Source organism: Ictidomys tridecemlineatus, unplaced genomic scaffold (assembly GCF_052094955.1).
Source record: "Ictidomys tridecemlineatus isolate mIctTri1 unplaced genomic scaffold, mIctTri1.hap1 Scaffold_626, whole genome shotgun sequence".
Classification (NCBI taxonomy): Eukaryota; Metazoa; Chordata; class Mammalia; order Rodentia; family Sciuridae; genus Ictidomys; species Ictidomys tridecemlineatus.
In genome coordinates, this window is record NW_027524315.1 from 8,656 (window position 1) to 69,603 (window position 60,948).

The 60,948-nt window shown below is 49.5% G+C and overlaps 1 protein-coding gene and 1 pseudogene across 3 annotated transcripts in view; both read left to right on the forward strand.

Moving 5' to 3' along the window:
• Positions 1-11,123, forward strand: part of LOC144374230 (small ribosomal subunit protein uS5m-like) — a 16,996-nt pseudogene extending 5,873 nt beyond the window's left edge. The window contains exons 4-11 of the transcript XR_013433677.1: positions 1,202-1,435; positions 3,023-3,057; positions 4,850-4,940; positions 7,212-7,258; positions 7,505-7,562; positions 7,841-7,905; positions 9,607-9,743; positions 10,747-11,123. The product of XR_013433677.1 is annotated as a small ribosomal subunit protein uS5m-like (transcript). The remainder of the gene's footprint in view (positions 1-1,201; positions 1,436-3,022; positions 3,058-4,849; positions 4,941-7,211; positions 7,259-7,504; positions 7,563-7,840; positions 7,906-9,606; positions 9,744-10,746) is intronic.
• Positions 11,124-29,096: 17,973 nt separating this feature from the next.
• LOC144374234 (uncharacterized) lies at positions 29,097-58,902 on the forward strand. Of its 2 annotated transcripts, XR_013433680.1 has the most exons (13): positions 29,097-29,648; positions 30,615-30,820; positions 31,057-31,262; positions 32,336-32,450; positions 33,832-33,947; positions 34,114-34,344; positions 35,427-35,541; positions 37,828-37,928; positions 38,095-38,211; positions 39,185-39,299; positions 52,076-57,314; positions 58,281-58,486; positions 58,723-58,902. XR_013433680.1 is itself a non-coding variant. In XM_078037159.1 (11 exons), the coding sequence occupies exons 1-11, from the start codon at positions 29,587-29,589 to the stop codon at positions 41,398-41,400; spliced, it is 1,590 nt and encodes a 529-aa protein (XP_077893285.1). In that variant the 5' UTR covers positions 29,097-29,586; the 3' UTR covers positions 41,401-41,566. The 2 variants fall into 2 exon arrangements, 1 of the variants encoding a protein (XP_077893285.1); XM_078037159.1 differs by lacking the exons at positions 52,076-57,314; positions 58,281-58,486; positions 58,723-58,902 and adding an exon at positions 41,195-41,566.
• Positions 58,903-60,948: the final 2,046 nt, after the last annotated feature.

Below are 60,948 nucleotides of genomic sequence, written 5' to 3' on the forward strand. Positions count from 1 at the left end.
CAGGTCTTGCCATCTGGTCTTGCCAGGCTGGTCTTGAACTTGCAGGTTAAAACCTCTCTCCTGTCTCAGCCTCCCACCTAGCTGGGACTGCTCACATGCACCACTGTGTCTGGCTATAATTTATGTTTTCAAATTATAAAAATCGTATGCATACCTTCTCAGTAAAAACGCGGAGTGTAGAGAAAACTAAAAGCCCCTGATGTCCTTCCTGCCGTCCACATTCCCATTGTCTCCCCTGAGGGGCCACTGGTCTCCTATTGGTATTTCCTTCAGTTGTTTTTGTGTGTGCTGGTGCGCGCTTTTGTATCAATTCCTTAAAGAAATAGATATCGTCTTTAAAAAGAAAAGAAAAGAAAAAGATAATTATACTATATGGTACATGCAATTGTATAATCTGTTTTTTTTTTTTTTTTTTTTTAACCCAATAAGAGGTCTCAGGGCTGGACATGGTGGCAAACCCCTTAACCCCAGCGACTGGAGAAGCTGAGGCAGGAGGATGACAAGTTTCAAGGCCCGCCTCAAGAATTTAGTGAGACCCTGTCTCAAAATAAATAAAAAGGGTTGGGGATGTGGCTCAGTGGTAGAACGCCACTGGGTTCAATTTCCAGAACCAAAAGTAATAATAATAACATGTCTTAGAAATCATTCCACATCAGAACCTGGAGAGCAACGTTTTTTTTTTTTTTTTTTTTAAGAGAGAGAGAGAGAGAGAGAAATTAATATTTTATTTTTTAGTTTTTGGTGGACACAACATCTTTATTTGTATGTGGTGCTGAAGATTAAACCCCGCGCCGCGCGCATGCCAGGCAAGCGCACTACTGCTTGAGAGCCACATCCCCAGCCCGAGAGCAACGGCTTTTGATTTTGTGCAGGATATGGCGCCTGCTGGCTGTGCGTTCAGCCGTTCCTCTGTTGCCGACTCTGTTGCCGACCTGCATTACAGGTCGTGTTTCAGCAGACATCTTAGCGCTCACAGGCCTCACGAGTGTTTCTCTTGGTAAAAGTGAAAATGCGGTCACATGCCTGTAGGGTAGATGTGCATAAAACTGTGACAGTGCCAGGTCACCTGCCAAGTGATCGCATCAGCTCCAACTCCACAATACTGTGCTGGTGTCTGTGCACGCGTTCCCTGGCATCTTAGCAACATGAAGAGTGAGCACCTTTTAGAAGTTGTCACTTACCTATAATCTTTACCCTTCAGGACGCTCCGGCTTCTTGTGGCCGGGTCTGAATGCCCCTCTCATGAGAAATGGAGCCGTGCAGACCATTGCCCAGAGGAGCAAGGAGGAGCAGGAGCAGGTGGCGGCTGACATGCTCCAGCAAAGGGAAGAGTGGGACTGGAAGCGGAGGATGAAAGTGAAGCGGGAGCGAGGCTGGAGCGGGAACACATGGGGTGGCCTCAGTGTCGGTCCCCCGGACCCTGGTCCCAATGGAGGTAGTGGAGGCCTGGTTTGCTTGCCTTTGGTAGAGGACGTATCGTCCTACAGTGTTTCTGAAAATAATTTTATTGTTTACTTGTCTGTTTAGATTACCCTTTCTGAAAAAAGAATTTGACCTCTTTGACTAACTTTCCACATTGTTATCCCGGTTGCATTTGTGGGACACTAGAGGCCTGTAACCAGGAAGTGTTCCTCCAACAGGATGGAAAGCCCTGGGTCCCAGTGCCTTAGCAGGTGCCTTAGACATGGTGGTGTGCATTATAGATCTGTAGGGCACAGCGTTTCCCAAACACGTGGCCTCAGGCTTGGAGTGCTGTTTAACAGCAGAGTTGAGGGACCCCAGAGAGCTGTCACTAAGCCTTCGTAAAAGCAAACATGAAACAAAAACTGACGACACTTAGGCTGAATTAGAAAACAAAGCCTCCCCCTCCCCACAGAGGCAGATTCACCTGAAAATCTTGCTCTTGCCAGTGAGTGGGAGAAGAGGAAGCAAACAGGAGTTTGGCTCAAAGTAGAGGAACGGTTGGGCTGGAGAGGATGGGGCGAGCGTGCAGGAGGGTGGAGGTCTGGGAGGGAGAGGACCTGCCCACGAGCCAAGTCCCCAGTAACCAGATCCAGAGTTTAGACAGACAGGCTGCTGTTACCAGCAGGGGCAGGGTGCAGGTTTGGGTGAGCCTGTGCAATGGGGGTGGAAAGGCGGGGAGGTCACCTGGTATCTGGTAGCTTTGGTCAGGAGTCATCAAGCCAGATAGTGGCATTGGTGAACATGGCCACCAGAATATTTCTTGATGAGAAGGTGGCACTTGGCACTGGCTTCACTATCACCCAGTGGGTGGGACCCTGGCAGTGTCCAGGAAAGAAGATTGACTCTTGAGCTGACCGCTTTCAAAGCCGACTGCTGGGTACAGAAGCTTTTATTCTGCTCTCCTATTTTATTTTGTAATTGAGATTTTCTGTAATAAGTAAAAGCAAGAGAATTTGGGAGTGTTGGAAACAGCTGTGGTGGTGAGCGGAGGCTGAATTAAGAGAACTGAAAGCTGAGGAGCCGGGAGTTCCCGAGCGGGTCAGACCCGCAGTTGAGAGTGGTGAGCGTAGGCCAGGCTCTGATCTCTCCCGGCAGCAGCAGCAGGCCACTTGTGACCAGACAGCTGCGTGGGTTCTGGCCTGGAGAGGGCGGTAGAGACAAAAGTGTAGGGATTGAGGACGTTGGCGAGATCTATGAGGAGTGAGGGACTTTGGTGTCTTTGAGGGACTTTGGTGAGAGAGGCTGTGAAGAGCCCAGGAGACCAGATGGGAAAGCAGCGAGGAAGGCTCTGGAGGTGTCGGCGCTCCAGGAACCTGTGCCTCGGGAGCCGGCAGCAGGGAGCTGGAGAGAGGGAGGCTGCGGTCAGAGAGCCGTGGCTGAGCTCGTGAAGTCAGGCCAGGCAGTCCCTGTGGATGATGGGAACTGGGGCGCAGCCTGGAGAGCGGCACCAGAGAGCTCAGGTTCTTCCCATTAGAAGTCTGAGGGCACCTGGGAAAGGCTGTCCCACGTGAGCAGCGTGGATGCTCTTATCTGTGTGCTTTTTCTTCTCTCCTTGTAGAGACCTATGAGGACTTTGATACCAGGATACTCGAGGTAGGCCTGCCGAGCTCAACTCCCAGGGTCCTCTGGAGAGGTTGCCGGGGTCGGGTGGGCAGGAGGAGCTGAGCAGAGCTGTGGTGACAGTGATCTCTCGGACACAGACTCAAGTTCAGGGAGGAATTAACACAATTTGAAGTTCAGTTCCTTCATGTTGGTGGTCCCCACTGCTGCCTTGGTTTGTGGGGACTATGAAATTGAGGTTTGTGAGGGGCAAATTCAGGAGCACAATTTGGAGATTATGTTAAGTTCCTTCTTCCTGGAGCTAGAGTGTGCTCTGTGGTGGCCTCTTGTGGAGCTGTACACCAGTTGTATCTAGGACACAATCAGAGAACAGGTTGGGAGGAGCAGGGGCAGGGGCAGAAAGCCTCAGGTTATGGCCAGTGTGCAGTTTGACTAGGGCAGTGGTCTCTGGGCTGCTCACAGATCCTGTATCAGGTGTGCTTGAACCACCCTTCCAGGGTGGTTCTCTGATGGCCAGTGTTCCTTGGAGCTGGCACTGTGCATTTAATCAGTGTTTCATAATGTGGAACAGAGCCGGGCTCGGTGGTGCACAGCTGAAATCCCAGTAGTTTGGGAGGCTAAGGAGGGAGGATGGTGAGTTCCACAGCCTCAGCAAAAGCAAGGCCCTAAGCAACTCAGTGAGACCCTGTCTCTGAATAAAATACGAAAAAGGGATGGGGATGTGGCTCAGTGGTCAAGTGCCCTGAGTTCAATTCCCAGTACCTCCCCAAATTGTGGAATAATTTATATATCAAATTTGTGACAAAGCCTCTCTGAATATGTATATTATTTCTTCAATATCAGTTATATTATGGAATTTTTAAAATATGTTTACAAGTGTTTTATGTTGGTATCCCATTGTGTGTTATTCCCCCCACCCCAATTCTAGAGATTGAACCCAGGGCTTTGTGCATTGCTAGGCACGCACTCTGCCACCAAACCACATCCCCAGCCCTTTTAACTTTTTATTTTGAGAAGGGTCTCGCTAAGTTGCCCAGGCTGGCCTTGACTTTGCCTTCTTCCTGCTTCAGTCTCCTGAGTCACATGGATTACAGGCGTGTGCCCCTACACACACCCCAGTTCATAGCTTTTGAAAGTTAATCCCACTGAAAGAGTCTTTCATATGTAGGTTGTTTCCTATAAGATCATTCAAAAGTGTGGCCTCAGCCTCCCTTTTCCTTAAACTTCTTCCTAGGAAGGAAAGGGGACAACTGTCATTTAAGCAGTTTAGTTAATAGTTTCATAATTCCTGGCCTTTAAAATAGGCTGAAAAAATGGGAGATTTTCCTGAAGTTTATAATGAATAGGTGTTTCCAAATTCTGTATTCTTGTTTAAGCCTGATCCTTAACATAGCAGTCCAGTCCTGCGAAGTTTTTTCCTTACGTTGCATTTCATCATTTCTAAGATATTTTAGTACCTTTGATACTGGAATTTGTCTTATAATCAGTGTTAAACTATTTCAAAGTTTAATCCATAGTGTTTTCTTTCCTGTGTACATTTATTAAGATGGGGTACATTGAGTTGTGTAGTTGTAAATTCCTTTAAAGATTATCTTAGTTAACTCTCCTAATAACCCAATGAAATAGGAAGAGAAAGTCTTATTTCCATTGTGTTCCCGAAATGCTTCAGAGGGAGGGTTTGTTTGGGAAGTTTGCTTTTGTGCCTACAGACTGGAGGAGGTGCTGGGTCCTGCACCAAGCCTTGTGTGGCTGAGCCAGCAGGTCCTCGTCCTCTACCTCAGAGTTTTCTTCAGCTGTCCTATTGATGAAGCATTTTGTCTTTTAGGTCAGAAATGTTTTCAATATGACAGCCAAAGAGGGAAGGAAGAGATCAGTCCGTGTCCTGGTGGCTGTGGGGAATGGGCAGGGAGCTGCAGGTGAGTGGGGTGACGCTGAACACAAAGAGGCCTGGCTGCCCGGCTGGAAGCCAGGGCCCTGCTGCCAGTCTCACTTTTTCTACTAATAGAGCCGCCTAGAGGTCTGGGCTCACAAACCTGGTGGTAAACCACGAAGCTTCTCAGAGAAAGAAAGAAAAGCTCTTAAGGCCTACATCTGAGGACTGGGTATTTTAAAGGGCTTAAGACACTATTGTATGGTGCATAATAGTGAAAACTTAGAACAAGTTCAATCGGGCCTGGTTACAGGATAGCTGTCCAATATAATATTCTTTTTTTTAATATTTATTTTTAGTTATAGGTGGACACAAGATCTTTATTTTTTATGTGGTGCTAGGGATCAAACCCAGTGCCTCACGCATGCCAGGCGAGTGCTCTCCCTCTGAGCCACAACCACAGGCCTCCAAAGTAATATTCTATAGCCATTAAAGAATTGTGAAAAATTACTTACACAATAAGTAATTTTGGTTAAAAATTTGTCATGTAATCATGATTTTTTTTTAAAGTCATTTATATGCAAGGAAAAAAACTAGAAGACTGTACACTGACTGATAAGTGTTCACTTGGGTTAGCAGGTTTGTCAGTCATTTAAATTTTCTTCTTTAGACTTTTAAAGTTTCCCTACTGAACATCTTGTTTTTGAAATGTGTTCACATAGAACTGAAAAACTGTTTGTTGCTTCCTTTTGAAAATTTCAAAGCAAAAGCAAAAGACATGATAGTGCTTTGCTGTAAGAGACCATGGTTAGCAGTTAGTGTTGTCTCTTTTCAAAAATATCTTTTCTGAAATTTTGTGTCCATGTTACCTCCCTTTACCTTTTTATCAAAAGCTTAGCAGAGATCTTATTATAGCCATGAATTTGCACCTTGCTCTTCTTGCTTGGTTTTGCCCTGAGAGGTCTTCTGTTAGCATAAGCAGATTTCTGGTATTGGTTTCATAGTGTTCCAGTGTGTGCATAGACATGATTTTTGACCCAATCCCTATTGTTTCCAAATTTGTATCATTTATTACAAACAACAACAATAACATTGACCTTTTTGTACATGGAGCTTGTTGAACTTTTGGAAATATAGAAATAGGAGAAATGTCTTGAAATTGCTGCCGCACTGGGTGTAAATGTCAAGTATTGCCAGATCTCCTCCTCAAAGGTTGCATCAGTTTATGTCCCTCTGTACCACCCATCCTTGCCCTGAGTAGTATCAGACTTTACTGATTGTCAGTATGATCCCTGAAACGTCTCTCCCAGTTTACACCTGTACTTTCTAAGTTAGGAGAGTGCCGACGCCATTTTGCGTGTTCATTGGCCGTTGCGCTTTCCCTTTGGACATCTGTCAGTCCAGGTGCTTTGCCTATTGTTTTAATTGGGTGGTTTTCTTGTCTTTATTGATTGGGATTAGCTTCTTGTAAGTTAAGGACATGAGCCTTTTTTGTCTTATCATCTTTTGACTTAGTTTTGAATTTTTTTCCACATCGAAGCTTTAAAATCCACAGAAGTTTTAAACCTTAACATAGCAAATTTATCAGTCCTAGGTCACTTCTGGTTTGTGTTTTGCTTAGAAAGTCTCCTTTTGAAGATTATAAGTAAGTGCACTCATATTTCCCTCTAGGACTTCCATGGTTTACTTTGTTCTGTTTAAACTAGGAACTGGAATTGAAGCCCTTTTCATCCCAGGCCTCAGATGTCTTGCCTATTTTATTTTCCTGTGTGTAATTTTAAAACAAAGTACTTTTTTCAAATTAAATAATAAATGGTGGCAGCAAATAATGGAAGCATTTCTGCAACTTGTGATAGACCTCATTTCCTAGGGTAAAGCATTTACAAATTGGAAACTATTAGGTTTATTTTTCTGGTTAATTAAAATTGAAATTCTACTGAAATCATAGTTTTACTCTATAACAATGTATTTTTCCCCTATCCCTTCTTGTCATTTTAATCTCTTTGCACAAGTGCCCCAAAACATTTGCCTTTTATAAATATAGAGCATACTTAATTTTAAAAATTGAGTATATTTCATTTTATTAGAGATTTATAAAAGGTCATGTTATGTATCTCAATGTCAAGTCTGTCGAATGCCTCAGAACAGATGAGCACATCTCTGGCTTTCTTCATGGCTGGTTGTGCAGAGCAGGTGTTCTGTGGGCAGTTGAAAGAAGGGCGTGAAATGCTGTAGAGCCCAAACTGGGAGCTGGGGAGAGGCACAGGCTGGGTCAGAGTAGCTTTCCTTTTCATAAGTTTTGCTTTTTCTTTTGAAGGTTTTGCCATTGGGAAGGCCACTGAGCGGGTGGATGCTTTCAGGAAAGTACGTGCATGTTTTTCTTTGTTAACATTTAGTAGAAGATGAAAAGCTCTGTGTTCACATGGGGGCACTGCAGGCACACAGTCACGTATCACGAAGGAATCGTCAGTGTATGTGTGATAATGATATTGTAGCTAAGTCCTTATGTTTTAAGGTGCATAGGTGGAATTTTTTATAATAAAATACTTTATAAAATAGTTTTGAAACCCAGCGAGAGATTTAGGAGAATTTGTTCCTTCCTTTCTTCAGGCAAAGAACAAAGCCATCCACTATTTGCATTACATAGAGCGGTATGAAGACCATACAAGTGAGTGTGGGTCTTTTCTTGTAAGATTTGCAGAATGCCACTGTGTCCTGGTGTGTCTGTGACATGCCCAATGGGTGTCTTTGTGTTGCTCTGACTGCATTCTTACAAATGTGCAAAATGAGGAAACAGCCTGGCCTCGGGGGGTGGCAGGAGAATGAGTGGGGTCAGCGTCTGTGTGTCCTGTGGGCTGGCTTCTTAGGGCAGCACCCAGTGCTCTGTGGCTTTTGCAGACATTAAAGCCACATGCCTGACCCTCCTGTGTCTGCTTTACCCCCCAGTATTCCATGACATCTCCTTGAGATATAAGAGGACACACACATCAAGATGAAGAAATAGCCCAGAGGTAACTGGAAAGCTCTGACTCTCTGTTGAACATAAAGCAGAGAAAGCACCACAGTCCCACCCTCCCCCCTGGGGTTGTTCGCCTCTCCTTGAACTCATCCTGAGAGTGACAGATGGAAGTCCTGAATTAGGCTGAGGAAGGCCAGGCTCCTGGGGAAGAAGCCAAGGTCGGGCTGCACAGGCCCAGGCCTGTTCCTGGAGTGGCTGAGGCATGCAGAGCAGGTGGTGGTGGTCCAGTTGGATGAGTGGGCACGTGGTTCCTCCTGGAGCCTTCACCCAGCTGGACGGTGTGTTTTCCTGCCAGTCACGTGCTGTTCCTCTACAAGTGTCGTGGTGTTAGGCTTGTTATTTGGTGCTGGGGATTAAAGCAGAGCCCCACACCTGTGAAGCACGCGCTGTCACGGAGCTCCCCCAGCCCCTCACCATTGAGTACTGTTGAACTTCTATGATCTCTATTCATTGAGGCACTGGGTGAGCAGAAATGGCCTTTCTTGTCTTGTGGACAGGCCACAGGCAGTGTTGGTTATGGGGACAGTCACACCCAGTGCACTCTTGGTGCAGAATTCTTAAACATTTGGATTTGCATTTTGCTTGCAGTTCTGTAGTAAGAACCTGTTTCATTTGACTGTAGTTTTTTAAATCTCAGGAGTTCAGGTCAGGAGCTGGGCGCAGTGGTGCACACCTGTAATCCCAGTGACACTCAGAAGGCTGAGATAGGAGGATTGCAAGTTCCAGGCCAGCCTCAGCAACTTAGTGAGGCCCTAAGCAACTGAGCTACTGCCTTGTGCCTTCCTCAGTGCTGTCAAGAGGAGGAGGAGGGCCACCTTCATCAGGGTGGCCAGAGGTGGCCTCTGAGCAGGGGCAGTGTGAGTGAGATCCTGAAGGAAGAGGAGCAGAGGGGCAGGTCTGGGAGAACGTTCCAGGCTGGTGCGTGCCCCAGGTAGTGTGCCCTCCTGCACAGGCCATGTGAGGACAGTGCAGTAAGTGGGGTCGGGCACGGGGTGTGTGTGTGTGTGTGTGTGTGTGTGTGATAATGATATTGTGGGGGGAAGATCCTGCAGATGTCTTTGTTTAATTCAGAGAGCAATGGCCAGTGAGAGGTTGTGCCCCGGAGCCTTGATTTGCTGAGGATCAAACCCAGTGCCTCACACATGCCGGGCAAGCGCTCTGCTCTATAGCCCCAGCCCTGGCTTGTGTTTTTGATGCTCTTCTGGAGGAGGGATTGCCGGTGGCCAAGAGCAGGGCACGTGGCTAGAGGGGAGGAGACCACCCCAGCACTGAAGGCCATCAGGGAGGTGAGAAAGCACTCCAGGAGCCACCAATTCAGGAGACGCTGCCACTTAGGCCAGAAGGTGTTCCCAGGAGAGGGAAGTGGTGTCGCTGCCAGGGCAGCTGAGTGGTCTAGGAGGGTGAGGACAGGCGTCTCCCTTGATGGTAACCAGGCATGGACACGGGAGCTGGCCTGGGCAGAGGGCCAAGAGTTTTCAGGCACTAAAGTTTTAATGTAAGTAACATCGTGGTTTCCCCCCCCACTACGTTTAAGGTAGATATTCTGTTTAATTTTTGTACATACCATTGAATAAATGTCGTCCTAGAAGTCACACTAGCTGGGGGTGGTGAAGCCAAAATGTCATTCCCTAAACCCAGAGCCACACGAAAGACAGCATGCTGGCAGGTGCTCAGTCCATTTCCTGTCTCCTAGGATACGGCCTGCGCTGCCACAGGGCCATCATTACCATCTGCCGGCTCATTGGCATCAAGGACATGTATGCCGAGGTCTCTGGGTCCGTCAACATGCTCAACCTCACCCGGGGCCTCTTCCATGGGCTCTCCTGCCAGGTAACCTTCCCTGGGGTTTGAGCAGGTCTGGCTATGCTGCAGACCAAGGTGCTGAGGGTCTCCTAGGGGCTCCCACGGCCACCTGCTGCAGTGACCCCAGGGCTCTGCTGCCCAACCAGAGCTAATCTTGTTTCTCAACATCACCTCACCCAGTCGTTTTGAACCAAATCTCAGGTCCCATTTTATTTCATTCGTAAATATTTCAGTGTATTTCTAAAGGATCAGAATCAGAAACCTGAGAAGTGGTTTCTGATTCTGATCCTTTAGAGGATCTAAAGGATCCGTTTACTTCTATGGTAGAGCGCTTGCTAGGAACACTTAAGGCCCAGGTTTGATCCCCAGCACTGGGGAAAAAAAAATGTCATGGTACCCTTACCATTCCTAAATATCATGACTCAGTATTATCAAGTATCGAATCTGTTCATTCAAATCTATCCATTCGTCTGATTTAAAAACTTTTTTTTTTACACAGTTTTTGATTCAATCCCATTGATTTGATTCAATCCAGTTGAGAAGATGTCAGCACTTCTAAAGTTTCTCCTGTGTCTTTTAAGTCTCTCTTGGTCTGTCCCTCTCTCTTCCCCCCTTGCTGCTGTTATGTTGAAGAAGTCAGGTGTTTTGTCCCATAGTGTTTCCAGGGTTGAGCACCCGTGGAGTCCTTGATGTCCTTTCCCCCCTGGACCTCCTGTGATTTGGTTGTTAGATCTCAGGGCTCCACCAGGTTCAGGCTTGGTGCTTGGCCCGGCAAGCACGTGCTTAGGGAGTTTGGAAGGCGAGGCCTGGCGTACCCCAGTTTGGGGTGGGAAGGTGGGCTGAGGCATCCCCCTGTGACAGCCACTGTGGTTTAACCACCCAGAATCAGCTGGCACTGCTCTTTCCCCCAAGCTCTCTGGTGGGTTCTGCACTCCCACCCCCACCCCACCCCTGTGGTGGTGCCTCTCACTCCTATAGCCACAGGGACCCTCGGAGACCTAACTGCTGTTCTCACTTTGGTCTTGCCCAGGAAACCCACCAACAGCTGGCCGACAAGAAAGGTCTCCATGTGGTGGAATTCCGGGAGGAATGTGGCCCCCTGCCCATCCTGGTCGCCTCCCCCCGGGGGGCCTTGAGGAAGGATCCTGAGCCAGAAGAGGAGGTTCCCGACATCAGGCTGGACTGGGAAGAGGTGAAGGCTGCACAGGGAATGAAGCGCTCTATTTGGTCAGGTCTCAAGAGGGCCTCCACCTGACCTTCCTGCCACCTGGCTCCCCTACTGCAACACCGTGCCTGCTGCCCTAGGCGCCTGGGACTCCCCCGTCACATCTTGCTGTGTCACCTCTTTTTTCTTTTTTGAGGTAATTTCAACCTTCTTTATTTACAAATAAATAATTCTAGTTTTGATTTATTGATCACGTGATCTGTGCCAGGCAGTGTGACAGGGACATTATGTACTGACCTCAGTTCAAGACTACTTTAAATACTCCATGAAACCAGCAAAAGCAAATGGAGCAGGGAGACAGGAAAAGACCCACCCAGGGGTAATGTGCACAGGGACATGAAGGGCTGTGGTGGCTGTGCCCGACGCCCGCTCGGGCTGACCCATCCCTGGGAGGTGACCTCCTGCCCTGTCCCTCACAGCTGCACCCACCTCCAGCAGGGCCCAGGCTGCCCTGGTGGCAGGAAGTGCCTCATTGTTCCAACTTGAACATCAAGTGCCAGCAGCAGGAACCTCTTGTCACACGCTTGACACCTCTTGTGTGGTGTCTGGAGAAATGTCTCTTCACCTCTTTTTGCCCATTTGAAAAATTGAGTTATTTGTGTTTTTATCATTGAGTTGTAAAGATGCTTTAGTATTGTGGACACAGGCCCCTGTAAGGGGTGTGACCCACCATGTTCCTCCTCCGTGGGCAGATCATCATTTCCTGTTTCTTTGAATACTTTCTCTGCCCCCATCCTCCCCCAATCCTCTGCCTACCCAGGTAGGCCCTTGTCACAGTCCCCCAGTTTATTGCCTTTAAGACAATAGAGTAGTTAAAGCACAATTAATGCCAACATTTTTTTTACACATGTAGATGTGCAATGTATGATAACAACACAGAGACCAGGCAGGAGTCCTGGAAATATGCTGTCACCTGGTTCTCTCAAGGGGTCATTTGAAGGTGGACTGGTTAAGGTAAAGATGTGCACTTAAACCCTATTGTAAAGGAGTCACTAGCGTGACACAGAGCTGTAGCTATTAAGCCAGCAAAGAGAATGAGGTGCAATCTTAAAAATAACTCATTGTGCTGTTGCAGTGGCACACACCTGTAATCCTAGCTGCTCAGGAGGCTGTGCAGGAGTTTCCCAAGTTCAAGTGCAGCCTCAGCAACTTAGCAGGACCCTGTCTCAGAAAGGGCTGGGCAAACATACAATGCTCTTGATTTGTTGATTATACATATCCTTTGATTAAAGTCCAAACATAACGAGTCTTTAGAGACATTTTGTATCAGAAAAAAATAAACTTTTCTTTTGCAAGTTGCTAGATAATGTAGAAATTTGGTACAAAAAAAACAAAATGCAAAAAAATGTGTATGTATTTATAGTGAATAGGATTGCCTGAGGCGCGTAATACTTGTTTATTTAATGTGTGCCCTTGCAGACAATTTTACATGTTTGTATGACAGGACATACATGTATGTGTGAGTGTGTGTGTGTGTGTGTGTGAGAGAGAGAGAGAGAGAGAGAGTGTGTGAGAGTGTGTGTGTGTGTGTGAGTGAGAGAGAGAGAGAGAGAGGGGGAGAGAGAGAGAGAGAGAGAGAGAGAGAGAGAGAGAGAGAGAGAGAGAGAGAGAGAGTATGTGTGTGTCTTTTATATACAAAAGAGGCTGAAATATCTATCCAGGCAGAATATGTGATCAGACCCAAGCCTGTGCAGGGAGTTGGGTGACCATTAACTTATGCTGATCTGATGGGTCACAAGTCCCAATGTGTATCACCCACACTTCAGTCAGCAACAGCAGCCAATCTCCCAACTGTAGCAGCATTAGTTAGTTTCCCTGCACACTCTGTGTTCCTGACATCACAGTGCTGTAAGTTGGTGGCCCTCGTTAAGCAAAGTCATATTTGCAAAATAGCATTATTTGTTTTTAAAGCTTTTAAAGACATGGTTTTCTTGGGGGGAAAAAAAAAGGCTTGGGACCCAGCTCAGTGGTGGATTGCTTGCATCGATGTGGGAAGCTATGGGTTCCATCCCCCGCACCACAGAACAAACTCAAAAAACCCTCAATCCAAGAGAAGGCAGAAAAAGAGGAGAAGGGGAACAAGGAACAGGCGGCCCCAAAGAGAAGCCTGGGAAGTTCAAAGCAGCCGTTCCTAGACCGCACTAAGTGCAAGCCCTCTGAACACCTGTGCACATCCTGTCAGCGCACTGTGCTGTGTTCTGTTGAGCTTAACTTTGTCCTCCTGGTGTTCCCCTTCAGGGTCTGTCCACTTCTGGCAGCAGGCTGGTCCCGTCTCCACCTCTCCCCGCAGTTCTCAAGTATTTTAATGTTCTGCCGTACAGTGCGTGCTCCCTGAGTATGGTACATCTTGGAGAACTGTCCCATCATCATTCAGGTGGTGTCCCTCTATATGATTGGCAGTTTTCCTTGCACGTAGTTAATATAGTCTGAGCTTCATACAGTGACTACTGCTTTCCTTCACTAGAGTTGGTCCCGTGTTTCCCTCTTCAACACTTCACTCTTAATCTACGGTGGTCCCCTCGTACCCACGGTTCAGCTCGCCAAGGTTTCAGGTACTTGTGGTCAACTGCAGTCCCAAACTGTTAAGTGGAAAATTCCAGAAATAAAAAAAATTCCTAAGTTTTAAATTATATTTCATTGTGTGTAATGCTATGAAGTCTCGCACTGTCCCCCTGAGGTATGAATCGTCCCTTTGTCCAGTGTGTCAACACTGTATACGCTCCCTGCCTGTTACTCACTCTTGGTAGCCATCTTGGTTATCAGATGGACTGTTGCAGTATTACTGCTGACACTCACATACCCCTGATTTTACTTAAAGCTTAAGGGGAGCGATGGTGGGAAGTTTATTGAATTATGTTAAAATTATTCTATTTTACTATTAGTTACCATTGTCAATCTCCTCCTGTGCCTAATTTATAACAGTCATAAGAATGTAGATATAGGGGGAAACAGTGTATATAGGGCTCAGTGCCATCTGCAGCTCAGGCATCCACTGGGAGTCTCGGGATGTATCCCTGGGTGGGGGTACTACTGTATATTTTAAGTGGACTTCTAGACACCAAAGGGTTGGAACCTGTTTTTTGAACCCCTCTGATAATCTCTGATAATTGGTACGTTTAGGCCCCTGACATATAATGTGATTATTGATCCAGTTGAAATAGCATCTGCTGTGCTTGGTACCGTTCTGTGTAATTGCCCTGGTTCTTTGTGCCTGTTTTTGTCTGTCTCTTCTTTTCCTGCCTTTTGATTCCATCTACTCACATTTCTCAGCACACCTGTTATACTTCTTTTTAAAAACCTTTTTTAGTGGTTGTAGTGTATACTGATAACTAACCCAGGTCCACTTTCGGATGACACTGCCGGGTCAAGACTGGTGTCAGTACCTCACAGCAACAAAGCATTCCTGGTGCTTCTGCCACCCCGCGTCACACTGTCATCTCACATGTACATATACAGTTCTCATCGAGGACATTTGTTAATTTTGTTCTGAACAAACTTATCCAAGAAAACTTAAGTTGTTATTCTTTTCTATGTAAGTCTCTTTCTGGCCGGGATCATGGTCCTTTTCTTTTAAAGGACTTCTTTTATCATTTCTTGCCAGGCAGCTTCCTGGTGACACAGTCCCTCCGTGGTGTGTCTGAGAGTCTCTATTTCTCTTCACTCTGAGGCTGAGTTTTCAGGACATGGCTGTAGGTTGGGGGGCTTTCACCTCAACACTTCTAAGTGTTTTGCTCCACGCTCTTCCTTGAATACTTTCTGAGCAGTTGGATATATTGTGTCTCTGTTCCCAGAGGCAGGGCTTCTTCCACTGGCCCCTTTAGGGTGTGTGTGTTTGATGGTGGTTCTGTTTTGGTGTTGGCTTGGCTTTCTCTTGGTGCTGCAGTTTGGATTCCTGGAGGCTGAGGCTGGGTGGAGTTGTTTTGTTGTTCCTTCTGCTTGAAGTTCTCTGAGCCACTTTGATTTGGTACTAATTTGGGAAGTTCTCCTCTTCCGTGGATTCCCATCTTGTCTACATGACACCTCTTATCTTCCCACAGTTCTTAGATGTTGGTTCTTTCTCTCCCTGTCTCCCTCCCCCTCAGCCTCTCGCCCTCTCCCTCTCCCTCTCCTCCTTTCCCTCTCCATCTCCCCCTCTCCCCCTCTACCTCTCCCTTCTCCTCCCCCACTCCTCTGCTTGTCTCCCTTTCTCTCTCCCTGTCTCCCTCTCCCTTGTTGCCCCCTCCTTCTCTCTCTCTCTTTCCCTCTCCCTCTCCATCTCCCTCTCCCTGTCTCCCTCATCTCCCTCTCCCTCTCCCTCTCCCTCTTCTCCCTCTCCCTCTCCCTATCTTGCTTTGCTTTCGTGTTTTGGAAGCTGAGACATTCTTTGCTCAGTGGAGTCCAGTATGTTAATGAGCTCATCAAAGCTCTTCCTCATTTGTGTCCCACCATTTTGTGTCTCCATCTCTTTCTGCCTTGTCCCCTCTGCTGGTGCCTGTTCTCTGTCTTTCCATGAGAGCCCTTGGCAGGTTAGTCGTGGTTGTTTGAGGGGTTCCTGGTCTGAGTGTCCCAGCATCCCTCCTGGTGGGAGTCTAGTGTCCGTGCTTGCTCCTCTCTCAGGCCTTTGCCTTTTAGTCTGCCTTGTAACTCTAGCACTGGGGAAGGGAGCTCGTGGAAATAGGCCTTGAGGAGTGTCCAGGAGTGGGAGGCAAGCTTTCTGTGGCCCCTCCAGCGGGTCCCTGTCTCCTGAGCCTGCATCCTGGGCTGGGAATGTCCCTAGTGCTTCTCCCTGTTGCCCTCTTAGGTGGAACAGCAGGACTCAGGGTGCTGGAGCTGGTTGCCTGCCTTCCCCCAGGTGACACAGGCTCTGGTGATTCCCAGTTGTTCAGACTCTGATAAAGCAGTTTCTCTAGAGGGCAGCCTTGTTAGGAACAGAATGCTCTGGCATATGTCAGAAAGGTCCAGAAACATGAGGAACCTGGAGACAGTCTCAGTGGGAACACTGAACTCCTGCAGCTGAAACCCACAAAGGTGGAGGGCCCCTGTGATCTGGCGGTGGTTCTGAGTTTTTCTTTTTCTTTTTTCTGTTTCTTTCTTTTTTCTTTTCTTTTTTTTTTTTTTTTTTTTTTGGTACTGGGGGTTAAACTCAGGACATCACTCTGCAGAACAAGCTCTGCCCACTGGGTTCCCTCCCTGGAGTTTTCAATATTCAACTTGCCTACTGAGCCTCCAGAAATCCATCAATTACAACCTGCCTTTGCCAAGACTAGTATACACATTTTCATAGCAGCTTTGTTTATAGACAAGAACTGGAAACAGTGTAGATGTCTATCAGCAGGTGAGTGGATGCAGACTCCCCAGGCCCACCTTATGAGACAGTTGATCACTCAAAAATAGGAAAGGGTGAGCTATTGGCACTTAACCTTGATGATGCTCAAAATAATTATGTTGAAAGAAGCCAGATTTAAAAAAAAAAATAAAACATGCTGTATGATTCCGTTTATTGAAACTTCTAGAAAGTATATAGTAACAAAAAGCAGATCAGGGGTCACCTGGAGATGTGAGGGGGGATGGTGGAGGTGTGAAGGGATTGCAGAGAGGCAGGAGGAAACTTTTAGGGTGATAGACATGTTGTTTACATTGATTGTGGTGCCCTCACAGCTGATGCATAGTATTGGAACTCAGCAGAGTGTGCTTGAAATGTGCAGGTTGCTGCCCTTCATTGAAACTGTTTTTTGAAATTAGCTACAACCAACAGGGGACAGAGAAGCCCCCAAGTGGTCTCTTCCTTTACTGAAGACTATGATGTAGAAATTGATTGCAGAAGAAATCTCTTTCCTGTCCATGCAATGTTTTGAGCTTATCAGTGCTTAACTCCTGCGTGGCTAAATCGATCCTGCTTCAAATGCTGGGCGAGATCTTCAGGGGTGTAAGTACCACGTAGGCAACATGATGCCAAAGCGAGGTCTGTGCCCCCAGATGCAGGTCCCTTCCCTCATGCATCAATCCTTTGGGGATTCCAAGGCCTTTGGAAAGAAAGTTGAGGGGTCCTGGGAGCAAAGAGGGTTGGGGATGTGCCAAGGGATGAGTAGGAGGTGCGCACTGGGAGGAGGACACTCCACACGGGCCTCCACTGTGCACCCAGTGTTCCACGAGGCTGGTTCAGAGCCAGGGCTGCAGGCCAGGCACATCTGGGAACATTGCAGGTTCAGGGGACTCTGCCGAGCCTAGAGAAGGGGATACTGGTGCTGAGCAGCATATATCAGGGAAATCGGTCGCTCCCACCTGACTGATCCCTTTCCAGGGCAGTCTTGGGGCCCTGCTGCAGGGACACCCAGTGAGGATGCTCGAGGAAACCTTTCTGTCCAGGAACGCGGTGGGGCTGGTGAGGGCTGGGGTCCTAGGGCGAGCTGGCTGCAGCTTTTTACCTGAAGTCCCCCTGTCCCGCCCCTTGATGATCCTCCTGGAGTCGGGCCCCAAGTGACTTCTCCCTTGGAAGCCTTTGGGAGGCACCGAGGAACTGTCTGGGGCCCTGTCCCTGAGGGCCACAGGGCTTTCAGTGTTTGCTGACTTGAGTCTTGGGGAGTTTGTAAGGAGGACTCCAGCCCTCCACCTCTACCCGCAGACATCCAATGGATGGCTAAAGGCAGAATTAGAAGGGCAGCATCTCTGCCTCAATATATGGCCCATCCATCCCCTTTGCCTGAGTCACCTTGGATTTGTTACTGGACCCTGCTGGCTTCATCAGTGCCCACCAGCACAAGGAACAGGAAAAAAAAAAAAAAAAGAAAGAAAAAGGAAAAAATCAAGAACTTTGATCAAACTGGGGAGAAGCAGCCAGAAGGCTTGGAAGAAGCCCCTGACCCACAGAAGTGGTTACAGTTTATAGAAACAAAACCGAAGTGATCTACATACGTGAATTTCCTTGGCCTGAAGAAAAGCAAAAATGGGAAAAACACAGAAAATGCCTAGGCAGATGGCCTGTGCCCAGGCCTGAGGAAGGGCAGGACCCATCTTAGCTTTCCTGGCTCCTGAGGTGGGAGTAGGGTTGCAGCCCGTCGCTATTTTCAGCAGAAGAAAGTTGCTCTTAATTCAGAATCCAGACCCCCACCCCCATGCAGTCTGTTTCATGTCCCAGGAACAAGGTCTGATTGATGTGCATCTGAGAGCCAAAGCTGGTGACACAGCTCTCCTGACAAGGCACCACCTGGCCAATCCTGGGAAGATGGACAGACCTCAACTGGTCAGGACCACCTGCTTTGGCAGCTGTGCAAAGCCCAAGCCCTTGCCCTCATTCCCCTCTCTATAAAAGCTCCAAGTCATTGTCACCCCCTGAAAACAGGCTAAGATGTGGGTCCCCTGCCTTCCCCGTGTGGCTGCACTCATAAAAGTTCCTTTCCTGCTGGGCATGGTGGTGCATGCCTGCAATCCCAGAGATTCTCGGGAGGCTGAGGCAGGAGGATCACTTGAGGTCAACCTTGGTGATTTTGTGAGACCCTCAGCAATGTAGCAAGACCCCTTCTCAAAACAAGAATAAAAAGGATTGGGGTGTGCTCAGTGGTAAGGCACCCGGGTTCAATTCCTAGTCCTTTACCTGGAGCTGAAGCTCCCTTCTTCCTTTTCTTTTGCGGGTTAAAGCTTCCCCTGTGCATTCAGTGTCATTGGACTTGGAGTTATCATTGACCCAACTCAGAAGTTCCCATCTCTGGTATCTCCACCTCCTCTTGGTACTGGGGATTGGACCAGGGGCTCTGCCACTGAGCTACATCCTCAGCCCTTTTAATTCTTTATCTTAAGACAGTGCCTCAATAAGTTGCTAAACCTGGCCTCAAACCCACAATCCTCCTGCCTCAGCCTCCTGAGTCACTCTATCACAGGTGGGTGGCACTGTGCTCGGCCTGTGGTTGCATTTGGATGCAGTCCAAGCTGCTGCAGGTTTGAGGAATGTTCTGTGGGCATCTATATAACAGTACCTGGACAGGGGTGCTTTCTGCAGGGGGCGCCAGACCCTCTCGCTGTTTTTTTCTGTGGATGTCTGCCTGGCCTGTAGTGGGTTGGTCACAGGACATTCAGGAGAGATCTAGGGCACTGGGCAGTGCCCTCCATCCAGCAGGTGACCTGGCAGGAAGAGCCCTTGCAGCAGGGAAGTGGGGTGGCACTCTGTAGGTGAAAGCACAGAGCTCTCTGATGACTAGTGACTAACACAATGTGAAGCAGAAACATCCCATGAATTTCATGTTCAAGTACAAAGCTGGCTAGGATGACTGGGTGGCATTGCAATCTCCTGAAGGTCCTTCTTGGATTCATACAAAAAGAGAGAGCGAGGGACTAAGGGGCAGGAAGGAAACACAACTTTTTCAAACACTGAGATCTGGAGTCCAGCTCCTGCCATGTAGTCAGTGAATGAATGGATAATAATTGTTTTTACGGGACCATGTGACCTGGGGCTGCTCGGCTTCCTGTGGGCCCTCAGCATCCCTATGTATAAAGCAGGGGCACAGACCAAGGGTGCTGTCAGCTTTCTGTTGCTGTGACAAAGCATCTGAGAGAATCCCCTTAAAAGGAAACAGGGTTTCTTTTGGCTCACGGCTGCATAGGTCTCAGTCCATGGCACCTTAGCCCTGTTGCTTTGGGCCTGTGACAGCACAGTAGGACATCCTGGCAGCTGGAGCACATGACAGAGGAGGCTGCTCATTTCTGATACTGGGGATATTGGGACCCAGCCCAGTCCTACCCACCCTGGGAAGAGGGTGGGTAGGACTGGGCTGGGTCCCAATATCCCCCTCAAGGTCACACCCCTAATGATCTCATTCCTTCCAGGAGGCCCCACCTACTAAAGTTTCCATTATGTCCCAAGGGCCACAGGCTGGTGACCAAGCCTTTAGCACATGGGCAATGGGGACATTTGACATCCAAACCACAATACCAAGTGATCATTAGCTGGGGGCTAACCCCTGGTCTCCGGGCCAACCCCTCCCCACAGCCCAGGCCTGGGGAGATTGACTGCATTCTGCAGGACATTCACTGCAGGCAGCTGCCTCAGCCAACAGGGAAGTCCTTAGCAGAGGCTCTTTTATTTCACGGGGGGTGGTACCAGTGATTGATCTCAGGGATGCTTGACCACTGAACCCCATCCCCAGCCCAATTTTGAATTTGATTTAGGCTCAGGGTCTCACTGATTTGCTTAGTGCCTTGCCATTGCTAAGGCTGATTTTGAAATTTTTGATCCTCCTGCCTCAGCCTCCCGAGGTGCAGGGATTCCAGGAGTGCACCACTGCGTTGGCCAAGGGGCTCCTTTTGGGCAGTGGGGTTTCCTTGGAGAGAAAGCTGACCCTGTCCTGGGGTCATCCCTGATTTGCCCACACAGCAAAGCTTTGTTACTTTTTCTTTTCTCTGGAGGGCAACTCAATTCATACCTAGTAAACATAGCCCCACAGGTTCTCTGATTAAGAATAGTGCAGAGCTGGGGGGCAGTGGTACATGCTTGTAATCCCAGACACTCTGGAGGCTGAGGCTGGAGGATGGCATGTTTGAAGCCAACCTTAGCCATTTAGTGAGGCTCTGAGCAACTCAGTGAGACTCTGTCTGTAATGAAGTATTTTAAAAAGGGCTGGGGATGTGGCTCAGTGGTAAAGCACCCCTTGGTTCAACCCCTGGTACCAAAAGAGAGAGAGAGAGAGAAGTGAAGAAATAAGGGAAATCAAAACTCAAGCTAAGATCTTAACCCTGCAAACGCAGCTGGTAGAGAAACGTGCTGACTTCAGGGCTATGAGGATTCACCTCACCAAGACTCAGGTAGCAAATGCTCTCCAAACCTGTCACCCTCAGGGCTGGGTGAGCTCTGCGGTAGAGCACTTGCCTAGCATGTGCAAGGCCCTGGGTTCAATGCCCGGTGCGGCAACAAAAAGAATTTCAAAACCCCATGTGATCTTCAGGTCCAGGGAGAGCAGTCAGAGCAGCTGTCTGCCCCTGAGACTGGGCCTGGGAGCATGCCAGGGGGCTCATCAAAGGTCCGGGGAATTGCCACCAGTGCGGCCAAGGTCACTCCTAGATGGCAAAATGAAACCTGTGAGCCACGTTTTCTGTGACTCTCAGGAATCCCTTCCACACCTCTGTCCTTAAAACAGGGAAGAGTAATAATGTCACTCAGTCCCTTTGTAGTGCTGGGACCACAGTGGTCTTTAGAGGAGATCTCATGGCTGCCCTGGGTCACCCCCTGCTTCACATCCCCTTGGTGACCAGTGGTCTCTTCCCACCTGAATGCTGTCCAGACCCGACTCCTGGGGTGCAAGCCTTCCCCTCCACCCTTTACCAGTGCTCACCAGCTGCCCTGGGGCATGGGAGGCTGTGACCCAGGCTTGGGTAGGGCTTCCCCCTTAGCCAGAGCCGTCCTGAGAGCCCCAGGCTGCAGCCCCAGCCTGGAAGTGGCTGCCTGGAACAGAGCAGGAGGTTGCTCCCTGTGGCCCCTCTGGCCCCTCTCTTCCTCCTGTGGAAGGAGCATGTGAGGAATGGCTTGTCCTTAACCCTGTGCAGAAGCTTCCAAAGAAACCGCTTCAAAGCCCTGGAGCAGGGGAGGGTTTTGAAAGGTTTGTGGAGCCATCTGAGAAGAAATGGCAGAACTTCAGAGATGAACAAGAGAGCAGGAGTTCCAAGCCTCTTTCGATGGAGTTTCTAGCAAAACAGGATGTTGGTTGCAGGAGCCAGATGCAAGCCAGGCTCAGATGACCCCATGGAGTACCATCAGGCGACCAATGGCCACTTGAAAACTGTATCGTAAAAGAGCTTCCAGTCCTGAAGCGCAAACTATGCCAGGGGCCTCCAGGCTAAATGACAGAAGCAGGCACACAATGACACATGGCCTGTGACCTCACTCATGGAGAGTATAATACAGATGTACCATAGAAGTAGAAAACATTATTGTGACCAATATTTTCATAATGATGATTGTTAGGATGGCCTTTCATGTTGGTTGTGATAATTGACAGCTGTCATTTTACAAATAATGTTGATCAAACGCTCCCTCTGGGCCATGCTCTAGGCCAGCCACTCTACCTGCCTTGCCTACCTGATCCTCACAGTGTCCCCAAGAAGCCAACACAACAAACCAGAAAGCACAATGTCCCTGCTAGCAAGTGCAGGACCTAAGTCTTGAACCCAGACACAGAGACCAACCAAATTCAATGAAATATTTACTGGAATACTGGTAGAAATCTAGGAGAAGAGGCTGTGGCCTAGAAATGGGGAGGGTTGGCTTCAATCCTCAAAACCCAAAGCTGTCAAGATGGTTCAATTGACCATCCACGTTAGAAACTACTCTCCAACGAAATATGCCCCAAACATTGTCAAAACTGAGGGACCGATTGGGAGGAAATGGCAACCCAGTAGAACAGGAGGCACGAGGAGAAACACAGATGAGCACTATGCACGGGAGGAGGTCACTGGAACACAGCTGGCAAGAAGATGAACACAGGCTCAAATGATGTGTTTTATTTATTTATTTTTTACCCAAATTAAGGATGTTGATAATATGTGCTGGGAGGGGATAGGAAGATAAGCTTTTTTCATACACTTTGGAGGCACATTTAACATTATCCATGAAACTTAAAAAATGCACGAATGCTATGCTCCCTACAACACAGAAATTCAGGTCTTGGGACGTGCCCTGGGAAGCTCCCAGAAGGAAGTTCATTTCAATGCCGTGTTAAATTATAAGACGTGTACAATGCAATGGCCATTGGCAGGAAGTCTGTGGCCACAGTGAATAAGGAGGCACGTGCTGACTGCAAGTTCTTAGGACCTGTGGGTGGAAAGAAGACCCTGGACCACATGTTTCAGCTGTGGGACACAGACACAGCCCTGAACATAGGCTGGTCCAGCGGCACTGTGCATCTCTCCAGATCCACACAGTGTGGAAACCGCAGCCATCACTTGGTTTTAGGGACAGAAGCTGAGGTGATTTTCTTTTCTGAGAGATAGGGGACCACGGGTGACTCCCTAATAGACAGATGACCAGAGCCACCTCTGGGGAGAGTCTGGGCCAGGAGGTGATGGGAGAAGAGGAATTCGATCATCTGTTTCCATTTTTCTGTGATTTGGTTCAAGTGGTAAAGCGGTGCTATTTATTAATTAATGGATCAAATAGGTTCATCATTGTTTTAGAGTACAATTAGGTGCCTTCAAACTTTAGGCTACATGGGCACATTTGAGAACGGTGCCAGCCATTCTCTCATCCTTTGGGTCATTCCCCTCCTATGTCCTGTGAGACATTTTCTATGTGAGGCTTGAAGAAGAAGAAGAAGAGAATATTCTGTAAAGAAAACCTTATGATCTGTGCATTATAAAATTGAATGGGTTCATTCAGAAATCAGAAGTTCTATTGAAAGCTCTTTGCATGAGGCAAATAAAACTTATTTTTAGGCATCCTGGTGAAGACAAGGTTTTATCTTTCTGTCTCATGTCTGTGTTTTTCTTTTTATTTGTTAGAATGAAATCCATAGGTTGGCAGACCATTCTATCAGATGTGTACCTAGATGACATTTCAATTACCCACTTTTACATGGTAGACATTTTGTACATGAACACTGCCTGTCTGCAACTTTTTTTAAAACAGGACTGGGCTCAGGAGCCCAAATACCAATGTTAGCTGGAACATGTTCTCCAGTTTGGCCTATCTGTCAGTATTCCCTGAGGTCATCTGTTCCATGAGCTTCGTTACTCCTGCTCCCTCACCAGCTTTCATAGAAACCACATGCTGTCTATGAGTCAGAGACACCAATCTCACAACATAGCATTCTTTGAGTATCCAAAGTCCCACTTTTCACTTCGCCATGCCTGACATTGTCGGTAATATTTATCGGCAAATGTGAGATTTTCAAAGATCCAATTCTATGTGCTCCTTTCTCAAAGAGCCTTAGGCAGGGCTATAGCATACATAAATATGAAGGAAAGGCCTAGTTTTTAAAATGTCATCCATCGAATAGTTGACACATGTCTGAGATATTTTTTATTTTGGAGGAGGTATTATTTAATAGGGAATTCCAACAGCTACATGATAGTGAAATGAGAAGTCTTGCATCCATTTTATTCTTTGTGATGATTTTGATGAGTAAGGATAAGATACTTCCTTGTTCCAATGAAGATGTTGCCCACTTCTGTGAATGGATGCACCGTGTCACCCACTACTTGCATATCTGCATGTTGTGCTTGACATTACCATCGTACTCGGCAGGTGGCAGAAAGTCAATACTGAAGTTCAGCTCTGGTGTTCTAGCAGCTGTGCTGCAGATCCTTGGTGTGCCACCTTGTGCAATCCATGCTGCTCTGTTCATGTTCCTATTGACGTCCTGGTGATGAGCATCATGGTCTCCTGGTCTTGAGAATGGCCAAGCATTTCTCTGTGAATGTGGAAGGTGGGCATGTGGAAGGCTTCAGGGAGGAGGGATCATTGATCATGTACTCTAATCCATGTGCCTGTTTAATGACCTGTTTTTCTTCTTGGGTTTTAAGGGAGACACTGCCCTCAAACACTTCTGTGCAGCTGGGAATGCAGGCTTCTGCTTCACCTTGAAGGAAGCATTCATGAATCCTTTCCAGAAGACATGAGAAGAGAGAGTGAGCCTCTGGTAACATGCAGGTTCCTTGCATTGCCCATGGGCTAGAGGAGAGAAGAGTTGCTTCATGAGATTTGATCCCCTTTTTCCTGAAAAGTTCCACACGGAGGTGAGTCCCCAGCATGTTTAGACATCATTTCAGACATCTTTGTTGATGGAAATGAATCACACCCCCTGATGATGTGGAAGAGCTGAAGATGGGTTTGCTATGAATTTTCTATTTCATTTCTCAGGGCCTGAGTCAAGCCAGCCATTGTGCTGTCAGCGCATGAGCTGCTGGTCAAATGTGAGGAAGTGGTCTTGCTTTATGAAAACACCATCCTGAGTCAGTGAGCCAGAGGCAGCCTGCAGTCCCTGTTTTCCTGTAAAGGCAGATTGCTGTGGATGGCCTCTGGCCTCATCATGCAGCCCTACTCAGAGTAGGGGATTGAGGGTCCAGGCAGATCCCAGTTCCTTTTGACCTTTATTGCCATTGGGCCACCCCAGGGTCCTTGGACTCTACCTGGTCTTCTGGCCTGGGTCAGGGGATGTGAGGTTTGGAATCCCCCTCTGTGGCAGGATCCCAGGCCCCCCAGCCACTTGAGGGCAGCACATCCTTCCCTAATTGTGTTAGAGGGGGAGGATTCTCCCGCCCATCCTCATCCATGCTCATCCCTCATTTTGTAGCTTCGCACCTTAGGACCTTTATTCATTGACTTACGCTAAGATGAGTCAATCAGCAGTCTCCCAAGGGTTTACATTGTGGTAATTGACACCGAACATCTGTTTTGTAATTAAACCATTTTGGAGGACACAGTTGAGTGGCATTAAGCATGTTCATGTTGGTGTATAGGCGTCACCACCATGCATCTCCAGAACTCACGTGGACGTACTCTTGCCATCAATGCGGAATTCTAGTGCCCTTGAGGCCCAGGAAAAGATCATTGTACTTTATCTTTTTATGAACCTGATAATTGAGAATCTGAGATAAGTGAAATCCTACAAAATTTGCCTTTCTCTGGACACAATCATTTTCAAGGGATGCAGTTCACCCCCACTCGTGGGCATATCAGGTCCACTGCTAACTCTGCGGGTGTTTCAATTGCACTCTCGGTGACGGTGGTGACTGTGTGCACATGAGCTGTGTGTCCAGCTCAGATCCCAGGATCTAGGGTCTTTGGTTCCACGCAGCCTATAGGTTGCCTGTTCCTCCAGGTGTCTGCAGGCCAGTGGCACGAAGGCCCTGGGCCTGGTGGTTTCTTTAGGTGAGTGCAATACGTGTCCACAGTGTGGTGGGACATGATGGACTATAAATAGAAGCAATGCCTGGATACTCCTGGGATCTCAGTAGGCTCAGCCTGTGTGCTGAGAATTGTTGTGACCTCCTAATTAATGGGGCCCCAGAATCCCAGAGAAAAGGGCAAGTCCAGAGCAGTGGAACCTCACTGTCTCTGAGAGAACTTTTGGGGTGGGGGGCCGGGATACATTGATGTGAGGACTCTGATGCAGAGTCACGTGCTTCGAATCCAGGTAGAGGTGCTCAGGAACAGCCTGGGCTGGCACGTGGGTTCCCCACCTGCACACCTGTGGAACATCTCGGGGCTCTGATTAGCACAGCAGCCTGACCACGTGAGGGCATCTGCTGTCTCTGCGTACAGTGAGCTGGGTTTTCTTCACGTCCCTCAACAATTCCACATAACACCAGCTCTGAACCCAGAGTCCTGGGCACTTAGTTGAGGCTCCATCAGCTCCCACCTCTCTCTACCTGACAGAGCCCTCCTGGCTCCCTCTGCACTCATTACATTGAAGATGAAACCCTGGAGGGTGGGACTTCCCGTCATCCAGAAGTTCCCAAACACATTCCACTGTTCCTGGAACTCAAATGGTTGGGGGGTCCACAAGCACCCTGGCATCCATGTGTGGGAACCATGGTAGTATAATCAAGAAACAGGAAGGAGAGGGGTTGGACTGATCAGTACAGATGGCAGGGCCTAGTACAGAGTGGAACGGAGAGTTCTCACCCGGGGTGATTGTTGTGATGTGCACAAATGCTCTGCTGGTGCTGGGGTGCCCGCATGGTTTCTGGGGTCTTGAAAGGCTACAGATGCCCACAGAGTGTTCTCAGATGCACAGTGGGAGGCCCGTTGCAATATGTACATGTGGAAGAAGTAGGAGACCCCCTTAGTGTGGAGGTGCCATCTAGAAGGCAGCCTCACTTCTCTGAAAAAGTTGATTGGAAAAAAAGGGTCCGTACCTGTGCCCAAAGGGCCATATATGCTCCTGGAAGTTGGTGGTGGAAATAGTTCTCCATCCATTAATCACTCCCTCACTCACTAATGTCCTTGTGTCCTTGAGAAAGGCTCTCCCTTTCCTGGTTTTCCTGAATAGAAATCCTCTTGCCTCTTGGGTGAATAGGGTTATGGCTTGTGCAGAGGGTGGTGGTTTACTGAGCATCTTAGAGACTGTCCTTTATGGAGCCTAATGATCCCAACTGGGGAATGAGGCCAGGGTCCTAACTGTGGTTAGTGTGAGGACACCATGGGTTCAGAGAGGGAAAGAAGGACAAGGGAAACTCAGATGTCCCTTCATGGCCCCTGGAGTTAGAGGACTTACCCCTTTGCACCTGGGATCAGGAGACCTCATTTCCTCGAGGACACGCACACTCAGACGTTAATCTTGAGTGTGGGTTCCTTTCTGGGGTCCAGGGCTGTTGTTAGCCACCAGGAATGACAGTGCTCTCCATGCTGAGTGGAGCCAGTTTTTGCCAGGAAAGAGCCCGTGGTCACGCCTTGTGCAAAGCACCCCACGCCAGGGGCTCCCATCCCTACATTCCTGTCCTGAAAGGAAACCACTCAGAGGCAAGGTGGGTCCAACCACCTCCCATGTGTTCACTCATCACTGTGTTCCAGCATCACCCCAGTTCACAGTCCTGATGGGATTGGATGTGGCTCAGAATGTCACCTTCATGAGCTCTACCCTGCCACGGCTGCAGTTCTGCAGTGGGAGAAACTCAAAACCTCAAAACACATGCACATGAAAGAAAAGAGCAAGAGCCAGAGCCCAAACAGGGCCACATGTGGCAAGGACAGCTGGAGTGCCTAGGTTGGGACTCAGAATGATGTCAGTGGGGTGGCATTGCTGCTGACACCAGCATGATAACAGAGAGCCAGCCCTGCTCATTTTGCGGAGCAGTGTGTTGGGGAAGGCAGAAGAAATTGAGAGGCAGGATTGAGTTTGGCCCTAGGAGGAGGTTGGGTAAAAGGCCAGTGTGAGTTGGAGGGCCTGGGCAGATAGAGAGAGGCCAGGGCACACCCCAAAGCCTGGAGACTGCACTTGATGTCCAGGGTTGTGAAACACCACCTCCCCTCTTACTCACAACTGAGAGAAACGGGCATTGATGAGTTCCGTTTGTGTGCGGCTGCATCCAAGGTGGCTCGGCTAGGCACCTCTGTTTCCTTGACTCAGGAGGCTGGGAGTCCAGGCTCCACTGAGGCTGGGCTGGGAGGATCGGACTCTGAGTTTATGCCTGTGTTCCTGGTAGGATCCATGTTGGCTGAGCCTCAGTGTTTTTGCAATGAGAGGATGGGTGACTGTCATGTCTTTATCACAGGACACACTTGCTAAATGGATTTGTTTGCTCTGGGGAGGAAAGAGAGAGAGGGGAGTGGTGCTGGAGACAGGGATGCAGACAGGGGTCATGGACTTGGCATAACTCAGTCTTGAAGGTGATATCCCATCACCTGTACCCACTTCAATTCCCATGAATGCAGAGGCTGAGCCCCCTTGAGGTGAGGGGTGAACCGGTTCTGGGCAGCAGGATGCTGTGGTACCTCGGAGTCTCTGTGAGACCCCAACACTAGACACACTTGGCCCTTTTGAAATCTTAGGAGAAGCCTTGGGAAGTTGTATGGCAGAGGGGAGCAGCCTCTGCATCTCAGTCCCCTCCAACTTGCCATGGTGTAGAGAGGGAACTGCAGCCACGATGGGACGGACATTGGCCACGTCCCTGTGTGGGACACAGGCCTGATTGAGTTGGGGTGCATTCTTTGTCTCTGCCCTTCTTGTGATTGTCCCATCTCTACATTTGTGCTTTAGCCACCTGTGAGTCCCATCTCTGGTTTCAGAGAGAATAGAGGGTGTTATGGGCCAATAGACACAATAAACCCTAGAGATTAGATGCTACCCTACTTTCCAGAAAAGACTGGGCACACCATGAGTTGCACAATGATGGGACCAGGGTCCAAAAGCTGCTGAGAGGGAAGGACTGGTTGTGAATGCATTTTTGAAGGCTCCAAGCTGGAACTCTAGTGGCACCAAGCAGGGCAGATGCTGGTGGGGATGTTTGGGTAGTTGTTGGTGAACACCTGCGCACCTGAGATGTTTAGGCATGGAGGAGAAATCAGCAGCTCATAGGGCTTTTGAAAGTGGTCTTATGTGAAAAGAGGCTCAGGTATGGGCACAGGAAATGACATCATTGCCTTGACAATGGATCAAACAGAACATGGAACCCTGGTATCCAGGCACCCACTTAACTGACCAAGCCATCCGAGCTCATTTGGTTGGAGAAACTGGAGGGAGAAGGATGTTCTCCTGTGGTTGCAAACAATGCCGAGCCTCAGGCTCCCAGGAATCTCAGGGGGGCCAACTAGCCCTTTTGTGGATGCACTGGGTGAGGCTTCATCTTAGACGCCAGAGCCTCTGGCGATTGTCGCAGAGGAGCTCAAGAGTAACAGTGAGTAGCACAGGGCAGGTGAGCCCAGCAGGCCCTCTAGTCTGATCCCTGATGAATGGCCCAGGACTCCTATTCTGACTGTGTGTGTGTGGGTGTGTGTGGGTGTGTGTTTGTACTGATGGGAACTGTCCCATTGTGCTTTGACTCTAGTGTATTGGCACAAGTCATTTTTCTGTTTGTCACCATTTCCATTTTAAACCAACATTCTTGGTCCCAACCCAGGGTGAAAATGATGAGAACACGGAGGAGCCCTTCAGGGTACAGAGCCTTGAACCTTACAGGCAGGACCAGCTTAGGAATGAGCTCCTGCCTGTCATTTGTGGGAGGAACCTACATTGCAGCGGCAACATGGGGTTAATCTCCTGGGATTCCATCCCCACCCATCAGGTGCTGGATCTCTTGTTCCCAAGGTAAGCACCAGACCACCAAGCCCAAGTGTGTAGCCCCCTCATGCCTGGGTCTTGGGGCTGCCATGTACCTCTCAGGGACCCAAAGGTTTGTGATACCTAATGAGATAGAGGACCACACTCATAGTGGAATGTCAGTCCCGAATGGGACGAGTCCTGGAGGTGCCTGCCACAGCCTTGCAAGGGGAGTGAACTCCGCTCTCAGGCAGAGAAACCATCCTGACTCCAGCTGATCCACAGAGGTCCGTGGAGCAGTCCCCACACACTGGGCACCACAGCTCAATGGTGTGCACTGAGCTCATTCCCAGGTGGACTCAGCGAGGCCAGGTGGTCTTTCTGGTGTGATATTGGCTTTGTGAAGAACGTAGATCTGTGCCAGAGGCGTCTCAAAACTCAGGCCTTGGGAAAAGCACTTTTGGGTTAATAAAGACATGTTAATTTCCATAGTGGGACAGAGCATCCTAGCTGGGACATAGCTGGACAGGGGCTTTGGACATGGCGGCTCCCACACCCAGAGATATGTGGGAATCAGCAGTTTGGGCTCATTCACTGATGAACATGGAGAAAGCACCCACTGTGTGAAGACACGTTTCCAGTCACATTTCATAATTCATTGAAAAATAGGGTGCAAATGACTGCCATTGTGTCCCTTTTCATGGGGGTCAGCCTCAAACCGCAGGTGCCATGAGTACATATCCTACATGTGACTGCATCCCTGACTCCATGGGGCATAAGTGCACGTTGTCCTCTTCAGTGACTATGGTGGACCCCTGGACCAACTTCAACATGGAATGGGCTTGGGGTCAAGAGGGTGGGCTCCTGTTTCCAGAATAGGGACCTGCAAGGTGATTTGACTTGGGAAGGCTGAGGAAAGACTGCTCTCCCCAGTGTAGGGTCAGAGGTTTTCTCTGGAGGCCGTGGTGAAGGCAAGGCCAGGGTTTTGCTGACTCCACACCTTCCTCCCCACAGTGCCTCACCTTCCTTCCTGGGGACCTGGGTGAACCTCTACTCCGAGGCTTCCCATCAGCCTCCAGGCTTTCTGAGTCTGCAGCAGCTGCTATCCATGTGGCTCCTGCTGGGAGGCTTGAACCTGGAACACCAAGCACACCACCTCCTGGCCGCAATTGAAGATGGCAAATCAAGCCAGGCAAAGCCTGAGAGCCAGGCGGACTGTGGTGAGTACCTAAGGGTATATGAGGAAAGGTCCGACTGTTGTCCCACTGCAGGGAGTCTGTATGCCTGGTGTTGGGCTGGAAATTAGGACAAGCCTTTGTCCATTCAGGAAGTGACCCCAGTCTGCAAAGAGGTCCTGTGTGGGCCAAGGGCCTGAGTTCTTCCTGGCAGCAGAGGTATTGTCTGTCTGTGGGAAGGTCAGGGCAAGGCAGTCATGTTGGCATCTTTTCTCCTCTAGCTACAAGCTCAGTTCCTGTCACGGCTCCTCAGCCAACCCCAGAGCCAGAGCCTTCTCCCAGGGAAGGGGCAGAGCCGGAGTCCAGGACATCAGGGGTCTCTACTCGGTCCTCCCCAAGGCCCCAATATAACAAGCGGATGAGAGGCAGGTGCCTCATTCACGTCTACCTGGAAAAGGAAAGGACAACACAGTATAGGAGCATCCTGGTGAGTCTTCGAGCAGGGGAGTCTCCTGGGAGCCCACAGTGGGGAAGACCGAGTCCACAGCAAACACTTTGGACTAGGCCTGTCTTCTTGAACTGGAGCTTCTGGAAGGTCAGGAAGGAGAGCAGAAAGTGAGGAAGAGAGAGGCGGGAGAGCAGCAGCATGCCAGGTCTGGGTGCGAGTGGGCCTGCGTGTTTTGGGATGTGCAGGTCAGAAGTGCAGGAGTGAGTGCTGGGTTCAGAGGAGGTCAGAGAAATATCGAGGGTACAGGCCATCCTCTACTGACCTTGGTATTGAGGAGGAGTATATTGAACCGTGGAGGTTGAAGCACAGGAGTTGGCAGTCATTTTCTTGTGTGTGGGAGGGGATATGTTGCTGGTTGAAGGGAAGGGAGCCATTGTAGAATGATTAGGGTGGGTAGGTGTGGGTCACAGAGAACTGGGGGCCTTGGAGGGGCCCATTAGTGTCCTAGTTTGCATGTATGTGAATAGAGATTTAGCGGCTCTCTCTGCAGAATTTTCCTGGGTGTGTAGTATCCATCATGAGACTCTGGTGTCCACCTCCAGGGGAGCTATGTTGAACCACTGCACCTGCTGGGTCCGAACCTCCTGACACCCTAGCAAGCACTGACACTCTCGAGCCCAGCAGCTTCCATGCCTATCATTAAAGAGTCCTAGTGTGTGTTGTGCCCTGGCTGTCAGGACCAAAGCACCTAGGGTTTGTGCCTGGTCCACACAAAAATGCAGCTGCATCCCAGACCAGAGCAGGGATATGGAAGTGCACTGGACCATTCCTCCCATCTTGATGGGACTAGAGTGTGTCTGTACAAAGTCTTTTGGTCCTTATTCCCTTGTCCCTGTAGGGCATAGCAGGTTGAAGCAAACTCTTGTACCAAGATTGGACTAGAGGCTCATAGGAAGACCCCCACATGATCACATGAAGGCCTCAGGTAGCAGGGTATCAAGATGGTGCCCTTGTGTTGAGAGCTCACTTGTCTCTGATTGTCCTTGAGCACTGTCCTCTGGGTAGCTACTCCCAAATTCCCTCTCTGATGAGCTTTCTCCAACCCTGCTCAGGTGACCTGCCAGGACAGGGCTCCAGTCATCATCCGCAGGGCCTTAGATGCACACTTGCTCCAGCAGGAGGACCCAGAAAACTACGAGCTTCTGCAAATTCTCTCGAACCATCAGAGTAAGTGGAACCATCAGAGGGTAGGGAGCAGTGAGTCACAGTGGGCTCACGATAACTGGGAGCCAGAACACAGTGTGCATTGACCCAGTGCCCAGGATGAGTATGGTGGGACTTGTGCATAAAACAAAGTGTAATGATGGGGCATAAATCTGCAGGTTCTTCATGTTCCCCAGGGGCTGTGGACCTGCCTATCATGTGTTCTTTCCTTGGCCTGAGGAGGCATTGCAAAGCTATTATCCACAAGGGGCCAAGAAGAGAGGCTTCTTTGTCTTGTGTCAAAGAAGACAGACAACCACAGGGTGCCTACTTTGGTGGCCTTTCCTGACCTAGATGAGTACATGAGAAAAGCAGTTCAATGAAGAATCATTTCTGGCTTCCAATCTTTCTATTCATTGCAAACTGAGTTTACTTAGGACCAGAGGCCATTTCTAGAGAGAAGAGTGTGGTAGAATAGAACCCTTCACAGCTTGTAAACTCTTCTTGGAGAGAGAGAGAGAGAGAGAGAGAGAGAGAGAGAGAGAGAGAGAGAGAGAGAGAGAGAGAGAGAGAGAAGAAGAAGAAGAAAGAGGAGGAGGAGGACGAGGAGGAGGAGGACGAGGAGGAGGAGGACAAGGATGAGGAGGACGAGGAGAAGGAGGACATGGAGGAGGAGAAGGAGAAGTAGAAAAATGAAAATAAGTTGAAGGAGGAGACCATGAATAAGAAGGTCAAGATGACTTTAAGAAGAAGCATGAGGAGAAGATGAAGAAGAACAAGAACAAGAAGGAGAAACACAAGCCGAACAAGAAGTATAACAATAAATTGATTAAAAATGTGAATGAGAATTAGACTCATGAGGAGAAAATGCAGAAGTGGGGAACTCAAGAGAAATATATATCTCTGGATGGCACAGCCCTGCTGTGGACATCCTCCACCTACGCTCAACACACCTCCAAACCATACCCCTCCAATTAGTGTAGCCCTGTATGAGTGGATGAATCCACTGGCAAGGTGGAGGCACCCACCATCAAGTGCTTTTCCATAAACCGACCTGTGATCATTGCTGCAGTGGGGAGAAAAATTTGAACACATGAGTCTTTGGGGACCAATCCAGATACAAACTCTAGCTGTTTGTCTTTGGTGGGTCCAACGTGAACTAAGAAGGTCTGGGGTACAAGGGGCTATTTCCTTGAAAGGTGTTCCTGTAGGGGACCTCCTGTGCATAGAGGGTCCTCAGGGAGGAATCAGTCTTTGGTGAGTCTTTGGTGCAACAGTAGCTGGATTCGGGGGCTCTCAGGTCTGTGTGTGAGACCTGAGCTGGCAGAGGCTCTCAGTTGTGGGGGATGTTGGGTAGTGTATTACTTGAGTGTCACCTACCACGCCTCTGCCCCTGCCTCTCCAGAGCTGAGGATCCCTGCTGATGGAAACGTATATTACGCCCTGGATGGCAGAGTGGATTATAACTTTCTTCTTCAGGAAACAGCTGCCAGCAAGTTGTTTAAAGTCAAGCCAAAGGAGGTAAACAGCCACCTTCTTCAGTCTTTACTCCTGGTGCCACTCCACATCCTCCAAGGGGACAAGAACCTCAGGTTCTGGATGGATGTTTTAGAATGCCCACAGAGCCAACTGCCAGGCTGGGTGGGGTGCAGGTGCTGGGCTTTGCTGATGTTGTCATCCCCCACAGTTCTTGGAGCCTTCTGTGGCAGTGGCATCCAGGATCCCAGCAGCTGTGAGCAGCAGCTCTGCGGTGGCTGCAGGACCATTGCCCCAGGCCACCCAAACCAATGAGTGGTGCGTGAGAAAAGTCACCAGTAGCAGCTCCTCACTGCTTCACTCCAGCGACCAGGTGGAAGACAGCCGCTTTGTCCACGTCCTCCTAGAGGGACAGAGCCTGAGGGAGACAAAGCGCATCCTGGTAAGCCCGACAGCAGGGCTGCCTCCTGGGTGTCCCCACAGTGGAAGGCAGGAGACACAGCTAACCCTGGGGCTGTGGTGGGAAATTAAGAAGAGAGAGGTCAGTCTTAAGGGCTTGACCTGAGTGGGGAGAGCCTCAGCATGCCCAGCTGCAGCGGTGAGTGGGCCTGTGTATTGTGGGTTTGGCAGGCCAGAAGTGCAGACGGAAGTGCTGTGGACAGATGAAGGCAGAGATATGTCCAGGGTGCAGGCTGCAGTGCCTAGAACTTGGTATTCTCAATGAGTGAGGTTGGAGCAGCGGAGCTGGCAGTGACTTGTCACATGTGTAGGAGGGGGTGTGTTCCTGGTGGCAGGGAAGAGAACCTCCTTAGCATGACTAGGTGTGAAAATTTGGGGTCGGGATCACCTGGGGGGTCATGCCAAACTTCGGAATGTCAGTCTTTGCATGTATGTAAATACGGAGCTAAAGGGGTTCTTGGCAGAATTTCTATGGATGTGCAGTAGACACGCTAATGCTGCAGGTGTCCAGCTGCAGAGGAGACATGTTCAGTGACTGCCAGTGCTGAGTCAAGTACATCATTAGAACCAGACCCGCACCGAGCTTCCAGAGCCCAGGGCCTCTCCAGGCTATCATGAAGCACTCAAGTGCACACTCTTGTATCTGAGTCTGTTTTGTGTAGTGGCAGTCAGGACCAAAATTTTCAGTGCATCTGCCTCTTCCACCCACAAAGGCAGCCTGCATCCCAGAGCACACTTGGTGCGCAGATCCCTGGCCCATTGCTGTCATCTCAGTGAGATGAGAGTGTGTCTGTGCATAGGCAGTTTGGTCCTTTGACCTGAGTGGAATGTGGCTCCCCAGGGGGAGGGGAGATGGCAGGTACAGGCAGATATTTGTACCAGGATTGTTCTAGTAGCACGTTGCAAGAACCCAGGCGGTATATGGAGGCCACACTCAGGTAGCAGGATAACAAGATTGTGCCCTTGTATATGTAGCTAACATTTCTCCTGAATGTTTGACCACAGTCTTCTGGGTAGCTCCTCTAAAAGCCATTCTCTGATGACATTTGTCCCACCCTGATCTAGGTGACGTGTCAGGAGAGGGTGACAAGCCTCATCCGCAGGGCCTTGGACCAAAATTTGTTGCAGCATGAGGATGTGGACAACTTTGAGCTGCTGAGAATGATGTCTCTGCATGACAGTAAGTAGGACAATCAGACAGTGGGGAGACATGATCCACAGTGGGCTCAGGATAACTCACAGCCAAGAGAAAGTGGGCCTTGGCCCTAAAATAGCCAGAGTGTGGTGGGCCTGGTGCAGGAAACCAAGTGCAGTGATGGGCGTGTCCAGTGTGGACGAGTTCAATGAGGCCCCAGGCGGCTGCTGGACCTCTCTAAATGTGTTCTCCCCTGGACCTGGTCTGGCAATGCAAAGCTAATATCGATGAGGGCAAGGCAGAGAGAGGCTCAATCTATCATCAGTTTGGTTTATGGCTCACTGATAAGGATGCCTTCAAATGAAGAGGAGCAGAGCATGGGTCCTGATTGGATCAGCATTGCTATGGACGGAAGCCGCACAGGTCCCAATCCATGGCCAGGATATGAGAAGTCCTGCCTACTCAAGAATGTCAGGATTGCAGCAACTGGGAACAGGACTCAGTGAAGAGGAAGTCAAGGCCAGGGGACAGCCTGTTTGGGTTCTTTTTGGAACAATTCCAAGTCCTCTGTGCCTGGGTGCCCATCTCCTGAAGATATCAGAATGGCCAGGTTATTATTCCTTCCAGCAACAAAGAAGGGCATCTGAAGAACAGAGGCCACAATGCTGAGCTGTCCACAATGCCAGTGCTCTTTCCTTTCTTGTGAGCCCGACACTCCTAGCCTCCACCATCCCAGCCTGTCCACAGTAGAACCCACCATCTGTCGAGCACGTAAGTGAGTTTTCCCATTTTCACACACTGCCTCATTTGAGTTGGCTCTGTCTCACACATGAGGAAGACTGAGGTGCAAGGAGCTGGGCAAGGGGCAGTGTCTGCGAATCTCAGGGACTTGGGAGGCAGTGCAGGGGGAAGGGGATTTCCAAACAGCCTCAGAAACTTAGGGAGACCCTGTACCCAAGTCAAAAGGCCTGGGAATGGTCTCAGTGCTTAAGTGCCTCTGGCTTTATCCCTAGTAAAAAAATAAGCCAGTCAAAAGGAATTACCAAACCGAGAATCTACAAAGGTGATTTCAGAAACAGACTTTCAACCCAAGCATCAGTTGAGAGCAGGCTCCAGACCAGGGGAGGTTTGTGTGTAAAAGACGTCAAAAGGGAGGACTACGGGGGGCCTGGAACCCACTAGGTGTGATGGCATCTATGCCTTATGGCAGGAGGGTGGCAGTGATGCTGGCCCTCTCCTAGATTTTGGAGACCTTGTTTTCATTGGGGAAGCTTTATGGAGGTGGAATCTATTTTAGCAATCCTGGTCCAGATGAGGTGCTGACTACCACAGGTAGAAGCCTATCCAGAATGCGGTGTCTGTTATTCAGTCTTTCCTGACTGTGACAATGACAAAGAAAGGAAGTCACTTGTCTTTGGTCTTGGTTTCACTCCTGGCCATTGATTGAGAACTGATTTCATCTTGGACTACTGAACAGAGGCTGCATCTGGGCAGAAGAGTGTGATAGATTTGAACTCCTCAGGACGCCCCACCATTGCCAGAGAAAGAAGGAGAAGGAGGAGGAGGAGAAAGAGACACTCCTGAGTGGGGAGAGGATCACACGATAAAGAGCAGGAGGCAGAAGAAGAAAAAGAAGGAGGTGAACAGAAGGAAGGGTGGAGGGAGATACACAAGAAGAAGAACAAGAAGGAATCATGTAAGAACAGGAAAAAGACCCAGAAAGAACTACAAGAAGATGCAGGACAGAAAGAAGAGCCAGAAGTAGAACAAGAACCAGAATAAAAGTACCAAGCAGACAGCTCCTGATGAGAAACAAGGGGAAGGAGAGCGATCCTAGAAAACAATAGAGTTCTCCAGGGCACCACCCTGCTCAAGTCCTCCCATGTCCATGCCCAACACACCTCCCCTCCGTGTATTCATCCATGAGTGGATTCATCCAGGGCAAGGGGATGAATTCCCCCACCATCCAACGCTTCCCTGAATGCCCATGTGTGAGCATGGCTGCCCTGGGGAGAAAGGCCTAAGCACAGGAGCCTTTGCCAATCCTGATGCAGATCCTAGCAGTGTCCCTTTGGCAGATCCAACCTGCACTGAGAAGTTCTGGGCCCAAGGTGCTGTTTCCATTGCCAGGTGCTCTTTTGGTTTAGAATCCTGTACATCATCTTCTCCAGGGAAGAATCACTGAGGGAGTCTTTGGTGGCACTGTAGCTGGATAGGAGGGCTCTCAATTCTGGTGCAGGCTCGCCCTGGCGGAGACTCTCAGGGGTTGTGGGTGTTTTGTGGTCTAATCCTTGAGTGCCACCTAACAATTCTCTCCACTTTGCTCTGCAGAAATCAAGGTCCCTGACCACTCACTGATGTATCTGTCCATGAATCCACAAATCAAATATTATTTCATCGTGAGGAAACGCCGCGAGGTCAAGGGAAAGGAGGTAAACACCTACCTTATTCAAGCTGTACTTGTGCTGCCATTCCACTCCCACCTGGGGAAATGAGAAGCCTGAGCACCTGGACATATGTGCTAGAAGCCCATAGAGCCAACTGACAGGCTGGGGTGGCTTTCTGTTTCTGGGTTTGCTGATGTTCCATCCCCCACAGTTCTCAGAATCAACCTGCAAGTCCTCCAGGCCGCTTTCCCACAGGCAGGTGGGAGACACCTGCTTAATTCGTGTCCACTTAGAAACACAAAGTCCAAAGATGGCCAAGACTGTTTTGGTAAGCCTGGGAGCAGGAATGTCCCCTGGTGCTTACACCTGGGTGGGGAGCAGACACTGGTCCAATACCATGGACTACTCATGCCCTCTTGATTTGGAGCTTCTGGATGATCAGGAGGATAGATGGGAATCAAGAAGGAAGAGGTCAGTGTGAAGGGCTGGAGCTCAGATGAGGGAGAACAGCAGCTTGTCCACCGCCATGTCTGAGGGAGTCTGTGTGTCAGGTGGCAGCATGCAGTCCAGAAGGGCAGAGGCAGGTATGGGTGACAGATGAGAACAGGCCAGGACCTAGGTTGCAGCTTCCTCTGTATGGGATGCTGGCCTCTATGGAGCAGGACACCAGTATGAGGTTCTGCATGTTCCTTGAACAAGGAGCTGAGAGGGTCTCTCTGCAGAGTCAGTATGGATGTGGAGCAAGCACACTAAATGTCCAGGTAACCCAATGACCACCCTTGGCGGAACAGGTGCCCTCGTACACCCCAGCCAGCACTGAGCCTCTGGAAGCCAGGAGCTCTCATGGCTATCTTTCGTCACTCCTGTGTGTGGTCATGTTCCTGGGTCTGATTTGGGCCCTGGCAATCCAGACCAAAGCCTCTAGGTTTTGTGCCTAGGCCATTCCCAATGCCGCCTGCATCCTCGGGCAGACCTAGGATCTTGGAGGCTATTGTCCCATTCCTCCCAACTTGTGGGATGAGATTGCATCTGTATGCAGGTAGTGGGGTCCTTTCACTTGGAGAGAAGTGCAGCTCCACAAAGAGCAATGGCAGGTCCAGGAAGTCCTATGTACAAGGATTGGGCTAGTAGCCTATGGGAAGAGCCCACGCGATGAGCAGGAGGTCAGCCTCAGGTAGTAGGGTCATGGATGTTGCCCTTGTATTTAGAGTGGAGGTGCCTCCAGAATGCCCCTGCCCACTGTCCTTGAGTAGTCACTTCAAGGCCCATTTCCTGAAGGCCTGTCTTCCATGCTGCTCCAGGTGACCTGCCACGATCGGGCTCCTGTCGTCATCCGCAGGGCCCTCGAGCTACACTTGCTTACTCAGGAGAAGCCGGAGGAATATGAGCTGGGCCAAATCATCTCTCACCGTCAGAGTAAGTGGGACAATCAGATGACAGAGAGCAAGGGTCAGGATGTGGACTCAGGTCGACTCTTAGCACCAAAGAGCAGTCTCTGACCCCCAAGAACACTCCAACAGGGTGTGTTGGGCTCGTGCACAAAGCCAACTGCACTTCTGCTGGTGTAAGCTCTCCAGGTGTTTTGGTATACCCCAGTGGCTAGTGCGGCTCCCCACCAGGTGCCCTGCCCAGGACATGAAGACGCGTGCAAAGCTGACATCATTGAGGAGTGAGGAGGAAAGCCTCTTTCCAGGAGCAGTATGGTTCTGTGGTCTGAGATAGGAATGGTTTCAGAGGAACATGGGAATGCATGGGCTAAAGATGGAACGGGCATTTTGTGGACTGAAGCAGTAGGATTGAAAGCCTTCTGTGTGACCAGAAAACCACTTCCTGGGAAGAGCATTGCCAAGATTCTAGCAAGCAGTAACAGGATGAAATTGGGAAGAAAACACAGCCTGGGAGACAGCTTGAATCATCTGTTTTTGCATCAATTCCATGGTCTTCCGCACCTGAGTCCACTAGCCAAGGAGTGATCCCAATAGCCAGGTTATGATCCCTAACTAGAGTCAGATGAGGGCTTCCTGAGCACGTAGCCACAGAGCTCATCTGATAATAATGTCAGCGCTTTTTCATTGGTTGGTTGGTTGGCTTTTGTGAGCCAAACACCTCAGCAGCCATTATCCCAGCCTATGTACGCTGAAGACCACCATCCCAATGAGTTCTAGGATCACTTGTCTCCTATCTTAACCTTCTGTTAGGTTAGTAGAGTCTATGGAAGAGGAAGTCTGTCTGGAGCCTTGGTAGCCTAAGAAATTCATAGCAGAGATCCCCACATCCAACCCAGAAGGGATGGAGAACAGGCTCTAGGTTAGAGGAGGGCGACAGGAAAGAGGTGTTCAGAGGAAGGAGAAGCTGGCTGTTGTATTCCCCCACTCGGGGTCATGGCACCACTGGGCCATACACCATGTCGGAGGGAAGCAGTCCCTTTGCTGGTCTTTGGAATCATTGTTCTCAGGAGGGCAGCATTTGGAATGTGGCCTCCATTCTCAGAAGCCTGGTTCACATGGAAGCAGGCTCCACCAACGCAGAAGCGTGGCTCTAATGTGGTATCCGTGCTGGTCAGCCTGTCCTCACCGTGGCCATACTTGAGAATCCTAGGCCTTTTCTCTGGGTTTCACAACTTTCTCTTTGGTTGTGCACTGAGGCTGTCCATAAAGCTCTAGTGTGTGGCAGTGGAGAGCTCCTCAGCCCTTGCCACAAAGGCATAGACTGGGAGAGAGAGAACAAGGCTGGGAGAGAGGGAGAGAGAGAAAGACGGAGAGGAGAAGGAGGACCTCTACTTGGAGAATTGAGGATTCAGTGGAGCCAACAGGGACAAGGTACTGGTGCCCAGGGCGCACTCCTGTTTAGGTCTTCCTCCAAGCATGCTCCACCTTTCTTCCAGTCCCTCCCACCTCCCAGTAGTGTATTCATCTTGAATGAGAATTTCATGTTGACATCAGAGCACTCACCATCCAATGCTTCCTTCCAAACCCACCTGTGAAGATGGCTCATGTGGGGTCTGAATCTTCGGCACTTTTGTGGGAGATTTCAGATGCAAACCCTAGTGGTGTGCTTTGGCAGACGCAAGAGGACCTGGGATGTTTTGGAGTCCAAAGCCTTTGGTAGGAACAGACATTAGGTCTGTTGAAGTGCTCTGCCTAGTTCTTCCTCAGGGAGGACTGTGGAGGCTGTCTTGTTGGTATTGGTGCTGAATTGGAGAGCTCTCAGGTGTGTGGCTCAGTTCGTTTCTGGCACAGGCTCTCAGATGTTGGGGTGTCCCAGGGAGCACCTCCTGAGCCACCTTATTTTGTACACCCCTCTCTCCCCAGAGCTGAGGATTCCAGCGCAGGCCAACGTATTTTACGCAAAGAACCCTCACACGAAACCCAACTTCGTGCTGAGGAAAAGGAGCCTCTCCCAAAAGAATGATGAGTGGATCCAGCCTCAACCTCCCTCTCATCCTGCAAAGAAGGCTCCAGCCCTCCTGAGGATGCTTGCAAAACCATTCTGCTGCTGTGTGCCTGGGCGGGGCTGAGGCAGCCCAGGAATATTTACATTGATTACTATTTGCTTCAAAGTTTGAATCTATAGTTTGCCATTGTCTTTGACCTTGTTTAGTAACACAGTTGTTACTCTATCCTATATTTGTTGTTCCCATTAATATATTATTATTTTAAAATATATATGTTTTTGTTACCTGATCTACTGTGATGATTTGTTACCTGATCTACTGTGATGGTTTTTGATCAAAATTGTGCATTTGATGATAATGAATGCCATGCATTTAGGAACCTGTAGACTCTAGACAATGAATGAATGTCTACTGTTGCATGGACTGGTCTGCAGAGTCCTGTAGCATTTGAGCTTGTGTGAGGGCTTCATAGGGCTTGCAAAAAGTCCGGGTCAGATGGTCCTGCATGAAGCTTAGCTCCTAGTGGTCTCCTCCACAGCATAAGGGCCAAGGAGAAACCCACTTCCACACAGAAGATGGGAAGCTACCTTATGAAGGTGATCGTAGGTGTGGGACCCTCTTGCTAGGACCCTTTTTCTATTGGGCCAAAACTGTGCTCTGAATGTGATTGCTGAGAAGAGCTTGGAATTTCCTGATTGAAACAGTTCATGCAAGCTGCTTCCACTTGCAGGAACAAAGTGTGTTCTCGTTGAGCACTTTGGGGTGTCCCAGGTTGCACTAGAGTGTGTCAGAAGCACTTGTAATGATTGGCATTCACGGTTTCACATTGAAGCCTCTGTGCCATCTGTCAACCACTGATGGCTGCAAGTGGGTACCCTGCCTTTCAATGAGTTTTCTGAAAAAGTAGGAGTTTTGAAGAACTGATCTTCTCAGCATTCCCCTTGCCTCCCCAAGTTGGGTGATGTCAATTATACAGGCTTCCTTGGGAGCACACATTTTATATTGAGCTGGAATTGGACTCTGGATGCGATTGCTGAAAATAGCTGGGGAATGGGAGAATGGAAGCTGTTTGCTGCAAGCAGTTTCAATTTGCTTTGTTGATTAACTTTGTTGTAAGTGAGCACATGCTATTTTTTTTTCCTGTGGACCTAGAAGAATTCAAAACTGCTTCTTACAGGTGACAGGCATGCTTACACATTGAAGCCTCTGTGCCATTGATAAAAAAAAACAATTCACTCATGTGGGCACCTGCACTTCAAGTGAATGTTGTAAATGAGTGTGACAAATGGATGTCAGTGAGACTTTGGAGAACTGATCTTCTCAGCTGGTCCTCTTTTTCACTGCACGTTGGTGATGCTAGATTCAAGAGATCTCTTTCTGGAACCCTTTGTGTTTCATGCCTGAACTGTGCTCTGAAAGTTCTTGAGGAGAACAGCTTAGAAGTGCAGAAGTGAAGCTGTTTGTTGAAGCAGCTTCAAGTGGCACAAGCTAACTTGTTCTCAGTGAGCACATGGGGATTTTCCCTGGTTGAAGCAGTGTGAATGAGAATGGCTTCTCAGAGCTGGTAGGCATGCTTGCATTTGGCAAACTTTGCCATCTGTCACCCAGAGTTCCTTGCATGAAACCTACATTTCCAGTGTTTTCAGAAAGGTGTGATGAGTGGGTTTCCATGGAATTTTGTGGAATTGATCTTTTCAGGCAGTCCTCATTGCCTTCTCAAAATTGTTGATCCTGGTGCAAGGGCTCTCTTGTCAGCCAACATTGTATTTTGGGCCTGACCTCGGCTCTGAATGTACTTGCTGTACTTCCCATCTTTCCTCTCTCTGGTCCACTCCTCAGATCCCATCCTTCTTTCAATAGGGCCTCATCCAGGAAGCCTGCCCATGTGCCTCCCACTTGATTTCAACTTCTCCAGTGCACTTATTGTCAAAGCAGAGACTCCCAGGAGAGAGGGCTCTCCATTCTGCACACTGAAATTTCTCAGCAGGGAGGACTCCTCCATGCTTGGATGGCGGGGCTGCAATCACCTGGAAGGTGGAAATAGGAGGCTGGTGGTGTTCCTAGCCAGGATGCTGGTGACTGCAGTGCATTTAATCTATGGCCCTCAAGGAGGTTTATGCTGCAGATTTGTGTACTTCTGCATCTGTATGCACACAGTTCTTCATGTGGGGAAAAAAGCAATGTTCTCAATGTTTGCTTTATATTATACTCAACTGGTAATTTACAAACCCCAGTGTCCCATCTTAGCCCAGAGCCATTCCATCAGCCCAGGGCCAGTGGGTGGTCCAGCGGTCAGTACTATGCACAGCTCCCAGGTGGCTCCAGTGTGTAGCTGAATTTGAGAGCCAGTGTACTGTAGGATTTGCCCTTGAGGTTAGAATTCATTGACTTCCTCTTATGTCATTTCACTGGTTCAGGATATTCCTTGTCTCATGGACTATTCTGTGAAATCTTCAAGTTAGCCATCTCTGGTCATTTCTTCCCTTTGATGGCACCTGGTTCAACAGCTTGTTTTTGGGTGGGGTCAGTTATGGGCAGTCCTGGGTCACAGAGAGGGACAGGAAGACCCTAATGTGGAATGGTGGTGTAGAGAGTAAGGGTGGGGCCAGAGCCCACACTGTGGTTAGGGTAGGGAAGGGATCTGAAGAGACTACCTTGAAAGCGAGCTCTGGCTGCAGTTAACCAGGAATCAGGGCCTGGAAATGGAAGCCATGACAGGGCTTCTGACTAGAAAGGACACATCTTTCTGGGCTCAGTTGGAGGTCCATCGAGGCAGAGGAAAAGAGAGAGGATGCAGGAGAGGGGGATGGTCTAGATCACAGAGCAGCTCCGTCATCGTATCTTAGAGAATGGATTTTTTTCTTCTAGTTGTTGGTAAATGCTAATTCCTTCACGTGTTACATTCACATCCACCTCGTCCATTGGAAAGGCTGCTCAACCACCACAGGCAGTGGTATCTTGGTGGATGTGTGCATTCTAAAAGGAGGTGAGGTTGGCGCCAATAGAGTGTGTGGGCGCTCAGGCATTGGCAAGCTTGCTTTGGAGAGTGAATCCTCTAAATGTTATTGGGCTGTTTTTGAAAGATCGTGTGGTTTGGCTAGACCTAGAATGCTTCCACACAATTTAGCATGGTGTATATTTTAGAGAGCATGATCACTGAGGGGCAGGTTGCTGGTGTGAAGCCGTGAGCATTAACATCTATCAAGTTTCTCACCTGGAGTTGGCTACCTACAACTGGTGACAGTTTTGCTCCTACGGAGCAATACTGAACAAGTCTCTGGGCCAGTAATCTATTGCTGAACTCCATCACCAACAAAAAGACCCTGAGTGAAGGTGAGGACCAGAAGAGCCCGGGAACCACCTGACAGCAGCCCTGAAGTCCTGAGCTCTGGCACATCATATGCCAACTCAACTGGGTATCAACCTCTTCCTGGGCTCATTAGAACTGTGTGCTTCAACTTTCAGAAACAAATGCAGAATGACAGAATCTTCTGTGAGGACACTTTTCTAAGTCTGGTTTGCAGCACGTGTTCTAAGTATTATTTGCAGCATGTCTTCACTGGAATGAGTAGTCATTTGGCATTCTGTTGTACTTAAAATTTCATGAGATTCTGTCGCTCCCACCTGACAGATCCCTTTCTAGAACAATCTTGGGGCCCTGCTGCAGGGACACCCAGTGAGGATGCTCGAGGAAACCTTTCTGTCCAGGAACGCGGTGGGGCTGGTGAGGGCTGGGGTCCTAGGGCGAGCTGGCTGCGGCTTTTTACCTGAAGTCCCCCTGTCCCGCCCCTTGATGATCCTCCTGGAGTCGGGCCCCAAGTGACTTCTCCCTTGGCAGCCTTTGGGAGGCACCGAGGAACTGTCTGGGGCCCTGTCCCTGAGGGCAACAGGGCTTTCAGTGTTTGCTGACTTGAGTTGTAAGGATTTTGTAAGGAGGACTCCAGCCCTCCACCTCTACCCGCAGACATCCAATGGATGGCTAAAGGCAGAATTAGAAGGGCAGCATCTCTGCCTCAATATATGGCCCATCCATCCCCTTTGCCTGAGTCACCTTGGATTTGTTACTGGACCCTGCTGGCTGCATCAGTGCCCACCAGCACAAGGAACAGGCAAAAAAAAAGAAAGAAAAAAAAATAAAGAACTTTGATCAAACTGGGGAGAAGCAGCCACAAGGCTTGGAAGAAGCCCCTGACCCACAGAAGTGGTTACAGTTTATAGAAACAAAACCCAAGTGATCTACATCCGTGAATTTCCTTGGCCTGAAGAAAAGCAAAAATGGGAAAAACACAGAAAATGCCTAGGCAGATGGCCTGTGCCCAGGCTTGAGGAAGGGCGGGACCCATCTTAGCTTTCCTGGCTCCTGAGGTGGGCGTGGGGTTGCAGCCCGTCTCTATTTTCAGCAGAAGAAAGTTGCTCTTAATTCAGAATCCAGACCCCCACCCCCATGCAGTCTGTTTCATGTCCCAGGAACAAGGTCTGATTGATGTGCATCTGAGAGCCAAAGCAGGTGACACAGCTCTCCTGACAAGGCACCACCTGGCCAATCCAGGGAAGATGGACAGACCTCAACTGGTCAGGACCACCTGCTTTGGCAGCTGTGCAAAGCCCAAGCCCTTGCCCTCATTCCCCTCTCTATAAAAGCTCCAAGTCATTGTCACCCCCTGAAGACAGGCTAAGATGTGGGTCCCCTGCCTTCCCCGTGTGGCTGCACTGATAAAAGTTCCTTTCTTGCTGGGCATGGTGGTGCATGCCTGTAATCCCAGAGATTCTCGGGAGGCTGAGGCAGGAGGATCACTTGAGGTCAACCTTGGTGATTTTGTGAGACCCTCAGCAACGTAGCAAGACCCCTTCTCAAAACAAGAATAAAAAGGATTGGGGTGTACTCAGTGGTAAGGCACCCGGGTTCAATTCCTAGTCCTTTACCTGGAGCTGAAGCTCCCTGCCTCCTTTTCTTTTGCGGGTTAAAGCTTCCCCTGTGCATTCAGTCTCATTGGGCTTGGAGTTACCATTGACCCAACTCATAAGTTCCCATCTCTGGTATCTCCACCTCCTCTTGGTACTGGGGATTGGACCAGGGGCTCTGCCACTGAGCTACATCCTCAGCCCTTTTAATTCTTTATCTTAAGACAGTGCCTCAATAAGTTGCTAAACCTGGCCTCAAACCCACAATCCTCCTGCCTCAGCCTCCTGAGTCACTCTATCACAGGTGGGTGGCACTGTGCTCGGCCTGTGGTTGCATTTGGATGCAGTCCAAGCTGCTGCAGGTTTGAGGAATGTTCTGTGGGCATCTATATAACAGTACCTGAAGGGGGCGCCAGACCCTCTCGCTGTTTTTTTCTGTGGATGTCTGCCTGGCCTGCAGTGGGTTGGTCACAGGACATTCAGGAGAGATCTAGGGCACTGGGCAGTGCCCTCCATCCAGCAGGTGACCTGGCAGGAAGAGCCCTTGCAGCAGGGAAGTGGGGTGGCACTCTGTAGGTGAAAGCACAGAGCTCTCTGATGACTAGTGACTAACACAATGTGAAGCAGAAACATCCCATGAATTTCATGTTCAAGTACAAATCTGGCTAGGATGACTGGATGGCATTGCAATCTCCTGAAGGTCCTTCTTGGATTCATACAAAAAGAGAGAGCGAGGGACTAAGGGGCAGGAAGGAAACACAACTTTTTCAAACACTGAGATCTGGAGTCCAGCTCCTGCCATGTAGTCAGTGAATGAATAGATAATAATTGTTTTTATGGGACCATGTGACCTGGGGCTGCTCGGCTTCCTGTGGGCCCTCAGCATCCCTATGTATAAAGCAGGGGCACAGACCAAGGGTGCTGTCAGCTTTCTGTTGCTGTGACAAAGCATCTGAGAGAATCCCCTTAAAAGGAAACAGGGTTTCTTTTGGCTCATGGCTGCATAGGTCTCAGTCCATGGCACCTTAGCCCTGTTGCTTTGGGCCTGTGACAGCACAGTAGGACATCCTGGCAGCTGGAGCACATGACAGAGGAGGCTGCTCATCTCTGGGTAACTGGGAAGAGGGTGGGTAGGACTGGGCTGGGTCCCAATATCCCCCTCAAGGTCACACCCCTAATGATCTCATTCCTTCCAGGAGGCCCCACCTACTAAAGTTTCCATTATGTCCCAAGGGCCACAGGCTGGTGACCAAGCCTTTAGCACATGGGCAATGGGGACATTTGACATCCAAACCACAATACCAAGTGATCATTAGCTGGGGGCTAACCCCCGGTCTCCGGGCCAACCCCTCCCCACAGGCCAGGCCTGGGGAGATTGACTGCATTCTGCAGGACACCCACTGTAGGCAGCTGCCTCAGCCAACATGGAAGTCCTTAGCAGAGGCTCTTTTATTTCACAGGGGGTGGTACCAGTGATTGATCTCAGGGATTCTTGACCACTGAACCCCATCCCCAGCCCAATTTTGAATTTGATTTAGGCTCAGGGTCTCACTGATTTGCTTAGTGCCTTGCCATTGCTAAGGCTGATTTTGAAATTTTTGATCCTCCTGCCTCAGCCTCCCGAGGTGCAGGGATTCCAGGAGTGCACCACTGCGTTGGCCAAGGGGCTCCTTTTGGGCAGTGGGGTTTCCTTGGAGAGAAAGCTGACCCTGTCCTGGGGTCATCCCTGATTTGCCCACACAGCAGTGCTTTGTTACTTTTTCTTTTCTCTGGAGGGCAACTCAATTCATACCTAGTAAACATAGCCCCACAGGTTCTCTGATTAAGAATAGTGCAGAGCTGGGGGGCAGTGGTACATGCCTGTAATCCCAGACACTCTGGAGGCTGAGGCTGGAGGATGGCATGTTTGAAGCCAACCTTAGCCATTTAGTGAGGCTCTGAGCAACTCAGTGAGACTCTGTCTGTAATGAAGTATTTTAAAAAGGGCTGGGGATGTGGCTCAGTGGTAAAGCACCCCTTGGTTCAACCCCTGGTACCAAAAGAGAGAGAGAGAGAGAAGTGAAGAAATAAGGGAAAACAAAACTCAAGCTAAGATCTTAACCCTGCAAACGCAGCTGGTAGAGAAACGTGCTGACTTCAGGGCTATGAGGATTCACCTCACCAAGACTCAGGTAGCAAATGCTCTCCAAACCTGTCACCCTCAGGGCTGGGTGAGCTCCGCGGTAGAGCACTTGCCTAGCATGTGCAAGGCCCTGGGTTCAATGCCCAGTGCGGCAACAAAAAGAATTTCAAAACCCCATGTGATCCTCAGGTCCAGGGAGAGCAGTCAGAGCAGCTGTCTGCCCCTGAGACTGGGCCTGGGAGGACTCACTGGGAGGATGCCAGGGGGCTCATCAAAGGTCCGGGGAATTGCCACCAGTGCGGCCAAGGTCACTCCTAGATGGCAAAATGAAACCTGTGAGCCACGTTTTCTGTGACTCTCAGGAATCCCTTCCACACCTCTGTCCTTAAAACAGGGAAGAGTAATAATGTCACTCAGTCCCTTTGTAGTGCTGGGACCACAGTGGTCTTTAGAGGAGATCTCATGGCTGCCCTGGGTCACCCCCTGCTTCACATCCCCTTGGTGACCAGTGGTCTCTTCCCACCTGAATGCTGTCCAGACCCGACTCCTGGGGTGCAAGCCTTCCCCTCCACCCTTTACCAGTGCTCACCAGCTGCCCTGGGGCATGGGAGGCTGTGACCCAGGCTTGGGTAGGGCTTCCCCCTTAGCCAGAGCCGTCCTGAGAGCCCCAGGCTGCAGCCCCAGCCTGGAAGTGGCTGCCTGGAACAGAGCAGGAGGTTGCTCCCTGTGGCCCCTCTGGCCCCTCTCTTCCTCCTGTGGAAGGAGCATGTGAGGAATGGCTTGTCCTTAACCCTGTGCAGAAGCTTCCAAAGAAACCGCTTCAAAGCCCTGGAGCAGGGGAGGGTTTTGAAAGGTTTGTGGAGCCATCTGAGAAGAAATGGCAGAACTTCAGAGATGAACAAGAGAGCAGGAGTTCCAAGCCTCTTTCGATGGAGTTTCTAGCAAAACAGGATGTTGGTTGCAGGAGCCAGATGCAAGCCAGGCTCAGATGACCCCATGGAGTACCATCAGGCGACCAATGGCCACTTGAAAACTGTATCGTAAAAGAGCTTCCAGTCCTGAAGCGCAAACTATGCCAGGGGCCTCCAGGCTAAATGACAGAAGCAGGCCCACAATGACACATGGCCTGTGACCTCACTCATGGAGAGTATAATACAGATGTACCATAGAAGTAGAAAACATTATTGTGACCAATATTTTCATAATGATGATTGTTAGGATGGCCTTTCATGTTGGTTGTGATAATTGACAGCTGTCATTTTACAAATAATGTTGATCAAACGCTCCCTCTGGGCCATGCTCTAGGCCAGCCACTCTACCTGCCTTGCCTACCTGATCCTCACAGTGTCCCCAAGAAGCCAACACAACAAACCAGAAAGCACAATGTCCCTGCTAGCAAGTGCAGGACCTAAGTCTTGAACCCAGACACAGAGACCAACCAAATTCAATGAAATATTTACTGGAATACTGGTAGAAATCTAGGAGAAGAGGCTGTGGCCTAGAAATGGGGAGGGTTGGCTTCAATCCTCAAAACCCAAAGCTGTCAAGATGGTTCAATTGACCATCCACGTTAGAAACTACTCTCCAACGAAATATGCCCCAAACATTGTCAAAACAGAGGGACCGATTGGGAGGAAATGGCAACCCAGTAGAATAGGAGGCACGAGGAGAAACACAGATGAGCACTATGCACGGGAGGAGGTCACTGGAACACAGCTGGCAAGAAGATGAACACAGGCTCAAATGATGTGTTTTATTTATTTATTTTTTACCCAAATTAAGGATGTTGATAATATGTGCTGGGAGGGGATAGGAAGATAAGCTTTTTTCATACACTTTGGAGGCACATTTAACATTATCCATGAAACTTAAAAAATGCACGAATGCTATGCTCCCTACAACACAGAAATTCAGGTCTTGGGACGTGCCCTGGGAAGCTCCCAGAAGGAAGTTCATTTCAATGCCGTGTTAAATTATAAGACGTGTACAATGCAATGGCCATTGGCAGGAAGTCTGTGGCCACAGTGAATAAGGAGGCACGTGCTGACTGCAAGTTCTTAGGACCTGTGGGTGGAAAGAAGACCCTGGACCACATGTTTCAGCTGTGGGACACAGACACAGCCCTGAACATAGGCTGGTCCAGCGGCACTGTGCATCTCTCCAGATCCACACGGTGTGGAAACCGCAGCCATCACTTGGCTTTAGGGACAGTAGCTGAGGTGATTTTCTTTTCTGAGAGATAGGGGACCACGGGTGACTCCCTAATAGACAGATGACCAGAGCCACCTCTGGGGAGAGTCTGGGCCAGGAGGTGATGGGAGAAGAGGAATTCGATCATCTGTTTCCATTTTTCTGTGATTTGGTTCAAGTGGTAAAGCCCTGCTATTTATTAATTAATGGATCAAATAGGTTCATCATTGTTTTAGAGTACAATTAGGTGCCTTCAAACTTTAGGCTACATGGGCACATTTGAGAACGGTTCCAGCCATTCTCTCATCCTTTGGGTCATTCCCCTCCTATGTCCTGTGAGACATTTTCTATGTGAGGCTTGAAGAAGAAGAAGAAGAGAATATTCTGTAAAGAAAACCTTATGATCTGTGCATTATAAAATTGAATGGGTTCATTCAGAAATCAGAAGTTCTATTGAAAGCTCTTTGCATGAGGCAAATAAAACTTATTTTTAGGCATCCTGGTGAAGACAAGGTTTTATCTTTTTGTCTCATGTCTGTGTTTTTCTTTTTATTTGTTAGAATGAAATCCATAGGTTGGCAGACCATTCTATCAGATGTGTACCTAGATGACATTTCAATTACCCACTTTTACATGGTAGACATTTTGTACATGAACACTGCCTGTCTGCAACTTTTTTTAAAACAGGACTGGGCTCAGGAGCCCAAATACCAATGTTAGCTGGAACATGTTCTCCAGTTTGGCCTATCTGTCAGTATTCCCTGAGGTCATCTGTTCCATGAGCTTCGTTACTCCTGCTCCCTCACCAGCTTTCATAGAAACCACATGCTGTCTATGAGTCAGAGACACCAATCTCACAACATAGCATTCTTTGAGTATCCAAAGTCCCACTTTTCACTTCGCCATGCCTGACATTGTCGGTAATATTTACCGGCAAATGTGAGATTTTCAAAGATCCAATTCTATGTGCTCCTTTCTCAAAGAGCCTTAGGCAGGGCTATAGCATACATAAATATGAAGGAAAGGCCTAGTTTTTAAAATGTCATCCATCGAATAGTTGACACATATCTGAGATATTTTTTTATTTTGGAGGAGGTATTATTTAATAGGGAAATCCAACAGCTACATGATAGTGAAATGAGAAGTCTTGCATCCATTTTATTCTTTGTGATGATTTTGATGAGTAAGGATAAGATACTTCCTTGTTCCAATGAAGATGTTGCCCACTTCTGTGAATGGATGCACCGTGTCACCCACTACTTGCATATCTGCATGTTGTGCTTGACATTACCATCGTACTCGGCAGGTGGCAGAAAGTCAATACTGAAGTTCAGCTCTGGTGTTCTAGCAGCTGTGCTGCAGATCCTTGGTGTGCCACCTTGTGCAATCCATGCTGCTCTGTTCATGTTCCTATTGACTTCCTGGTGATGAGCATCATGGTCTCCTGGTCTTGAGAATGGCCAAGCATTTCTCTGTGAATGTGGAAGGTGGGCATGTGGAAGGCTTCAGGGAGGAGGGATCATTGATCATGTACTCTAATCCATGTGCCTGTTTAATGACCTGTTTTTCTTCTTGGGTTTTAAGGGAGACACTGCCCTCAAACACTTCTGTGCAGCTGGGAATGCAGGCTTCTGCTTCACCTTGAAGGAAGCATTCATGAATCCTTTCCAGAAGACATGAGAAGAGAGAGTGAGCCTCTGGTAACATGCAGGTTCCTTGCATTGCCCATGGGCTAGAGGAGAGAAGAGTTGCTTCATGAGATTTGATCCCCTTTTTCCTGAAAAGTTCCACACGGAGGTGAGTCCCCAGCATGTTTAGACATCATTTCAGACATCTTTGTTGATGGAAATGAATCACACCCCCTGATGATGTGGAAGAGCTGAAGATGGGTTTGCTATGAATTTTCTATTTCATTTCTCAGGGCCTGAGTCAAGCCAGCCATTGTGCTGTCAGCGCATGAGCTGCTGGTCAAATGTGAGGAAGTGGTCTTGCTTTATGAAAACACCATCCTGAGTCAGTGAGCCAGAGGCAGCCTGCAGTCCCTGTTTTCCTGTAAAGGCAGATTGCTGTGGATGGCCTCTGGCCTCATAATGCAGCCCTGCTCAGAGTAGGGGATTGAGGGTCCAGGCAGATCCCAGTTCCTTTTGACCTTTATTGCCATTGGGCCACCCCAGGGTCCTTGGACTCTACCTGGTCTTCTGGCCTGGGTCAGGGCATGTGAGGTTTGGAATCCCCCTCTGTGGCAGGATCCCAGGCCCCCCAGCCACTTGAGGGCAGCACATCCTTCCCTAATTGTGTTAGAGGGGGAGGATTCTCCTGCCCATCCTCATCCATGCTCATCCCTCATTTTGTAGCTTCGCACCTTAGGACCTTTATTCATTGACTTACGCTAAGATGAGTCAATCAGCAGTCTCCCAAGGGTTTACATTGTGGTAATTGACACCGAACATCTGTTTTGTAATTAAACCATTTTGGAGGACACAGTTGAGTGGCATTAAGCATGTTCATGTTGGTGTATAGGCGTCACCACCATGCATCTCCAGAAGTCACGTGGACATACTCTTGCCATCAATGCAGAATTCTAGTGCCCTTGAGGCCCAGGAAAAGAACATTGTACTTTATCTTTTTATGAACCTGATAATTGAGAATCTGAGATAAGTGAAATCCTACAAAATTTGCCTTTCTCTGGACACGATCATTTTCAAGGGATGCAGTTCACCCCCACTCGTGGGCATATCAGGTCCACTGCTAACTCTGCGGGTGTTTCAATTGCACTCTCGGTGACGGTGGTGACTGTGTGCACATGAGCTGTGTGTCCAGCTCAGATCCCAGGATCTAGGGTCTTTGGTTCCACGCAGCCTATAGGTTGCCTGTTCCTCCAGGTGTCTGCAGGCCAGTGGCACGAAGGCCCTGGGCCTGGTGGTTTCTTTAGGTGAGTGCAATACGTGTCCACAGTGTGGTGGGACATGATGGACTATAAATAGAAGCAATGCCTGGATACTCCTGGGATCTCAGTAGGCTCAGCCTGTGTGCTGAGAATTGTTGTGACCTCCTAATTAATGGAACCCCAGAATCCCAGAGAAAAGGGCAAGTCCAGAGCAGTGGAACCTCACTGTCTCTGAGAGAACTTTTGGGGTGGGGGGCCGGGATACATTGATGTGAGGACGCTGATGCAGAGTCACGTGCTCCGAATCCAGGTAGAGGTGCTCAGGAACAGCCTGGGCTGGCACGTGGGTTCCCCACCTGCACACCTGTGGAACATCTCGGGGCTCTGATTAGCACAGCAGCCTGACCACGTGAGGGCATCTGCTGTCTCTGCGTACAGTGAGCTGGGTTTTCTTCACGTCCCTCAACAATTCCACATAACACCAGCTCTGAACCCAGAGTCCTGGGCACTTAGTTGAGGCTCCATCAGCTCCCACCTCTCTCTACCTGACAGAGCCCTCCTGGCTCCCTCTGCACTCATTACATTGAAGATGAAACCCTGGAGGGTGGGACTTCCCGTCATCCAGAAGTTCCCAAACACATTCCACTGTTCCTGGAACTCAAATGGTTGGGGGGGCCACAAGCACCCTGGAATCCATGTGTGGGAACCATGGTAGTATAATCAAGAAACAGGAAGGAGAGGGGTTGGACTGATCAGTACAGATGGCAGGGCCTAGTACAGAGTGGAACGGAGAGTTCTCACCCGGGGTGATTGTTGTGATGTGCACAAATGCTCTGCTGGTGCTGGGGTGCCCGCATGGTTTCTGGGGTCTTGAAAGGCTACAGATGCCCACAGAGTGTTCTCAGATGCACAGTGGGAGGCCCGTTGCAATATGTACATGTGGAAGAAGTAGGAGACCCCCTTAGTGTGGAGGTGCCATCTAGAAGGCAGCCTCACTTCTCTGAAAAAGTTGATTGGAAAAAAAGGGTCCGTACCTGTGCCCAAAGGGCCATATATGCTCCTGGAAGTTGGTGGTGGAAATAGTTCTCCATCCATTAATCACTCCCTCACTCACTAATGTCCTTGTGTCCTTGAGAAAGGCTCTCCCTGTCCTGGTTTTCCTGAATAGAAATCCTCTTGCCTCTTGGGTGAATAGGGTTATGGGTTGTGCAGAGGGTGGTGGTTTACTGAGCATCTTAGAGACTGTCCTTTATGGAGCCTAATGATCCCAACTGGGGAATGAGGCCAGGGTCCTAACTGTGGTTAGTGTGAGGACACCATGGGTTCAGAGAGGGAAAGAAGGACAAGGGAATCTCAGATGTCCCTTCATGGCCCCTGGAGTTAGAGGACTTACCCCTTTGCACCTGGGATCAGGAGACCTCATTTCCTCGAGGACACGCACACTCAGACGTTAATCTTGAGTGTGGGTTCCTTTCTGGGGTCCAGGGCTGTTGTTAGCCACCAGGAATGACAGTGCTCTCCATGCTGAGTGGAGCCAGTTTTTGCCAGGAAAGAGCCCGTGGTCACGCCTTGTGCAAAGCACCCCACGCCAGGGGCTCCCATCCCTACATTCCTGTCCTGAAAGGAAACCACTCAGAGGCAAGGTGGGTCCAACCACCTCCCATGTGTTCACTCATCACTGTGTTCCAGCATCACCCCAGTTCACAGTCCTGATGGGATTGGATGTGGCTCAGAATGTCACCTTCATGAGCTCTACCCTGCCACAGCTGCAGTTCTGCAGTGGGAGAAACTCAAAACCTCAAAACACATGCACATGAAAGAAAAGAGCAAGAGCCAGAGCCCAAACAGGGCCACATGTGGCAAGGACAGCTGGAGTGCCTAGGTTGGGACTCAGAATTATGTCAGTGGGGTGGCATTGCTGCTGACACCAGTGTGATAACAGAGAGCCAGCCCTGCTCATTTTGCGGAGCAGTGTGTTGGGGAAGGCAGAAGAAATTGAGAGGCAGGATTGAGTTTGGCCCTAGGAGGAGGTTGGGTAAAAGGCCAGTGTGAGTTGGAGGGCCTGGGCAGATAGAGAGAGGCCAGGGCACACCCCAAAGCCTGGAGACTGCACTTGATGTCCAGGGTTGTGAAACACCACCTCCCCTCTTACTCACAACTGAGAGCAAGGGGCATTGATGAGTTCAGTTTGTGTGTGGCTGCATCCAAGGTGGCTCGGCTAGGCACCTCTGTTTCCTTGACTCAGGAGGCTGGGAGTCCAGGCTCCACTGAGGCTGGGCTGGGAGGATCGGACTCTGAGTTTATGCCTGTGTTCCTGGTAGGATCCATGTTGGCTGAGCCTCAGTGTTTTTGCAATGAGAGGATGGGTGACTGTCATGTCTTTATCACAGGACACACTTGCTAAATGGATTTGTTTGCTCTGGGGAGGAAAGAGAGAGAAGGGAGTGGTGCTGGAGACAGGGATGCAGACAGGGGTCATAGACTTGGCATAACTCAGTCTTGGAGGTGATATCCCATCACCTGTACCCACTTCAATTCCCATGAATGCAGAGGCTGAGCCCCCTTGAGGTGAGGGGTGAACCGGTTCTGGGCAGCAGGATGCTGTGGTACCTCGGAGTCTCTGTGAGACCCCAACACTAGACACACTTGGCCCTTTTGAAATCTTAGGAGAAGCCTTGGGAAGTTGTATGGCAGAGGGGAGCAGCCTCTGCATCTCAGTCCCCTCCAACTTGCCATGGTGTAGAGAGGGAACTGCAGCCACGATGGGACGGACATTGGCCACGTCCCTGTGTGGGACACAGGCCTGATTGAGTTGGGGTGCATTCTTTGTCTCTGCCCTTCTTGTGATTGTCCCATCTCTACATTTGTGCTTTAGCCACCTGTGAGTCCCATCTCTGGTTTCAGAGAGAATAGAGGGTGTTATGGGCCAATAGACACAATAAACCCTAGAGATTAGATGCTACCCTACTTTCCAGAAAAGACTGGGCACACCATGAGTTGCACAATGATGGGACCAGGGTCCAAAAGCTGCTGAGAGGGAAGGACTGGTTGTGAATGCATTTTTGAAGGCTCCAAGCTGGAACTCTAGTGGCACCAAGCAGGGCAGATGCTGGTGGGGATGTTTGGGTAGTTGTTGGTGAACACCTGCACACCTGAGATGTTTAGGCATGGAGGAGAAATCAGCAGCTCATAGGGCTTTTGAAAGTGGTCTTATGTGAAAAGAGGCTCAGGTATGGGCACAGGAAATGACATCATTGCCTTGACAATGGATCAAACAGAACATGGAACCCTGGTATCCAGGCACCCACTTAACTGACCAAGCCATCCGAGCTCATTTGGTTGGAGAAACTGGAGGGAGAAGGATGTTCTCCTGTGGTTGCAAACAATGCCGAGCCTCAGGCTCCCAGGAACCTCAGGGGGGCCAACTAGCCCTTTTGTGGATGCACTGGGTGAGGCTTCATCTTAGACGCCAGAGCCTCTGGCGATTGTCGCAGAGGAGCTCAAGAGTAACAGTGAGTAGCACAGGGCAGGTGAACCCAGCAGGCCCTCTAGTCTGATCCCTGATGAATGGCCCAGGACTCCTATTCTGACTGTGTGTGTGTGTGTGTGTGTGTGTGTGTGTGTGTGGGTGTGTGTTTGTACTGATGGGAACTGTCCCATTGTGCTTTGACTCTAGTGTATTGGCACAAGTCATTTTTCTGTTTGTCACCATTTCCATTTTAAACCAACATTCTTGGTCCCAACACAGGGTGAAAATGATGAGAACACGGAGGAGCCCTTCAGGGTACAGAGCCTTGAACCTTACAGGCAGGACCAGCTTAGGAATGAGCTCCTGCCTGTCATTTGTGGGAGGAACCTACATTGCAGCGGCAACATGGGGTTAATCTCCTGGGATTCCATCCCCACCCATCAGGTGCTGGATCTCTTGTTCCCAAGGTAAGCACCAGACCACCAAGCCCAAGTGTGTAGCCCCCTCATGCCTGGGTCTTGGGGCTGCCATGTACCTCTCAGGGACCCAAAGGTTTGTGATACCTAATGAGATAGAGGACCACACTCATAGTGGAATGTCAGTCCCGAATGGGACGAGTCCTGGAGGTGCCTGCCACAGCCTTGCAAGGGGAGTGAACTCCGCTCTCAGGCAGAGAAACCATCCTGACTCCAGCTGATCCACAGAGGTCCGTGGAGCAGTCCCCACACACTGGGCACCACAGCTCAATGGTGTGCACTGAGCTCATTCCCAGGTGGACTCAGCGAGGCCAGGTGGTCTTTCTGGTGTGATATTGGCTTTGTGAAGAACGTAGATCTGTGCCAGAGGCGTCTCAAAACTCAGGCCTTGGGAAAAGCACTTTTGGGTTAATAAAGACATGTTAATTTCCATAGTGGGACAGAGCATCCTAGCTGGGACATAGCTGGACAGGGGCTTTGGACATGGCGGCTCCCACACCCAGAGATATGTGGGAATCAGCAGTTTGGGCTCATTCACTGATGAACATGGAGAAAGCACCCACTGTGTGAAGACACGTTTCCAGTCACATTTCATAATTCATTGAAAAATAGGGTGCAAATGACTGCCATTGTGTCCCTTTTCATGGGGGTCAGCCTCAAACCGCAGGTGCCATGAGTACATATCCTACATGTGACTGCATCCCTGACTCCATGGGGCATAAGTGCACGTTGTCCTCTTCAGTGACTATGGTGGACCCCTGGACCAACTTCAACATGGAATGGGCTTGGGGTCAAGAGGGTGGGCTCCTGTTTCCAGAATAGGGACCTGCAAGGTGATTTGACTTGGGAAGGCTGAGGAAAGACTGCTCTCCCCAGTGTAGGGTCAGAGGTTTTCTCTGGAGGCCGTGGTGAAGGCAAGGCCAGGGTTTTGCTGACTCCACACCTTCCTCCCCACAGTGCCTCACCTTCCTTCCTGGGGACCTGGGTGAACCTCTACTCCGAGGCTTCCCATCAGCCTCCAGGCTTTCTGAGTCTGCAGCAGCTGCTATCCATGTGGCTCCTGCTGGGAGGCTTGAACCTGGAACACCAAGCACACCACCTCCTGGCCGCAATTGAAGATGGCAAATCAAGCCAGGCAAAGCCTGAGAGCCAGGCGGACTGTGGTGAGTACCTAAGGGTATATGAGGAAAGGTCCGACTGTTGTCCCACTGCAGGGAGTCTGTATGCCTGGTGTTGGGCTGGAAATTAGGACAAGCCTTTGTCCATTCAGGAAGTGACCCCAGTCTGCAAAGAGGTCCTGTGTGGGCCAAGGGCCTGAGTTCTTCCTGGCAGCAGAGGTATTGTCTGTCTGTGGGAAGGTCAGGGCAAGGCAGTCATGTTGGCATCTTTTCTCCTCTAGCTACAAGCTCAGTTCCTGTCACGGCTCCTCAGCCAACCCCAGAGCCAGAGCCTTCTCCCAGGGAAGGGGCAGAGCCGGAGTCCAGGACATCAGGGGTCTCTACTCGGTCCTCCCCAAGGCCCCAATATAACAAGCGGATGAGAGGCAGGTGCCTCATTCACGTCTACCTGGAAAAGGAAAGGACAACACAGTATAGGAGCATCCTGGTGAGTCTTCGAGCAGGGGAGTCTCCTGGGAGCCCACAGTGGGGAAGACCGAGTCCACAGCAAACACTTTGGACTAGGCCTGTCTTCTTGAACTGGAGCTTCTGGAAGGTCAGGAAGGAGAGCAGAAAGTGAGGAAGAGAGAGGCGGGAGAGCAGCAGCATGCCAGGTCTGGGTGCGAGTGGGCCTGCGTGTTTTGGGATGTGCAGGTCAGAAGTGCAGGAGTGAGTGCTGGGTTCAGAGGAGGTCAGAGAAATATCGAGGGTACAGGCCATCCTCTACTGACCTTGGTATTGAGGAGGAGTATATTGAACCGTGGAGGTTGAAGCACAGGAGTTGGCAGTCATTTTCTTGTGTGTGGGAGGGGATATGTTGCTGGTTGAAGGGAAGGGAGCCATTGTAGAATGATTAGGGTGGGTAGGTGTGGGTCACAGAGAACTGGGGGCCTTGGAGGGCCCCATTAGTGTCCTAGTTTGCATGTATGTGAATAGAGATTTAGCGGCTCTCTCTGCAGAATTTTCCTGGGTGTGGAGTATCCATCATGAGACTCTGGTGTCCACCTCCAGGGGAGCTATGTTGAACCACTGTACCTGCTGGGTCCGAACCTCCTGACACCCTAGCAAGCACTGACACTCTCGAGCCCAGCAGCTTCCATGCCTATCATTAAAGAGTCCTAGTGTGTGTTGTGCCCTGGCTGTCAGGACCAAAGCACCTAGGGTTTGTGCCTGGTCCATACAAAAATGCAGCTGCATCCCAGACCAGAGCAGGGATATGGAAGTGCACTGGACCATTCCTCCCATCTTGATGGGACTAGAGTGTGTCTGTACAAAGTCTTTTGGTCCTTATTCCCTTGTCCCTGTAGGGCATAGCAGGTTGAAGCAAACTCTTGTACTAAGATTGGACTAGAGGCTCATAGGAAGACCCCCACATGATCACATGAAGGCCTCAGGTAGCAGGGTATCAAGATGGTGCCCTTGTGTTGAGAGCTCACTTGTCTCTGATTGTCCTTGAGCACTGTCCTCTGGGTAGCTACTCCCAAATTCCCTCTCTGATGAGCTTTCTCCAACCCTGCTCAGGTGACCTGCCAGGACAGGGCTCCAGTCATCATCCGCAGGGCCTTAGATGCACACTTGCTCCAGCAGGAGGACCCAGAAAACTACGAGCTTCTGCAAATTCTCTCGAACCATCAGAGTAAGTGGAACCATCAGAGGGTAGGGAGCAGTGAGTCACAGTGGGCTCACGATAACTGGGAGCCAGAACACAGTGTGCATTGACCCAGTGCCCAGGATGAGTATGGTGGGACTTGTGCATAAAACAAAGTGTAATGATGGGGCATAAATCTGCAGGTTCTTCATGTTCCCCAGGGGCTGTGGACCTGCCTATCATGTGTTCTTTCCTTGGCCTGAGGAGGCATTGCAAAGCTATTATCCACAAGGGGCCAAGAAGAGAGGCTTCTTTGTCTTGTGTCAAAGAAGACAGACAACCACAGGGTGCCTACTTTGGTGGCCTTTCCTGACCTAGATGAGTACATGAGAAAAGCAGTTCAATGAAGAATCATTTCTGGCTTCCAATCTTTCTATTCATTGCAAACTGAGTTTACTTAGGACCAGAGGCCATTTCTAGAGAGAAGAGTGTGGTAGAATAGAACCCTTCACAGCTTGTAAACTCTTCTTGGAGAGAGAGAGAGAGAGAGAGAGAGAGAGAGAGAGAGAGAAAGAGAGAGAGAGAGAGAGAGAGAGAGAGAAAGAAGAAGAAGAAAGAGGAGGAGGAGGACGAGGAGGAGGAGGACGAGGAGGAGGAGGACAAGGATGAGGAGGACGAGGAGAAGGAGGACATGGAGGAGGAGAAGGAGAAGTAGAAAAATGAAAATAAGTTGAAGGAGGAGACCATGAATAAGAAGGTCAAGATGACTTTAAGAAGAAGCATGAGGAGAAGATGAAGAAGAACAAGAACAAGAAGGAGAAACACAAGCCGAACAAGAAGTATAACAATAAATTGATTAAAAATGTGAATGAGAATTAGA

Excerpts from the sequence above, each read along its gene's own strand:
- LOC144374234 (XM_078037159.1), top strand. The coding sequence starts at position 29,587 with ATGGGGTTAATCTCCTGGGATTCCATCCCCACCCATCAGGTGCTGGAT. Across the intron at positions 29,649-30,614 it reads CTGGATCTCTTGTTCCCAAG|TGCCTCACCTTCCTTCCTGG; the intron begins GTAAGCACCAGA and ends TCCTCCCCACAG. Across the intron at positions 34,345-35,426 it reads GGGAGACAAAGCGCATCCTG|GTGACGTGTCAGGAGAGGGT; the intron begins GTAAGCCCGACA and ends ACCCTGATCTAG.